The 72,089-nt window shown below is 36.6% G+C and overlaps 2 protein-coding genes and 1 long non-coding RNA gene across 3 annotated transcripts; 2 read left to right on the top strand and 1 right to left on the bottom strand.

Annotated features, from left to right (window-relative positions):
• The first annotated feature begins 16,056 nt into the window (after positions 1-16,056).
• Positions 16,057-46,061, top strand: LOC147474696 (putative DUF21 domain-containing protein At3g13070, chloroplastic). The gene is made up of 14 exons (XM_086582043.1): positions 16,057-17,213; positions 20,063-20,160; positions 20,275-20,368; positions 25,570-25,647; positions 25,753-25,856; positions 27,534-27,615; positions 29,040-29,179; positions 29,252-29,330; positions 29,437-29,500; positions 29,663-29,754; positions 34,769-34,834; positions 38,702-38,818; positions 42,472-42,651; positions 45,212-46,061. Exons 1-14 carry the CDS (start codon positions 16,713-16,715, stop codon positions 45,506-45,508), a joined length of 1,992 nt encoding a protein of 663 aa, XP_086438169.1. The 5' UTR covers positions 16,057-16,712; the 3' UTR covers positions 45,509-46,061.
• LOC147474697 (uncharacterized) lies at positions 45,630-46,013 on the bottom strand. The gene has a single exon (XM_086585164.1). The coding sequence runs from the start codon at positions 46,011-46,013 to the stop codon at positions 45,630-45,632; it is 384 nt and encodes a 127-aa protein (XP_086441290.1).
• A 19,718-nt stretch (positions 46,062-65,779) lies between the features above and the next one.
• LOC147474695 (uncharacterized) lies at positions 65,780-67,215 on the top strand. Its single transcript, XR_015209024.1, has 2 exons — positions 65,780-66,555; positions 66,813-67,215. It is a non-coding gene; the product is annotated as an uncharacterized LOC147474695 (long non-coding RNA).
• The last annotated feature ends 4,874 nt before the right edge of the window (positions 67,216-72,089 follow it).

The raw sequence follows: 72,089 nt of genomic DNA, 5'->3' as shown, positions 1-72,089 counted from the left end.
TTCTAATGAAGCCTACATTTTTTAGATTGTCGATCTCGTCATTTATTGCTTTTTTGAACCTAAGAGATAGTTTCCTAGGTCGTTGGTGAACTGGCTTCACATTAGGGTTGACATTTAGTTTGTGATATGCAATGTTAGGGTCAATTCCAAGCACATCGATGTACGACCAAGCAAAAACATCTTTATTTAATGATAAAAAGCTTACAAGTTGTGCCTTGAGAGTAGGATCTAGGTTAGTTCCTACATAAATAAACTTGGGGTCATCCTCCGTTCCTAGGTTGACCTTTTCCTTCAGCTCGGTCTGAGCAGCCGCCTCAGTGGGCTGAGCGACCTCTGGGGTCTTAGTCTTTGGTGGTGTCTCCTTGACCGGAAGGGGTGAAGCGACCTCTGGGTTCTAAGCTTCTGGAGCGGTGTGTTGGGTTGAGCCCCCAGTGTTCTCCTTTGTCAGTTCACTTCGGGGGGCCTTGGTCAGGGTTTTGACCTCAAAGATGAAGTCTTCTGCACGCTTAGCTTTAGCGATCTCTCCTTTGTCTTTGAGTGAAGCCCCAGTAGGCTTGTTGACGGAGAGGATCTGATTGTAGTTGTGGGCATCAAGCTGGTTGCTTCTTAGCTCCATCATGCCTCTACGGCCAAGAAATCGTAAAACCTGATGGAGCGTTGACGGAACTGTTTGCATCTTGTGGATCCAACGTCGCCCTAAAATAGCATTATAGGACGAGTTGACATCCAGAACGCTGAATCGCGTGTTGATGCTGACCTTATCCTTTTGCGATCCAACTGAGACATGTAAAATGATGTCTCCTACTGGGTTGGCTCGTGATCCATTGAAGCCATAGAGGGGGGCTATTGGATCGATCATGACTGATTTGGGCACGTTCATTTCCTTCAGAGTTCGGTAAAATAAGATATCACATGAACTGCCTAGGTCGATCAGGACGTGTTTGACAGTCCAGTCGCTAATCTTGACGTGGACCACTAGGGCGTCATTGTGTGGAAGGCACACCTTGTTGAGATCGGCCTCAGTGAAAGTGATGTCTCCTGAGTTGCGAGCAGTTATATGTGGAACATGAGCCGCTTGGGAGGAGAAGTGGTAGACCTCATGCAGAGCGCCTACTCGTCTCCTTTTCTCCCTAGATGACATGACAGAGTCATCTTGGAATGTGATCATGTTGACTGTTATGTGATTCTCTCTGTCCGAAGAGTGCTGACATCGTTCATGGCGAGAACGCTCGTTGGAGCGTCCTCTAGCGCATGAACGAGGTTGTTAGTGATGGTATGGAGGGGATCGACTTCGTTCCCGACGAGCCATGAGCTTATGGCGTAGGTCGCCATCAGCTATATCAGTATAGTGCTTGATATGGCCTGCCTCAATGAGGTCTTGGAGGTAGTGATTGAGTCTGCAGCAGTCGTTGGTCTCATGGCACTTTGCTTTGTGGCAAACACAGTATGGCTTTCTTGGTGTGTATTCTGGTCGCTTTACCTCAAGTTGGTAATAGGCCACTGATTTTATTTTCTCTAGTATGTAGCTTGGAGATCTTGTCATCACAGCGAACTCGCATTTCGTGTGCATCCTGGTACCAGACTTCTGTCCCTGAGGTCTGGGTCGTTTGTTTGAGGACGGGGCAGCATCCGAGATTGCTGCGACTTCCTCTTGTTCACCGTCATTATCTAAAGCTTCCTGTAGCTTTATATACTTGTATACTTTAGTGTACAATAAGTCCTCCAACTTTTCAGGACGCTCCTTCATGAGCGACCTGTATAGCCAGGTGCTTTTCTGGATTGCCTTGGTGAATGCCAAGGTTGCAAAGGACTCTTGGAGGTTGTTTTCTATGGACAGTAAGTCTGTCTTGAATCGCCCTAAGAAGGAGCGAATTGATTTGTCTTTCTTCTGAAACAGCATGAAGAGTGAGTCTACATTAGTTTTCTTACGCCTGTTGTGGACGTAATGGTTAGCGAACTGATCAGTTAGCTTTCAAAGCCATCGACGGAGTTCGATTCCAACAAGTAGAACCAGTCGAGAGCTCCTTCTTTCATACTTGCAGGAAATAGGTGGCACTACAAGTAATCGAACTCCTGCACACTATATAGTGCGAGGCTCTGGATGTAGCGAGCTACGTGTTGACCGGGACACGAACTTCCATCATACATTACAAAGCGCAGCTGTATGAAATCGTGCGGGGAAGGTTTACTGAGTATCTCCAGAGTGAATGGGGACTCTTGATAAGTTTTCAGCATCTTCTAGACGATCTGAGTGGCGTCCTTGTCACACCCCGAATTTTGACAGAATTCAGAAAAACATTATTTGTTCCTGACTCTTCGATCTCCGAGGTGTGACGCACTCTCCACTTCCCAAAAACCCATAAACAGTTTAAATATGCGGATAATTAAAAACCAATAAAAATTTTAACTTAAACAAAAGTCATCTTCATTACAAAAATTTACAAATGAAAATGCAAATAACCTTATCTCAACTGAAAATCTACATCACCTCAAAGGAAAACAAAGCCTATCTTGAAATGCGACGCTAACACAAACCACAAGCAGCAACCAATCTTCTTCAACACTAAACCTGTCAATACTTATCAATTATGTTCATTTAATGAACACACCCGATAAGAAAACATGCAAATCGGGTCAGCATTATAAAAATGCTGGTGTGAGTAGCTCTAAAATACAACATATACTTATACCAAATATATACACAATCCATAAGGCAGTTAGTTCCTCCACCGAGGCGCCTTAACTTTCAACGACTAATACAACATCCTTAAGTACAATAATTTAGGCAGGTAGTTCCTCCACTGAGGCGCCTTAACTTCACACTAACCACACAACAAACTATACGCATAATAAATAAGGCATATATGTAGTTCCTCCATCGAGGCGCCTTAGGTTCTAACTAAACAAATAACCAACATATTACCATAATTATATTATTTAAGGTTTTCTTTACGTGTCCTTAAAATCACGTCGTATCTATGTCTTATCTAGTTTCCCTGGCTACCACAATCGCTTCCCAACGCCGAACATATACATCCACATGCCTCCTTACATAATGAACCACTTTCGGTCGAACTACCCCTGGCGGGATGACGACACCGTAACCCTCACATGGAAGCCATTATGTAAGTAATCGCCACTATTCGGCATAAAATATCGCGCCTCGCTCTATTTTTTAACGGAATAATCAAGCCACTATTCGGCTACACCATAAGGGCCATTCAGATTCATCAAACGCCGTATGGGAAGGGCCAATCACATTACTATTTACATGCCGAAGGCCATTCAGATTCATCAAACGCTTAGAAGGGCCAATCACATTACTTTACGCCGAAGGCCATTCAGATTCAACAAACGCCGGAAGGGCCAATCACATTTTTTTTACAGCCAAGGCCATTCAGATTCATCAAACGCCGTATGGGCCAAATCACATGAGTTGTGGTAGCTAGGTTCTAGGATTTTTCGTTCGTGTAATTTATTCAAGTGTCATCCATTTATGACTCATAATAATTCCACTATATCACGTGCAGGTCAAATACCTTATTGCACTAAACCACAATATTTAGAAATATCTCAATTATATCTCGTAACCACTTTCATTCTTTCACGTGCCAATGTATTATTGCACTACGCCACAATATTTAGAAATATCTCAATTATATCTCATAACTACTTTTATTCTGTCACGTGCCAAAATATTATTGCACTACGCCACAATCTCGTGGGAAATATCCACACATACTATACTACGTCATAGTAACATCTCACATATAAAGTAATGGAGCGTTTATACATTTATGTCTCCAAAACTATTGCATTTAATATATATATCCCAACATATTATATAATGTCACAATATCAACGTCAAATCTTAATTAGATAATGACCACCAAATTTATACAAGCTTCCACAAAGATTTTAGCATTTGATTTGTCCATACAATTTACAACATAAAATGTAGCACAATTAACAAATGTCAAAATTCCACAATCAAATATATAATATATATATATATATATATATATATATATATATATATATATGTTTTACACACTACTCACGTCAAATCTTAATTAGATAATGACAAACAACGTTATATAATTTCGACAATATTTTATTACTATATTTGTCCATATTCTTAAATATGTGAAAAACTAGAAAAAGTCAACATTCCACAGTCAACGGTCAACAGTCAAAGTCAACGGTCAATGGTCAAGGGTCAACGGTCAAATTCAACGGTCAATGGTCAAAGTCAAACTTTCGTTTCCATGTTCGACAGGTTCAGGGTCATAGCCATGGTTCATGGCTAAGGTTAAAGGTGCATGGGCTCATGGGCACATGACCAAGGTAATGGTTCGGACCCAACTGGTCAAGCCCAAACCTTAGAACCCGAAAGTCTAAATGTTGAAAGACCCATTTGGATCTCTATTTTTTAAGTCCTCTGGACTGGCCCCAAACAATGTTAGAAACTGGCCCAAAACAGTTAAGTGGTTCTGTCCAAAAATTTAACTGAAACCGGCCCAAAAACTTTAAATTAAACTAGCCCAAACTAAACAAATAAGATCGGGCCCAAATAAACCAACCAAGGCCCAACAACTAACATTAGAATTCAGCCCAGCAACTTAAACTAGCTAAGGCCCAAGGCCCAAGTGAATTAGAGTTAGAATAGGTGAGGTTGGGAGCACCGGATCTAAATCTCGGTCATCCCCTCCACCAGACCACCAAAATCGACCACCACAACCTCCACACACCACCCTACACAAACCCACCGATTTTAATCCCCATAATAAACCAAACAACATTAATAAAAACAAAAACCCCAAATCATTCAATCCCTATACTTCATCAAAACTAGATCTACAATATTTCGATCTCCATTAATGGTTCCTCAAGCTTTAACAGCTGCCCCCTCACTCTACTACACTCCCCCACTTCAACCAATCATCAATTCACCACACAAACCACCGAAAAACAGTTCAACACATTTTACTGGAGTGTTTGGGCGAACCGCCATTAACAACTTCCAAGGTTCAGCAACCCCCATCCTTCAGTACACGACCCAATCACAGTTTAATCAACACACTTCACCCATCCACCCCGACAGTTTCACCATCGATTTCAATCTCGACAGTTTAACCATCGATCACTCGCCCTCCACCAAATCGCGAAGACGCCATTGATGAACCGTGCAAGCTTCACAGCCACCCCCAATATCAATAACCAACCTCAAATCCACAAAGTAAAAAACTATAGACAAGGGTTCAAATAAAAAAGGTCCGGATAGGTGACGCCATTAATGGCCTATCAGCTTCGACAGTTAAATGTCGAGTTTCCGAGTCTCAGTAGAGTTTAATCTAATAATACGACGCGACGCCGAAAATAACCAGAGAATGAACAGTAACAATGGACGGAAACATTTGATAGACAAAAATGTCTGTATACCCGTAAAACTAAAATATATGTTCGATGAAAAAAAAAACAACATAACGACTCACCTGTATTAACAGCTCCTACGAATTCCTCCGAGTTCGAGTCGTCGCGCTCCACCTTCTAACAAACGAGTTTCTATCTCTGCCTCCATTTTTACTATTTTATTTTTCTTAGAACCCTATTCTCCAGAACAATATGAATATATACTTGGGTTTGAAAACCAAGCCCAACGCAGACTCCAGCCCAGAAACCAGGCCCACATATCCCAAATCCAATCCAGCCGATTTTATATAAAATAAAATTAATTAATTAATAAATAAATATGTATTTTAAATACGGGCGTTACAGTCCTTCTTCACAGCACTATAGTCAATTCACTGGGAAAGCTCGTTGATTTGCTGATTCACTTCGTTAATGCCGTCTTCGGCTATAACTCCGTTGGGGTTCTGGGTTGCCACCTGAGTTTTCAATGTGGCGTTCTCCTGTCGTAAGAGGGTGATGTTGTCGTTCATGGTTCCCATTTGTGCGGCCAAGACCTTCATTTGATCTTGGAGGCTTTCCATGCTTCATGGGTTTGAAAATTAACTATTCTAGGAAAATGGTTGGAAAAAATGGAAATTTTGAGTAGATGAATTTTCAAGTAATTCAATCCACAGATGGCACCAATGTAAATGTTATATTTCGTCTAACCTTATTGGAGAAGGCAACTTGGGGGAGATGGATTAGTTGATTGGGTTTGACCGAGTTCGTATGGATGAACTGCCTATGTATCAAGTTCTCTCTCTGGGGGAACCTGAATCAGGTCAGACATAGTTCCTCATTCTCTTTATATAGGTAAGATACCCGCGCCTCTTGCTCTCCCGTTTCAGGTCAGATCCAGATCTTCAGGTCACTTATGAGCCATGATGGCGAGTTATGAAGAATCAATGAGCTGCATGCCTGAAGATTCGGTCTTGATGGTTGTAATAAAGGCTAACGTTACAAGCCGTTGTGGAGCGAGAGGAGTGAGTGCTAGGGAGGTTGCTTCATGGTGAGATCGTCTACTCGACTCCAGTCACTTTGAAGCGATCTCGCAGGTCGAGTACTGGAGATCGGTTTGTGGTGACATCACTCGAAACGCGAGTTGAATAGGTTGCTTGCCTGAGAGGAGTCACTATGAAGCGAGCTCTGAGGACGAGGATATGAGGTAGGTTGTTAGTTCTGCATATGATGGACACGTGTGTGGTATTCATTAGATGTGAATATTACTCCCTCACACCATCTATGTTACAATTGCTTTTTTCTTCAAACTGTATTCATTGTTTTGTCCTAAATGTCAAACCATTTAGGCAAGATCAGCCAAGTATCCCCTAGATGGCAATTCATGCTCCAAACACAATAAATATCTCATTCCAACAGAAAATGAGGGGTGGTCAACCCAATTGTTTAATTCAATTCATTAGCTTCATTCGTATCTTGGTTTCTATGAGTTTCTTGAAAAGAGACGATGGTCTGTAATTGCATTGTTTTCTTTTTGATATTACATCTTCTACTTTAACTTATTTGATATATCATTTTCCCATGGTTTGTTGAGAAGAGATAGTTGCATCTTGCCCTTTTCATCCATGTACTATAAAGAAATCATGATATTCTTTTGTCTCTTAATTTAGATGTTGAGTTAGTTAACTCATAAATCTATGTTGGAGGAAACTTAGATTGTTAATGGAGTAGCAAAGGGGTGTGAAGTGGCTGAAGGGCCAAAAGCACACGATGTATTATTTTCCTTCACATGGCCCCCTACATAAGTTGGATGGAAGGGATCAACCAATTCATATATATATGCTTTTCGTGAAGGGGTGAATTTTTTAGTGAGATGTTAGTTTTCTTAGCATATTCACATATGCTTTTGGTTACAATTATGATATGTATTTTTTTTTCCCTCACACCAATTTTTGGCTCATACTAGCATACATAAATGCATCCTAGCAGATACCACCTAATATGCCAGACCATTTTAGATGTTTCATCTTATATGGTGATTGGTGTTTTATGAAATCATTTAAGCTTAAGTTATTTCTATCACTAACAATATTTATTTGGTTAAGTGAGAACTTATTGACGTAATTACAGAGATGCAATTTGGTTAGTACATAAATGTTGGTGCAATTTGGACAATTCTATTTTGACACCTAATTGTTATTGTAATCTTACCGGAATTTGGTTATATGTAAGGACTTCAGCTGCTATTCCTAATCATTTGAAGTCTCCTCTATCAAGGACAAAGGAGGTACTTTTTTGCTGCCAAAATGTAGAGAGTCTGATCACACTTTTATTAAAATGAGTCATTATATAGTTTTACCATCCTTGATTAATTGCTTGATTAAGACGGAAACCACAAAGGAAGAGGTTGTAAAATGCTGGACCACGAGAAAAAGACAGTAGTGCTTATCGTTGAGGAAGGGTGGTTATTTGAAACAACCTAAGAGTGGTTATGTATAATTTTGGTTCAGTTTAGCAATTATACATGTTCATCATACATATTTAAAGAACCTCCAATTTTCAAGAAAATGTTAACTTACCTAATTGTGTTTGCATTTTGGGTGATGTTCCATGGTGGTCGGGCATTATACGCACCATTCATGGTATGTTCTCAGACACTTCTCCTTTCTTGATTTTTTCCCATTTGGTTAAAGTACACTTGATTTTAATGCCTGTTGCATTCCACATGTGTTAATAATAGCTATCTATTTGGTTAAAGGAACCTACTATCAAAAAGTTCTTTGTACATTTACAATCATAACACCTAAGTGGAAGAAGAATGTTAGTTTGAATTTTCATAAATCGTAATGAATTTGTGTATAATTCTGACTGTTCGAAGTTGAAAGTCCCTCAATTTATTTATAAGGATGCATGGGGAGGACATTGTTGAGTTGTTTTAAAATCTGAAACCAGGTAAAATATCCTTGCGTTTTCATTTTAGTGATAATTTCTCTGCATCATTATTACTTTCAACTGTTGTTGATTAAATAATTGTTGCCATGATATATTAAATTACAAAGATTACCATGAAATTTTTGGCTGTCGACGATCTATATGGGTTTATACCTTTTCCTTTTCAGATTTTGATATGGAAATTCTTTAAATTAAGGTTCACAATCGGGTGTAATGTCAAATTTAGAGTTTCGTTCTAAACTTTTCAGTTCTAGGTGGGTAGGTTTATTTGGGTGTTGGTAAATCTATGGCTGTTTATAATATAATCGTGGAATGTTTGTTTGGTATGGGTTAGTTCATAGTTTAAGTTCACTTGGTGTATTGGTTTTGTATACTAGGATTGCTCTTCATCTGGAGTTTGTAAATGTATAGAATTAAGCTATGTTACATAGATATGCGATATTTTAAAAATAATTCGTGTAGGATACGTGTCCGTGTGGGACATGACACACACACATATACTTAATTTTTGGTGTTCTGCCGTGTCGGACACTTTGTTACCGTGTCAAATGTGGACATACGTATCCGTGTTAATGTAACTTAGTAATTAAGTGTATCTTATTAGGATCTATATATTCAAACCTGGTTCTTGACCCCAAGTTTGTTTTCGCTGATTCATGCCCCGTTGTTGGTAGAAAAATAAATAACAGGTGCAAAAAAATTGTTTCGACATGAGTCAACCACTTGGTTGAAACATGGACCTCTAAGAACTAGTTCTTCCATGCAAGACACTTTGTATGTGCCTTCGCCAAAAGAGAGAGTTTTGGCGAAAACATTTTTAGCTAAAAAGTTTGCTTGCATGTAAAAACATTTCAAGTTCTGCACTTTTGATAGTATACAACCAATAAGGTGCTATCAATAGATTGCCAAAGTTTCTTATGCAATCTACGTTTAAAAGATGGCTTATGGGAAGTGGGCAGCCACTTAAAGACTTTCAGTTCTTTGTCTTGGAACGACATCCATATTCCACACCCAACATCAGTTGCTACTTTTCACCTATCTTTTGATCAAACATGTACTTTATATATCCCTTAATAAGTATTTTATTGCTTGATACATTAGTTAGTGAGTCACAAGCAGTTCCATATATTAAAGTGTTAGGACCAGGAGGTACAATGAAAATGTGGAAGGTATGAAGTAAGATGATGAAGTGGTTGACTCATATTGAGGAGTATCAATATGGCCAATTGATACAACAGTTGGGAATTCAAGTCCTATTTCTAAAGGTGTAAGAGAATTATTTGAGATTGGAGAAAGAAGTTGGATTGATAGTGGAACAATAATATGACTGTCCATTGAATGTTAATAGAAGTAGGAGGTAAAGTATTATTTCTTTGGTCCTTCCCACTTTGCCAAACCCCAATAATGCTCATCTCCATAAGAGCCTATCCCAATTGGCAAGAGTATTTGTAAACCCCTTTTAAGGGTCTCCTAACCTTCCAATGAAATATTAGTGCATAGCTTGAGTGTTTTTTTTTTGGCGTTGGTGTTTGTGAATTAATGTGCGCCATTGTCTTCCACTCGGTGATATCCATTTTGTCTTTGTATGTTATTTCCCAAGAACTAAATATGTCCTTCTAACTTAAGTGGGTACAATAACTTTAAGCTTTACTGGATTGTCCTTTGAAGAACTCATTTTAAAATTTGTTTGACTTTGGTGCTCCTTGTGGAATGGACTTCCATTTTATAAACAACATTATACTATTTGAGATGTGGTAGGAAGTTGGCATTATAATTCTTATTAATCCTAGAGCAATTGTGCTTGGCAACTAGCTGATTTTATGCATTGAACATATGAAGTTAGTGACAGCTAATGTGTTGTTAACCTAAGCACGAAAACATCAGCCAAACATTTTTTTCCTAGGAATTGTAATAGGATGATCATGAGCATAACTTTTGAAACATTGGAGTGCTGATAGGAGAAGTGTATATATTTGCATTTTTTTGTTACAAGTTAAATATTGAAATCAGGCTCAAGAAGTTGGTTGGATGCTTTGGTTGCAGGAAAAGAGCTCCGTTTTGAACTCTTAATTGACTGGAATGGAGCTACATGATGAACTCATACTGTTTCTTCATTCAGAATTGAAGCTAAAACCTTAAGAAAGTAGAAGAGATAATGTCTTCTAGTTATCTTATCAGTCACACGATCCTAAAAAATTTGAAATGGTAACTAAGACAATTACGATCCTTCTCTATTGCAAGGTAGGAAGTTGAATCTCCGTTCTTCTATTAGGGTTGATAGATAATATACGTATGGATTTTATTAAGAAGACTATTGAGGATAACCAAGGAACACTTTGTTAGATTCTTTCTATAATTTATTTTTTCACGATAGAGTCACAATAACAAAAATGTTTTTCCCAATGAGCCACATGCAGCTGTGGACATGCTCCTTAATAATGTTAGCGTTACTACTACATAGTTGTGAGAGATTTGTTCCTGCTACTACAGTTGATAATGCAAAATATATGCTTTCTCACTAAAGAGATGCATTAGTGGGATGAATTGATAATGTCTGGCAATGTTTCTTTTGTTCCATGCTAAACAAAGGGGCAAATAATCATTGTTATGCAGATTATTCTAGCTGTATCCAGTCCTACAATCCTATTGGTTTATGTTAATGTTTCATTTCTTCATAAGCGATCAAATGGGTTGATATGCATATGATCTTGCAGACAACAATGATTGAGCATTGCACTTCTGCAATTGCTAATGTGTTACTTTGTTCACGGACATATGGTAGGTAAAGGAGTTCAGGAAATTGTCGCTCCATACCCCTTTTTTGTTTATGGTTTGGACCCTGTAAAAAGTATATGTGTAGCTTTTAATTATAGTGCGCATAAGATCACTAACAACTCTATTTTTCTTTAATACATTTAGGGATGTCCAAACGGGTACCCGACCCGGCCCAAACCCTATTTTTTGGGTTTTGAACGGGTATCGAGTTACCCGGGACTGGCCCTGTTCTTTGCGGGTCGGGTTCGAGTTCAGGTATTTGTTGGATACATGTGACCAAACCCTACCCTAACCCTATATTTCGGGTACCCGTCGGGCTCGGATTCGGGTTTCGGGTATGATAAAACCCGAAATATATGAAATAAAAGAATATTAGATCTCTTCACCAGGAACGTCATTTTCAGCTATTAAATCTCAAGATCTCAAGAAAAACCTCTTTTTCATCTAATTAATCAAAACCCATCTTCTTTTATTGGATTTGATCTATTTAACTTTAACATTGTAAAGCCACCCAACAGTTATCAAAAAATCAAAGCACAGAGGATTGCATTTTTTGAAAAGCAGAAGAAGAAAAAAGTAGACCAAGCAAGGCAAGCAATTCCAAGACAATAACTCAATAAGATTGATGGCTTTTTGGGAGTTTCGGCTTCTTGTGGTGGTGTGAATCCGACCTATTGATTTGACAATAAGATTGATGGCTTTTTGGGAGTTTCGGCTTCTTGTGGTGGTATGAATCTGACCTGTTGATTTGCTCAGCCTTGGTGACCACATTTAGAAAGAGATATTTGAGGAGGTGCTGCAAATTTTCTGAATGAATGCAAACTTAGCAGCACCATCAAACCTACCAATCTCTTCATCAAGAACGTGTGATTGGGTTGTCTTGTTCTTGGGGAATTGTTGGAGGGAAGAGGGAGAAAAGTAGTAAGGTTATGGTCAAAGGTAATTTGTTTTAAAGACCAAAAGTAAATAGTAATGAGCAAAAGACCAAAAGTTTGTTGAAGATAAATAGATAGTAAATGAAAATAGAGCTATTGGGAATTATGGTCTGGTTCGGGTTCGGTCCGGATATGGTTTCGGGCTTTTTAACCCTTTTAACTGGTTTAGGGCCAAATTATCAGGTCGGGTTTGGGTTGGTCCGGGTTTAGATAGTGTGACCAAACCCAACCCTATGTATTTCGGTCTGGGTTCGAGTTCGGGTTTTGTCAGGCTCGGGCAGGGTTCGGTACGGGGTTTTTTTTTTGGGTTTCGGGCAGAATGGACATCCCTAAATACACTACATGTACTACTGTACAAGTGACTTTTTAATTTTTTGGGCAAAGTTGTAAAGATTAAGAGATTTAATGTCTTCTTAGTTCTTACGATCACATGCGGCCAAATTGACTAACTTATTTGTGCTCACTAATGTGTTACCATCTTTTATTTAGAGCATAATATCAAAAAATGAACAGGAAAAATAGTCATATTAGTCCTTTACTTTTGGCTTTTACCTCTCCTTACAACTGTAACTTTTGACTTTTGATTAATCATTCAATCTTGTTAATGCCCTCAATTCAAGTTATTTTGAACCTATATGGTATCGAGTTTCATTTAAATTCGTCCTTTAACATGGTTTTATGGGACAAAATTTTAGAAGATCTACTTCTGTAGCTGATTCAATTTGACGCCATAAGGCATGCACATATGTTAGTAAGAATAAAGAACACAAAATAAAAAAGATGTTGGAAATTAAACAAACGAGCCCATTTACATATAATAAGCTAGCACATAAATATGTTACATATTTACACCATTTAATTTTACATTCATATTCCTCTTATTAATTTGTGCTACAAAATTTGTGTCGAGAAAGTGTATAAAACAATGAGATTTGACGTGTACATAGAATTGAGAGAGAGGGTGGTCAATGAATTGTTAATTAGTACAACGAATATTTCAAAACGTTCAAATTAGATAGAGTTATTAGGTCCAAACTGTCTTTGTATTCGCTCTACTACTGAAATATTGAGTATGTGCCACAGTATCTATAAGAAATGTTTCCAAAGTTTCAATGATAGAATTAGTGTGATATCAATGTATGGAAAATGTGTGCTAACGGTGGGAGTTGTTTTACCTTAAGTAGACCATTGGATCACCACACTTAATATATCTCTCTTTCTATAACCACGTACTCCACTATTGTGAATGTAAACAAGATAGCAAGGAGATTATTGTATGTACAGAAAAAAGGTTTCTTAATTATTATATTACTCACATTTCATCCAATGTACAACTTTATATAGGCACCATGTCCTTAAGGCCGGCAAGAACCCAAGAACCCAAGAGTCTAGAGTTACACTTCATTTAATGGGAATACAAAAAGTTGAAGTTATCAATACATGAACATATGAGAGGTGGGTATCCACATACACTAGAAGTATCCGCAAGTAGGATAAGGTGAAGACTTTTAGTGTCATTAGAACACTTGAGGAAAAAAAGTTTAAGACTTATAGAAACTCTATTAGCCCTAAATATCAATCTATCTAGACAAAAACACACAATCTTCGCGATGCCGGACATCCAGAGAGAAAAAGATTTTGATATTCCAAAAGTAAACATCTACCCTTGTGTTGAAATGTTGAAGATATCAGTTTTCCGACATTTTGTACGTACTACATTAATGTACCTTCCATCCTACGGCTCACAACCTCTTGTTAGCACTTCGTAGAGAAAAAAATTAAAAACACAAAATACGTTATACACGAAGTCAACAAAATTTTGCACTCCTAGTTCAAAATTTTCCTGCCACACACTCACTTTCTCCTCTTCCCAGTTCTCTTTGAAAAAAAAAATGCATAACATATCCCACTACTTGACCGTACACTTCTAACAAACAAAATCAAATATTTTTCATTGTTGTTGTACGGAATGACAAAGAGAATAATGTCAGTGTCAGATAATTTGTTGTTATTCACTGTTGTCACTACTTTCAATTTCTACACTTCACCTCATCCAGACCATGTACCAGTTGTTTTTATAGTGAATAAGGAAACTACCATTTTCTTATTGCTTTTTCAACCACCATTTCCTAACGTGATTTTGTTTATTTTTTATTATTATTATTTTTTTTTAATAATATCATCTATGGTTGAAGAGACAATGTTTTTTTGTTCTTCTTGTTGTATTGGTATTGTTATTATGAATGAATATACTTCTCTAGGTTTTATTTGGTTTTACAAAAACCCCATTTTAATTTATCATGGGTCATTCAACCTTACTTCTCATACGGATTTTAATTTGTAATCATAAAAACAAGGCCTTAACAAAGAACATGAAACAATCATCAAACTATAAAGAATTTAGTTGGAAAATCGAAGTAAACTAAAATCATGTCAATTAACAGGGCAGAGCTTGGGCATTTATCCTCAGCACAAAGCGATATGGGATGAGAACAGAAGAGATAATCACAAACTCCCCGACACAAATTCACATTTGTACAAGCCTCCCTTCAGACACAAACATGACAAATATCACGCTCGTCTCTATTGCAATAAACCTAACTGCTTGAACGAGCCCATGCCCAATAGTAGACCCCAAGTAGGCACTCACCATAGACATAGATCCAACTGCTACTCACCCCATGGGAGCAGTGGCGGAGCCAAGGGTGGGCAACTGCACACCATGAACTTTCCCAAATAAAAAATAAAATAAAATGCAAGTTATATACTTAATTACTTATGTGCATTAGTTTGTTTTTTTCAAAGGTGTAAAACTTTGCTATAGTGCTACCCCAAATGTGTTGTTTTGTTGTCAATTGATTTAATTAAGATTTACTAATTGGGTTGGACTTTTACTAACTTCAGAGCACCTTAGCAAAACTTTTAATTAATTAGAAATAAGATAAAATATTCATTATTCCTACTTAAAAATTTGTCAGGTGTGGCATGTGTCATTGCATTTGATTAATTGAGAAACTCTAATAATTTTTCGCAAGTTCTCTCATAATCTCTAAATAACTGTCAAGAAAATATTTTCAACTTTGCATATTGTAAGGAACCAACTCCATAATCGTATATGAGATGAGTGGTTGAATAAATGCCTAGTAACATATATTGAGAAGGAGATATTTAGGCGATTATGCATCGTTTTCAAAAAATGGGTACTCGTCGTGGATACTTGTAATTTTTTTGTTTGATTTTGAGATTTTGGAAAACTTTATTTTTTGGATAATTAATATATAAATGTTTGGAATTTTCAATTTTTGGTGTTAAGAATTCCGAGTTGCTTTTTTATGTTAATTTGCCCACTTTGAACTAAAATCCTGGCTCCGCCACTATATGCGAGCACGCTTTAAGTGTGGGAGTATGATGTGAATTAGGGTTTCACATTGTTAATATAGTTTTATATTTTATTGGGGAGTATTGGAATTAACGTTAATTATTATTTTTGGATTATTTAGTATAGTGGTATTTTGAGGTTATTTTTAATTATGAATTTATGTCGTTTTAATTGATTTAGAAGTTGTTTTTCTATATAGGGATGTGAGAGAATAATATCCACATTTAATGGATATTACACACGTGTCCGTCATAAGCGGAGCTACCAATCGATCTTCACCACATACTCTTTCAGGTCGCTTCAGTGCGTCCGCACCTCCAGATCGCTTCATAGCAATTCGAACCAAGAGCACGATCTCTCTAGAGAGATCGTCCTACCGGTTCGACTAATACAACGACCTCCAGAAGATCTTCACTTGCTCATATTATAACGGATAGTAACGTATACCACAGTTGTCACCATCAAGACCGAAGCTCCAGATGCACACTCCATTACTCTACCACTACTCACCGTCATGACTCTCAAGTCCAGAACTTGATCTGACGTGGGAGAGGAGGAAGTGCTAGCAGCTTGCTTATATAAAGAGAAGAGGAACTACGTCTAACTTGATTCAAGTTGCACTCAAGAACTTGATATGTAGGCAGCTCGCATCTATTGTGAACTCAGTCAAACTCACATCAAAATCCACATTCCCATCCACAACCAAGCCTTGTAAAGCACACACCAAATTGAGCCTTTACAAGGGAGTTGTAGCCTTTGACCAAGTTTAGCTTTGAATTGAATAGAATATTGATTTTGTTGAGAATTCATTGAATTAGTTATTTGCAATTGCGATTGCATCAAGATGATTGATGCAATGGATGTAGTTGTTGCTGCACTGATTGAAAATTGGTTGGGAAAATGAAGGCTGAAGAAGAGAATGTTCATGCTGATATTGCCAATACGGCGCTTCTCTATGGACTGAATATCGCCTGGTCTGTAGCAGCAGGAGATATGATGCGCCTGAGTGGGAGCCAGCTCGCACCTTCAACCGGTGCGAGAGAAGTGGTTTTGACCTTCGGGTCGGGTCTTTGAAATTGATTCTAAAATCTAAAGTCACAATCTAGACCGATCGAGGGCAACATCCGTAATTGTCCACATTGCAAAAATTCCGTACAACAGCTTCTCATTAAGCTTAGCTCTCAAACTCCAAAAACAAGGATGACTCTCCTCAAAACCCCATTCACTCCTTCCGCCTAAAATCTCGCTCTCTGCCTAAAAAAATGGATTTATTAGCCTTTGAAACTTCAATTCTAACTCAATCAAGATTTTTCATTCACAAGAAGAAGAACAAAAAAAGAAACTCCCCATTTCTCTTCCCCATAACCAACCCTCGTCACGTGAAACTCTCATGTTCTTCATTTCATTCCCCTTTTAAAATCTCGACAAATTATTTTCACCGAAACAACTCGATATTTCCCCGGAATATATCGGTCCATTGTAAGGAGAAAGAATTTGAAATTCTAAAAATGGATACTTTAAAGAGTTTAATGAAGGCTGGTGTTGTTTTGGCGGCTGTAGTATGTGTGTTACAGTGTAGAAAAGCTATTGCAGTGGAAGGGGTTTTGGTGAAGAGTGGGATTGCTTTTAAAAATGCATGGCCTAAGATTTTGCAGGTTTTAGTTGTGTTTAAAGAACAAGGACTTGTTTTAGCTGCACTTTTGAGTTTGTCTGCGTTTTTTTCTATGGCGGAAACTTCTATTACTACACTTTGGCCTTGGAAGGTAACCTTTATTTTCAAGTCTTTGTTTCATAATATGACACATTCATGTTTTAGCTGGCATTGTATTGTAATGCATATACATTCTAAATGCTATTCGTTTAAAGTATGATGCTACCTATGTGCTTGGGATCTTTTGACATTAGACACTTTTTTTGGTGATAATCTCTGTGTTAGCAAATTTTATGTGTTGTTAGTACAGTACTGTAGATTTAATTGTTTCTCAGACACTGAGGTAATAGTGTGTGGAGGTTGTGTATCTTCCTGTTATTTGCCCTTGTTTGATATGCTCTTGAATGTATCCTCCCGTTGTCTATTCACATTTGCTGATACCCCCAAGAACAGTGTTCTAAAAAACGCTAGGCGGTAGTCGGGCGGTGGGAGAGCGCCTAGCGCCTAGGCCTTCTAGGCAGTGCCTAGACGGGCTAGGCGCTAGACGGTTTTTTCCCCTAATATATATAGTAATACACACCTATATTACAAGAAATGAAGAAAATCATTTACCATAACTCAAAAAATAAACACAAACAAAGATACTTATTACAAAAATGCGTAATATTTGAAGAATATCAACTTCATATAAAAACATACTCTTTGTTATAGTGGCATATAATTTATATTAGACTTTAGTCTTTTAAACTCATTCAAATCTTAAGTCTATACGGGCCTTTAATTTTCGACATTTAATCATTAAAAAAAAAAAAAAAACTTGACTGGACCGCCTAGACCCGCCTAGCCCACCTAATCGGTCCGTCTAGACCCGTCTAGTCGGCCCACCGATTTTTTAGACGACTTGGGCCTAGGCGAGTCGGTTGGGCACCGCCTAGGGCCTAGAGGCCGCCTAGACCGATTTCATGGGAATAGGGATGCATGTGGAGAAAGTGGATTAAGGGGCAGATCATGCTGTTTTCTTTGTCCTAAACAAATCTTGGCCTGGTCTCTAGGTCACATGTTTCTGTTAGGAATTGTGATCACGTGGCCTTCATACTGTGACATTAAACACCTTCGTCATCTAGTCCATGACCGCCACAATGCTTGCTCTCTTCACCCCCCCACCTTTGTAGTGGTTTTTTTTTTTTTTTGATGGGTAAGCCTGTTTTAAATGAGATCAGTAACTCTTTGATGCTGGTGGGGTTCGAGCCCCAAACCTCTGGTATCAATGTATCATCACCCAAAGATTTTACCAACTTTGCTAGTCGGCACCTGCCGGTTTACTTTTCTAAAGTAGGCTGATATTCTGTCCGGAGATTATATTCTATACTTCCTCCTTTGTAATGTTGTATCTTCGGGCCTCTACCTACATTATTGATCAGTCTCCTTTTATGGATCAACAAAGATAGACCTGATGGCATCCTCCATATAGGCCATGGTTCTCGCAAACCAAATTCCCAACATCACCGGCTTCACTGTAAAAGGGATCATACCCATATACAGTTTATTTAATGGTAGTGAACCATCAAGTACCATGGATTTGTCTTGTTAAAAAGCGAGACACCTTATTTTCAACTTAATTCGGGAAAAGTGCACAATAAATAAATTTATTTTATTTACAATGGTAGTCTAACACAAAACCATAGGACTAAAAGTTGTGAATGGTGTATAGAAATTTACGAAAAGAAGAAACCGACAATGTCGAAACGCCAATCACCTCTTGAGTTTGATTAGCATTTTTTCAATTAATCACTGAGTTAACCGATTAATGGTGACTCCAGGACCGCACGTGGAAAAATGTTTAAAGGCGAATGTTTCCACTTTGTGGCAGTTGTGCCTGTAGATAGAATGTGGAATGTGAATATGGTTCATTGCTGACAATATTACATAACTTTCTCAGTTTGAGGTGCAATCTCGCCTATTTTTAGCATCTTTTAGAGTTCATAAAACATAAAATAGTTTGCAAGAGAAGAGACTATGGACTATGATCCATTTGGCTGGAGAAAATAAGATCTTTAGAAGAGGAGAGGCGAGTAAAATATTATCGTGTTTCATTCTTGTCATCTATGCAAACTTAGTCTTAGGATGCAGGAATTAAGATGGGACACCAAGAATTTATTAGAACCCTTAAAAAGTCTGTTAGGGATTCAAAGAAAATTCCAAGCTCTAAATTTTTGGCTTTATTTCACAAAAAACAACAACTACTGGCTGGTTTCTCGCTAGAAGCCTTTAAATCATTTGACTAAATGAAGAGGTTAAGACAGTAAATAGATAATAGAAGTTATAAAACCTTAAGCTAGTTGCCCGTGTTAAGGCACACTTGGCCCTTTAGCACTATGCAAAACATCATCTTTCTTGCTATTCAAGGAGCTCATTGTTTTTAACTTCAAATTCCTTACCTTAACACATTGTATGAGAGAAGGTTCCAATCTTTTTGTTTTCATTTCCCTTTCTTGAATTGGGATAACATATTGTCAAATTTTAGGAGAACAGGTCTTTCGCCATGTGGTGGGTGCCTCTTTCTATGTTCTTCTTCTTCTTCTTCTTCTTCTTCTTCTTCTTGTGTGTAAATTTAGCCAAAAGGGGATTGTTTTTTTTCCAGTGTTGTTGAACCCTAGTGGTTGTGGTAAGGCAATCAAGAGACATGGTAATAATGCTTTCCTTATTAAGCATCAAATTTGGAAAAGTTTAATTGGTCCTTTTTTGTACCGTATTGACCGAAAAGGCAATATAACTTCACTTCAAAAGAATTTGAAATTCATTATGTTCAAGGATTTTTATTAGATGCTTATATTGTACATTTACGGAATCAGTAGATATTTCTCCCCCCCTCAACACACACATAAGGGAAACATATGATTGACTTTTGGAAGGTGCAAGCAGATTGGTAACTTCAGATTTGTTTATGCTGTTTTTTACCAGGTGAGAGAATTGGCTGAAAAAGAGCCCGAGAATGGTGTCTTTAAAATGTTGAGAAGTGATGTGACTCGATTCTTGACAACTATTCTCATTGGCACAACGTAATTTTCTTTCTTCTAATTCAATTTTGGAATTTAATATTTAATATTTACTATTTACTATTTATGTTAAACTTGAATCGTGTTCTTACTGTATTTTTGATATTATGTGCTCAGTGTGGTCAATATTGGAGCAACGGCACTGGTGACAGAGGCAGCAACAACAATTTTTGGCGAAGCTGGTGTCAGTGCGGCAACTGGTGTTATGACTGTATGTCTCCCTTCTACTTGATTTTTTGAGAACTCAAAAATACGAAACTGGGAGGTTCAATTTCTGCAAATGGCTATAAGTTCCATAACATGTTATGCATCATGAACCTGTAAGCGATGTTTCCGATATTATTGACTGTTTATTTTTTTAAAACATAGTATCAAAACCTTCAATGGTTCAACCCCCCACGCAGGGTTTACAGATTGTGCCTTTTCCTGTTAGTCCATAAGGCTCAGAGACCCTACCCTTATTCCAGGACCATGCCAACCTGTTACATGAATACACCAAACCCAAATCAAACTAACATTGAGAGAATTAAATAAGGTCCGGAGATGTAGGGCAAATTCTGAATATGGTTTTCCTGTACACACAGATATTTTTTGATCCCGATATGCCCAATACAGATAGCGGACTAGAAGCACAAACCATGGGAAGAAAAAATGTGCCCTGCCAACACCTTCACAACTCCAAGTTCCTGGATTCATTATAGTCCCTCGTGTAATACTCTAACCGCCCCATGAATTGGTTAAGAATAAGATCTTATCAATAAACTTAGAACAATAACTTCTAAATGGCATTGGTTTTGCAATATGAAATCCATGTAATAAATTTTCTGTGTTTTGTGTATCCTGAGTTGGTACTTCCTCAGTTTCGGTGTATGACACATGGCTAAATATTATGAAGAACGCAATTGCTGTTTATTTTTTTCCCTTGATAATGGTAAAACATAGTTTTGCAAATTATTTTTAGCTAGGGAAAACCACAAACAAGTTTCATTGAAATAAAGTAGTGTGATAGAGTTGGTTATGCTTTGACCCCTTATGCAATGAATTACATCAAGGTAGTATGTGTCATTCTATCTCAGCATGAGATCATCGAATTTATGATCGCTTAGGATAAGATATAGATGACAGTTTCAGAGTTTATGAAATTCCACAAACAGGAAATTCCGAAATTTTCTGAAAAACCAGACACTTCCAAAACTTTTTGGCACTTCGGTGAGGTAAAAAAGTAAAACGTTTGTCTGAAATTTAAGCGTTCAGTGATCTATGCCTATGAAATAGGATCATGAGACACCCACCTCCAAATTGTCGTTGTTATGTTGAACAATCTGTTTAAAAGTAGAGGCCTTATCTTCAAAGATCTGTGGATTCCTTTGCCAACCATAGATTCATGCAAATGGCATCAGTTCAATCTCTTAAAAAAAGACGGCCAAGATGACATTCATACATGTCCAGCAACTAAAAACATCAGCCAAGTCACTGGAAAAAACTGTCTGACATCTAAATGAGACTAAGAAAAAGCTCCATACTTCATTTATGGACTTATAATCCCTTCTCAGTTGCTGAATTGGTTCCTCCTTTCTGTTGCAAGAGCTATTCTCAGTGATTTGCCTTTCTTGCTCAAGCTGTCTGTTGTCAACGTTCTGCCACATGTCAGGGACAAAAACTAGAGCTTACATTTGCCAAAGTCTTGGTATCCAAATCTAAGGGAAGTTAGAGTGCCCAGCTGCTGTTTCGTCAACCTTTTTGCTTCTATCATCTACTACGTGGACTATGGGGGTGCGAGGGGAAAGTAATTTATACTAATGAATAACTTGCCTTGTGGAAGATGGAGTAGAGAGAACCCATTTGTCTGATAGATAATCTTCATAGCAGTGGGTGTCTGCCAGGTTGTCTTTCAAACTTTTAAGCTGTGAAAAGTTGTGTAAATTGTGGTTCAGTTAAATATGGTTTAGCTTGCTTGCAGAAGATATGTTAGCAAGTGCAAAGTTCGAACAAAAGTTTGCTTAAACAAAAAAACAATGAGAGATGATCGGAGGCAAGTTTTTTTTTTTCTTATGTAGGTGAATATCCTTGGTTCTTCCAACTCCGAATAAAATCTTTTTATGCTTTTAAAGTTGCACATGTTATTTATTAATGTGTGAGAAACATCCATTTTCGTTAACGTCTTTGTCCATTTTTTTTATTTTAATTTCTTTTCCTCATCGATGAATGTCGTAGACTGAAATTTGTCGGATTTTGGTCATGGAGAAAGTGATTTTGGCCATCAAAGTGCTTTTTTTTTTCTGGTCAAAAGTGCACGACAAGTTTTGTCACATTCCTTTTAAGACTTTCGTTTGCAAATGGGAGACTATAATAAGCTGATGGGTGGAATTGTTGTTGATGTTTTTTGTCTAGCGTTTTTCTTTTCCTTTGTAACTTGTACTATAGGATATCTCATCCTATTTCTTTATGATTTGGATATATATATATATATATATATATATATATATATATATATATATATATATATATATATATATAATAAAAAAAGATCAAATAAAAAAGAAAAAGAAAAAAAAATTGTCGGATTATATTGAAGTATCCAGTTTCTCTGGCAATGGGGTGGAAGGAGAGAGTATCTAGGGCGTAGTTGGGGATTTAGGGTGAGTAAATGAGTGCATCTGTGGATTTGTATTTAATGTAAAGTTTGGTGAGGAGCTTTTAGATGGGTGTAGACATGGATCCTTTCTTTTGCTGTGTACGTGCAGAACGCATAAAGCGATGCAGTCATGTTTTGCTCTAACTAGTCATATCTTTTGCGTGATAAAATGGGGAATCTTATAGGGGCATACATGATGTGATTTAGGGTTCATAACTATTAATTAGACTATCGTCTTTTACATTTTAGGGATTTTTTCTAAGTTACATTGACACAGATGTGTTTGTCCGTATCCGACATGGATATGGAGTGTCTGACACAACAAAATATAAAAAACTGAGGCATATCACACACAATATGTGTCCGTGTGTGTTTGACACGAACACGTGAATATGTATCCAACACGGATTATTTTTGAAATATGGCATGTCCATGTAACACAAGATTTTTAGTTACAAATTTAGCTATATTTTTAGTTTCCTTTTTCATTAGTTTTTAAACTTTAATTTAGCCATACATAATTATGTAGGCCTTTGTCCAAATTAGTTTTTGAATTAAATTTACTATTGGTTTTGTTGATAATTCATTGAATCCCTTTTTTGCATTTGCAATTGCATCATTTTGGTATCATAGCCAAAATTCAAGGCTTCTAAGTCGTTGAAGGTCTTGGTTTATTTTTTCTCATCATTGAACAAGGAAAAAAAAATGAGAAGTCAGAAAATTTTCACTCCCACTGCACCACTCCATCAAGGTTTCAGCCACGCAACTTCCACCAAAAAAGAAGAAGAAAAAGATTTGAATAGAATGAAAGAGTGTTGCTAGCGTATGTTATTTTTTTCCTACCAGTCGCAAGATTCTTCACGGTAGGAATTGCATCCCTTCATTTTAGCTTTCTCTCACAGTTGTAGTTTTTTTTTAGTATCGATATTGTATTTGTCTTTCCCTCTGTTGTATCTGAGTGAGATTTCTCATCCTACGGAGTTTGACTTTATGATTATATATCACATTTTAAGGTAATAGCTTCTATTATCGTTCTCTTCTTTGTTTGCATTTCGCCTTTCTTTTCTTCTTTTTCTTCTGTCCGTGTTTATCTTTTTTCTTCTTGAGTCCAGTATTAGTAAGCCGAATAACCCACCAGTCCAATGTCAAATCCCAGGTCCAATATCTAACCCACAAGAGTAGGCCCAAGTTTTCTGTCTTATTGAATGCAAATTATCAGGCCACGAGTCCGTACTAGTTCACATATTTCAAAACTCAGTACCCTATTAAGGCCTTGTCCAGATGATCAATCCATACCAGCTCACTCATTACCATGATCAAGCTTTCTCGTATTTAGTCCATTACACCATTATTTGAGTCCACTTGAGCCACACCGGTTCGCCAAAATTAGCATCAGTCCTTGCATCTCACTTACCAACCCTAATCCATCCTTCAACCATAGTTTTACTATATAATTCGTAGATGTCTTTTTGTTGCTGAAATAATAGAAACAAAAAAGTTGTTTCCATGGCTGCGACAATTAAAGAACTTAACGTGACTTTTAAAGTTGTAGAGAAAAATGTGAACAGAATGTTTAAAACTTTAGAGAAAAATTTGAATGGAATAATTGAGAAATTTTTTAGTCATGATGAGAAGTTTACTGCTTTTGGATGACCTCTTCAGAATTTGAAAGCTGATATGACTACTTCTCTTGATACACGTTTTACTGAATCGCGAGGTTTGCTAGTAAATAGGAAGGAACCTAGTAAAGAGAATTAACCTCCTCCATGATATATCGTGAATCATCCTCCACCGACTGAGTGTGAATTTAGCATATATGGTTGATATTTGAGGAGCTTGAGGTGTGTCTTGAGTGGATTTCCATGATGGAGAATGCATTTGCTTATCAACACTTGTCGGAAGATCAAAAAGTTGCTTGGATTGCTAGCTATAGCTATGATGCACGGGGATACTGCAGTTTACCCATTGCACCTGTGTCACCGGGTACGAAATTGGTATTGGTACAAGATATGCTTCGGATACTGCTTAACAAACTGCTTTAACATGTATCCTTACATAGCCATGAATAGTATGGGTGGGGTGGGTGGGTGGGTTGGGGAGAATCACACAAACATAGATGGAACTGAAGTAATTAAGAAATATGTAGAGGAACTTGTACCTACTTTGTTGCTAATCAGTAATCGCAACACGATCTTATGTTCAAAGTCATACTGAAGTGCTAGTTTTTCTTGAAAAATTATTACGTGTATTACATTCCTGAGTACTAGGTTTTCAAAAGTTCTGTATTGTACCTCGTACCCATATCCGTATCTGTGCATCTTAGGTTGGTACTAGACTTCAAGGTTTTGCTTTTATTTGGTGGGCAAAGTTTTGTCAACAACGTTAACGTGGGCAAATATGATGGAATTTAGGGTTCATAATTATTAATTAGACTACTTTCTTTTTAGGTTGTTTCTAGTTACGAAGTTAGCTGTATTTTTTGACTTTTTGTTTCCTCTTTCATTAGTTTCTGAATTGTAACCCTTCTGAGGCTATAGATAATCATGTAGGCCTTTGGTCAAGTTAATTTTTGGAATAAATTGAATATTGGGTTTTTTGAGAATTCGTCAAATTCTTTCTTCGTCGTTGCGATTGTGATTGCATCAATACATCGGTTGTTTTATGCTAGTTTCAAACTTTGTATGTACAGGTTTCCTTTTTTTTTGTTGGGTTTGGTTTTGGTGGGTGGGTGGGGTTTGTTTTTGAGCATTGATTATATTAACTGTTTATGTTTTCAGGTCGCTCTATTGCTTTTCACAGAGATTACCCCAAAAAGTATAGCTGTTCATAATGCCACAGAGGTTGCTAGGTTTGTGGTAAGATTTACAAGTTCGTGATTATACAACTTAGTAATTTACTGATATGTATGTGAGGTGTTATACGTTGAATATAATTAACAAGCTTTGCACGCATGTCTTTAGGTCAGACCAGTCGCGTGGCTTTCCTTAGTACTCTATCCTGTGGGGAGGGTTGTTACTTTTCTGTCAATGGGAATGCTTAAGTTGCTCGGGCTTAAAGGAAGAAGGTATGCTTATGTCAATTGCCATTTCTTTTGTTGAAATTTGACTCCATGACTTGACATATTCTTTGTATGATTTTTCTAATTTTTTGTTGCTTAATGAATAACTAACCTTTGACGTGTAATTTGAGAGAAATTAAATGCTCGTTTGTATCTTATTATTCACCAACACTTAGTAGTGCGAAAGTAACAATGATACGGTTGCGTGTGTTAGTGAGTAGGGCGGAAGAGGTCTAATGTGGATAATGCGTTCGACCCTGATCCCAGCAGACTTAGGTTTGAAGCCTGCCAAAAGAAAAGGCCAGCCACTATCGCTTTTTTGGAATCATGTTTCTACACCCCTATAGTTATGTGGTATGTCGGGTTGGTGGCATAAAATAGTGTACTTTTTGCAGAGCAACTGTTTGAGAAGTATCCCCAGTGGAAGGACATCCCTTTGTTAATTTTTCAAATCATTCCATTAAAAACTTTGATAGTGAAGAAACCAAATAATACTACATTTAAGAAATAAACCCTTATGCATGGAAACTAAGGCGTCCTGCATCGTTAGCAGTGCTACTGCTAACGTAAGCGGTATACCTCGAGATTTTAAAGCAATGATACAATTGAACATAAAATCTTGGTACTTAAGCCCTTTAAAAGTCAGTCTTCAAAGTCCAAACACAGAGAAGCTACTTGATATCATGTGATTTGGTGATAACCTTATGAAGAGGTGTTGTTTCTCCTGGCCATATCTTTATAAACACCTAACAAGGAAGGCTTCATTTGTGAGAGACATGCTTCTACCCCTAAAACTTTCCTCCGTTTAGAAGACGCAACCTATTCCATTTCACCAAATGGATTTTGGACTTTCCATCATCAGCACCCTATTAAGTTTATTTTTTATTTTGTATTTTTTCAATCTATTTGCAATTCCTTTGGGGAGGGGAAAATGATTTATAAGCAAATTGAGAAACTATTAGAAGCTTCCTATTGGGTGGGTAGGAAAGTGTTTGAAAACCCATTATGTGAAATTTGATAGACTATGCCTTCACGAGAAAGATGCCAGTCTTGGGTGTAAACAGATAACTTACACTAATGAAGCTCTCCTTGCTAAATGGTTTTGGAAGTATAGTGAAGAGGAGGACACCTATGGCATAAGTGATCATGGCAAAAGACAGGCATCATCAATATTTTAAAGGAATTACTATGGATGCTAGGCGGTTTTTCGGATGTATTAGAAATTCAATAGTATGCTTAGAGACATGGAGAAGTCAAGCTCTATTTTTTTTAAATGTGCAAGTTCTGCAACCAAACAATTCTCATAGTTTAAGTTTAAAAACAAACTTATTCAAAAGGCATAAGGGTTCTCCGACCAAACTAAGGGCACTGGTGCAGAACACTTGTGTTGTTATTGGTCTTTATTGTAAATATTGTAAACCATATATCTCTCCGGATACTGTTTAGAAGGATGTAATTGAAATGATATCACGGAATTTTCGTTTGTTCTTTCTTTTGGTTCCTCTGGATGCAATTATTGACTTATTTATCCACTTTCTTGGTATGTACACATGGTTTGTTTTGCTTGGATCTCTTACTACTAAACAACTAACAACTGACATTAATGTCACGGGTGTGGTATGCTATTTTACACATAAAATGATTGTTTGATCTATGTATGTTGCTCATTGTTTGTTTATTTAGCGAGCCTTATGTTACTGAAGAAGAATTGAAATTAATGTTACGAGGAGCAGAGCTGAGTGGAGCAATCGAAGAGGAAGAGCAGGTAATTTGATATGCTCTACTTGTTTTCTTTTAGTTCTTTTTACTTATTTTTGGGGATGGCTACTTACTTACAACTCTTGCATATTACCATGGATCGAAAAATTGAAACCAGTCTGCATCACTGTGTTGAGATTTATAATCTCATATCGGGTGGGTGTCTAAAGCATCGGAATCAAATATATGAATCCTGGGGCCTCTCTACTTTTTACCAATTGGTTTTAAGTTGGATGCCCATCTTCAATGTGGTGCCAGGGCAGGCTATTTATCTGGCCCAAAGGGCTCATCCACGCCACCAGTTATAAATTGTCCGCTAGGCTCATTGGATACGCCATGTTAGATACTTTGAACCCTTGTCAGATACCAATACACATACTCCTGTCAATGTCAGATACTCTGTAACTTCAGCACTCCATATTTTATATGAATTTTGTGTCGGATACAACACAGATGTACTAAAGGTTATATACCTCATCTGATGGCCACGTCAGATACTTTATACCAGTGTCGGAAAACTGGACTAAGGGTGGGAAACATTGGAAAATATCAGGAAAATTCGGAAAAACTGGCAAATAATGAAGTAATATTGAATATTTAATTTTATTTTCCTCAAAAACCTCATGTTACCAACAATATCTCTATATCCCGAAGTATCTGTTGTGGAGGCATCCAATCTTTTGGTTTATTTAAGCATTTATGAAATGCTAATAATGATATATTGATATATTGATACCCTAACATGATATGTTTAGGCATTTATAGGTATCCAATCTCTACCAATCCCACTGCTAATTCTATATATGCATATGCTGTATATTCTATCAATTTAATGACCCAGCACTTGGTAGAGATATAATGGAATTCGAAGATCATTGTGTCTTTATATAATTTCTGTGGAATCTAACATAATGTTGAAATTTGTTTCTTTGAATAATTCGTTACCTGTTCTTGTTGCTTTTCTGTGTTTTTTAAAGTTCTTTGTCTTTTGGGTGTTTTTGGTTATCCTTCTTTACTTTAGTGGTGTAATAGCGACGTTGGGGATGGGTATTGGTCTTGAAGAATTAGTTTCTGACTAATTTTTCAAGTGTCGATGTAATCCTTTGATTGTGTTAATATATTGATTTTTACGTATAGAAAACAGGTTAGTTGGTTGGGATGTTAGTTGTTTCCACGGTCTTTAATGGTCCGTGAAGCAAGACTCAAACTAAAAAGTGCGCAAAATTATCCATTGCGGAGCAAGTTGCTAGTTGGTTGCTTAGATTATTGAGGTTAAAGATTCTATGAACCTTGCACCATTGACTTGTAAATGGAATATGCATCCAACTGTTAATCCATTGCACCACAGGTCACTTTTCATGTGGTTGCTAGATATAGTATTTTGTCAAAACCAATTATCTAACCTAACCGTGTGAAGAGATTATTTTGCAGGATATGATTGAAAATGTGTTAGAGATAAAAGATACACATGTCAGGGAGGTGATGACACCTCTTGTAGATGTAGTTGCTATTGATGCTAGCGCAACATTTATTGACTTCCACAATCTATGGGTGACTCACCAATACTCCAGGTAATAAAGACCCTCTGTGCACAATAAGTTTGAAGTTTTTTATGTGCTGAGACCTGCATGCACACATTCTAGGGTGCCTGTTTTTGAGCAACGCATTGATAACATAGTGGGCATCGCATATGCAATGGATTTGCTGGACTATGTACAAAAGGTCAGTTAGTTTCAATTGTTTTCATCTTGGAATTTTTTGTACCTTGTTGTATGAGTGTAAACATTGTAGTGATAGTTTTCAGAACTATTATTGTTTGCTTTTGTAGGGAGAGCTACTAGAAAGTTCCAAAGTCGGCGATATGGCACACAAGCCTGCATACTTTGTGCCTGGTAATACTTAACAATAATAATATTAGTGTCTCTAGTGTAATTGGAGCTGACATAGTTGCATTAGGTGAAATACTTAAGCAACTCATCTCACTTTTCAACTTAAAGAATTTTGTAAGCCTTTTCATTTGTAGTAAAATGTCACCTTTCCAATTGATATGGCAGATATAATGTCAGTCTGGGACCTTCTGAGAGAGTTTCGCATCCGGAAGGTTCACATGGCTGTCGTTCTTAATGAGTACGGTGGAACTGTGGGGGTAATGTTTCATCCTTAACATTTGGTATAAATTTTATTACTTGTTCTGGTTTTCAGAAATTTTATTTGATTTTGTCATTGCTGTCCATCTTAACATTCACATGCTACAAATTTACAGATTATGTACTGAATTCTTGTAAATCTAGCGTTTAGAAAATTGGGAGTTGAAATGACTGACTGCCCATTTAAGTCAACTGCCATGACTGTCATCTTCGTGAGCAAGGAAGTTGAAATGTCTAGAATATCCTCTCTGCTATAAAACTACGTTGTTGCCCTCTTGACATAGCACCACCACAAACTGAATTTCAAATGGATGATGCCTCATGGCGTAATCTCATGAAGACTATCCAACAGCTGATGACACCCCATGTTAAATGACCACCACTACTCCTCATAAGTTAAAATTACTAAACTACTCCAAATCCATTCAAAGCTAATCCCGATCCAATGATTAAGAAACAATTTTCATTTGGATGGTCTAGTTATTAAACCATATATTTCCACTAAACATAGATCACTACTAATACTTCTCCTTCCATGACAACCGCCACTAGTCTCTTCAAATGTATCGCTTTAAGTATACCCATTTTGAAAATTATCAAGTGTTTTGCTAATTCTATGGATATTTGTAGTATAAGTTAGTCCACGAGTGTTTGGTGATACCCAATTTAAGAATTTGAAGAAATTCCAATCTAAATTTTCAAAAGTCCTTAGATGAATGCACTCCATTAGTATTTCGGTACCTCCCGATGGGTGTTGCTAGATATTTTGTGAAGCTTTTTAGAAGATTCTTATGGGGTGGGGAGGAAGGGAAAACAAAGATGCACTTGATGAAGTAGGATAGACTTTGCCTACTAAGGACAAAACAGGGTTTGGGTCACAAAGACATTTTGCTTATGAACAACGCTTTGGTATAAAAATGGCTTTGGAGATATGGTGAGGAGGAACATCTATTGACGAGAGGGTGGACAAGTATGGAGAGGGGAAACTAAGTGGATGTTGAAGCTACCTAGAAATCCTTGAAAGAGGACTCTTTGGAGCGGTATAACAAGTAGATGGTATGATTTTAAAAATGGGGTGACCTTTCTACCTAGAACCGGTTAGACCATTTCTTTTTGGGAGGATGTTTGGATAATGGGAACCTCAATTAAGGAGCAATTTGGAGATATTTATAGCTTTGCATGCAATAAGAAAATTTTGATATCGGATTTCTTTTGAATTGAGCAATAATGGTGCTGTGTGGAATGTAACTGATGTATCTTAGGGTTTACAACCACTAGATCATCCCCAATTTAGTTACTATTACTATTAGTATTTTTAGGTAGTTTTAGGAATTGAGTCTATTTAGTGTTTTTGGCTATTTCTAATTTTAGGGTATTTATTATTACGAATTTTATGTTTTTATTTCCATTAGATTTATTTTTTAGAATAAGTTTCTATATTCAAAGTTGTAGAAAGCTATAAATTGAGTTGTTGGCCATTGGCCATAGTTAGAGAGTGGAGAATAATAAAGTTTGAGTTTAGAGAAAGGTTTTCTTTTTGTGAATTCTTATGTGAGAGTTCGTGTTCTTCGCGAGGAACAAGGTTGTCGAACCCTAAAATCGATATAGATTTTGAAATTAGGTTCCAAAATCATATCGTGGTCATACGTGACCATTAATAACACTTGGTAGTGCACTCAATGATTGAGAAGTGGAGTGATTTACACTTTCTTAGATGCCATCTATCGAGTGGGGAGTAGATTAGAGGGTGTGGATGTTAGGAAGTGCATATAGGATGCAAAGGATGAGTTGACCGCGGAATCCTTCTACTTGGTCTTAGCGAAGGAATTTGCCTTGTTGAACCTTCAGGGTACGGAAATAATTGCAAACTTTCTACGTAGAAAGATATAGAGAATCTCTATCCCATTCCAAGTAGCTCTCTTATGTTGACTTTTACTTAATTGGGAAGGATAAAACGATTGACAATCTTAAATGAAGGGGTATGAAATTACAAAACCTATGCCAACTTTGTAAAGGGTTGGAGGAAAGAATTGATCACCTCCCTGTGAACTGTCCCCTATCAACCGATGTTTGTAATCTATTTTTATTCTCTTTTATTAGACTTTGTGATCCACCATTAAATGTTAGAGAAGCTTGGTGAAGGAGTTGATTGTGGGTTCCTAGTAAAGCTAAATAGTAGTGGATCACATTCCAAGCACTATTATCTATTATGTTGAACTTTATGGAAGGATGGAACTTGAGGATCTTCAAGACAAGGAGAAAGAAATACAAGATTGAAGAAGAGGTCAAAGAAGTCTAGTTCGATTCGGCTAGTGGGTGTTTTAAGCTTTCTGGGAGTGGGTTATATAGATTTTATTTGTAATTAGGATATCTTGTAAGTTAAGTGTATGGGTGTTTCTTGCTACCTAAGATCATTGGATATGTTATTGTAATATATAACTTTTGACATTGAATGACTAGAATTGAGTTTTGTTGGTAAATAAATAAATAAATTATGTGGACTTCATGGATGGAGAAGGAACTTCACAAGATTGTGGAAGAGGTCAAAGAAGTGTTGTTTGAGTGGGCTAGTGCGTGTCCAAGCATTCCGGGAGTGGGTTACTATGCTTTTATTTGCAATTGGGACTCTTTTGTAATTTGAGGTTTGTATGGGTATCACCTAAGGTCATTATATATAATTTGCTATATGTATTTTGTTTTAGATTCAAAATTAATGGAATTAGAATTTTGCTGATAAAGAAAGTAATGAAGAACGAGGTAGTATTTTAGAAGAAGAGATGTGGAGTTCTCGATTAGAGATGATGTGAAGAAGTGAGATAAAAAGTTTCAAAGAATAAGAACAATAGAGTAAGAAGAAGAAGAATATTATGGAGAAGAAAAAAGATAATAAGAATGACAAATTTGGAAGAGTGATTCTTCAATTTAATTGATCATAATGGTTGGTTCTACAAAATAGTAGAGAAGCCATAGTTATAGATATGGTTCCTTGGACTTCAAGTAATTGAAAATAGGCTAATTCTAATAGGATACATAAAGTACTAAATAAATCAATTCCTAATTCTACTAATTCCCCTAATTCTACTAATAATAAAATAAAATAATGCTAGTTACTGAAATCATACTTCTTGTCCTACATTAGAAAGTAAAAGTGTTTAGCTACCTTCCATCTTCCTCCGTGCTGTGCTTTTTTTTTATGATCTAGTTCGTAGGTGATGATATCTTCCAAAATGTTGCTAGTGTCATAATTTCTAGATGTTTGATTCAGAGAAGAAAGAGTTGGTCTAGTGACTCAAGTCATTTTTGTAAAGTTTAGAAAGTTCAGAATAAAGGGTGATGAGTCCGTCTAGACTTCTTTTGGCAACCTTGGATGAAATCAATTAGATTGTGACACTGGATATAATTTTCTCGGTTTCATCCAAGAGAACTTTTGGGTGTGGTTTGGTCAATTTCGGATAGGAGTGGTGTGGTCTTTTAATTAGACCCAGACTGTCGGGTGATCCTGTCGACATAAAATGTCTCAAATACCCATTTATGTTATGAAATTACCTTACTGAACTCTTGACTTAGCAAGAGTGCAAGACCACAGTTTAATTTCCAATGGATATGCCACATGCCATAATCTCACATAATCTCATCCAACTGTCAAAAGGGGTTGGGGGTCTGGGTCTGAATGATTGTAGAAAAAGTGTCAAATTGTAAATTCGAGAATCGGTCATCCATTGTTATTTGTTTTTGAGATTTTTGATAATATGTATTATTGAGATTGTTTTCCTTTTTATCAGATGTAACTCCGCTTTGGGGTGTTTATTATGTTGGTGTTTTGGTCAATGTTTCCTTTTGATGGTGGAAGATAAACTTGAAGGCAGTAGAAAAACATCAAGGATACACATATTAGAGCTTGGAACTTAATCTAGAATCCTAATTCTCTGAAGAAAAAGGTTATTCTAAACTTGTTAAGTTATCCTTAAATCGAACTCTGAATTCTCGTTAGTTCACAAAACTCAACTTTTGCTTTACAAACCGGGGCCATTGACCTCAATTATGAAATAGGTTTACTTGCTAGCCAAGTAACCATGTTTAGTTAGGAAATTAATAGCCTACTAAATTGAATAGCATACCAGACTAGAAAACCTAAGAAGGAAGACAATAGCTTTGAAACAAGAGAGTTAGCATAACAAAAAATCAAGTATTTATTGATAACAAAAGCGATAAAAAAAAAAAAAAAAAATAACAAAAGCGATCAAAATATTCTAGGAACCTGCTCAACAATTAGGAAGATATTTACACTTCATAACTGAACTGAGAAACTAGCTTGACTAATAAAATTTTCCAAAAACTACATAAAACTCTAAATTTCAAAGCAAGCTCTAACAAAAACTTACAATTTTAGGTTACCTCTAAAGCCTTCCTAAAGAAACCAGAAATACTATTTTCTATTTATAATAAACCTCATTATAATGACTAGGAAATTTCTGTTTATCCTAAACAATCAATAAACTTGAGCACAACGTTTCGATAGGTTAGAGATTCAAATGGGCCGATCAATTGTCTAGATGATCTCCCTGCTACAAAAACCGGAATATTTGAATATGTCCAACACTCCAACCTCTCAAAAACTTGTATTGTTCTTTGAGTTGTCTAACTGTCCAGATTTTATAAATTTTGCAGCACTCTATTGACAAGGTTAGACATAATCGAATGAGCTGATTTTTTGTGAGGATGATCGCCATGGTAGGGAGATCATTTCGACAAAAAAGTCAGCCCTTAGTTCATTTGTATGTCCCCATATTTCATGGATGTGTAGAAGATGTGGCTATATGCCTTCCACATATTATTCCTCAATCTTACGATTCCTTATTTGATACGATTTCTGATTCACTAAATGTAAAACTTGTTTCCAATACTATACTATTCGTAAGTCATAGCTCGACAAAAATGTTAATGTGATTGATAACGTAGTCTCATGCTTTGTTCCTGAAATCTTATACATTTTATATCTTGTTGTTGACGCAGATAGTTACTTTAGAAGATGTTGTTGAAGAAATTGTTGGTGAGATCTTCGATGAGAATGATTCAAAGGTGAACTTCGTATTTACCTTGTACACTTTTATGTATCACATTAAGTTACATTGACACGGATATGTGTGTCTGCATACTACAAAATATCGGGATAGGGCAATATATCGATCTCTGATTTATGGATATGTGTCATGGATATATCATCTTATGTGGGGATATTTTACATTGGGCCGTCTGCAAATATTGTGGATATATTGTGATATATCTACAAATATCAACAAACACTGTGTGCATATTTTTTACTGCAAATGTTGTGGATATATCACGATATATCGACAAATATCGACAAATATAATCAATATTTTTCTTTAAATGTGTTGATAGTTTTAATATGAACAACTCTAGTGTTAAAAAATGCTAACTAATTTATTTGCACATATTTAGGATAGTTATATACATGAAATCATGTTTTGAGTTCTGAATACAAGTTCAAATATAAGCTCGAGATTCATGGTGCTCTTAGAACCAGGAGAAAAAAAATTTAACGCCTTCGTCTTTGCAAGAATTTGAGTTTGGAACATTGGTGTTTCTCTCTGTAATGTAATTAGACCCAGCCCAGGCCTCAACCGGGCAAAGAGATAGGGTTACTGGGTTGAACTGCACAAATTAATAGGTATACAATTATAGATTGGTCCATAAATATTAATGTTGTTCATTCTTTAGAGGTTAGTGAGCTTACCATTTTCGGAAGAAACCTAGGGTCAATCCCTCCCACAAAACTTAATTGTTATTAAAATTCTATTTTGTTAAGTTTAATTTCCACACACTTTATAAATAATTTGAGAGCCAACATTTACATAACAAGTTGGTTGCATTAGTGGTAGGTATGTTAGTGCTCAACTTGAGTGAGACTCCACACCTGAGCAAAAAAAATTTACATTTAGAAAAGTGTAGAATAGGTTCGGTCAATATTTCGTTGATATATCATCGATATATTGCGATAAATTCAACTGTTTGGTGGTATATTGACATATCTTTCATATCGTCGATATATCAATAAATATCACCGATATTTACAGATCGTGATATTTATATATCTTTGCTTGATTTTTTGATATTTATCACGATATATTGCGATATTTTTTACTATGTGTGTCTGTAGTAGACACGAATATGAAGTGTCCGACACGGCGAAATATAAAAAACTGAGGGACATATTACATACAATATGTGTCCGACACGGACACGTGGATATGTTTGCGACACGGATTATTTTTGAAATATGGTGTGTCCGTGTAACATAGGTCTCACGGGATGAATAATTTACTTGAATTTCTTCTGGATGCAAACTCTTAAGAATATCAAGTCATATTCCAGTGTTGAATGAATTTGTAATATTAATTTTGTTTTTTCCTTGTATAATAAATAGTACACAATTAACAGAACGGTTCTTGTAGATCACTTTATAAGTTTATATCAAAACTGAAAGATACAATTTTAAAATTATGATGTTATTTCGGACATGTTTTTCCTGTATAAATGCAATAAAAGATCACTAACTAAGGGTAATGTTTTTTGCTCTGTGGCTCAGGTATAAATGCAATAAAAAAAAGTGACTAACCCCAGCTAGCATCTTAAACCTTGTCAACTGCAAGTTTGTAAAGTTGTATTCCTGCATCTCTGAAAACCTAGCAGGGAGTTAATGATTTAAATAGGTCCCCCAGAGAATGAGTTCTGGGAAGTATAAAGATAGAATAGTAAAAATGCTTAAGCCCCGCTGTTTCTACACCTGCTAATAGTTTAACACATTCTTTCTTGCTTTGCTTGCTCTATGTCTACCTCCTCATGATCTATCTCGTGGTTTGAAGCATTATCAGATTTGGGGATTAGTTATGGGAAGTGTATGATATTTGGTATTAGTGACGTTCTCAATCTGCCCATTTCGACTAATATATTGGGCGGTATGATTGGCACTCTACCAACAATATACCTTGGTCTTTGTCTAAATGCTTCATACAAAAATAATTCTCTACGGGATCCAGCAATCAAAGGATTCACTAAAAGGCTAGCCAATTGGGATGGAAAATTACACTCAAAAGGTTGTTGTATGAACTTATAAAAAGCAGCTAGCTTGCTAGTCTGCTAGTGTCTTACTTATCCCGTTTTGTCATTCCTGTGAGTGTTGCGTTCGTAACAGAGTATCCAGGACGTTTTGTACTGATGAATTTACTCTGGGATGACATTTACGTAAATGTGCTCCTGCATCACGCTCCCCAGGTTGGAAAAGTCGACCTCATCCTTGTTGGCAAGAAAGTCACTCAAACAACTTCCTTTAAATGTGGACAAAGAATATGTATGGGTAAGAGAAACTAATCTGTGAATCACTGTCTTCTTTTCAGTCGTCCACGTCTCAGGGAAAGCCCGATCTTTATGAAAGCTTTATGTTTCTTGCATTTTCTTCTGTTCCTCTCATTTTTTCAGGCCTCTTCTTCGGTTGATGTAGTGTGGGTATGGCGTAAGACGCTGTTTGCAATTTATGTTTGTTTACTTGGTTAAGGAGAGGAGGTTGAGATTTCTAAACTAAGTAAGGAGGAAGAGGAATAGGCAGGTGTTCAGCCCATGGGTAGGCTGGTCGGGTATAGGTTTGGGGGCTGGTCTTTGGGTCTTTTGGGTGGTTCTCTGTTGTATTTTCTTGGTTCTGTTGTTTGTATTTTGTTCTTTTCCTGTTAAGTATGGGCCAACTACAGGTTACCTTGGTTACATGGGTTGGGTATTATTGATGTAATAGCGGTGCTAAAGAAACACCACACCTGTGCGACATGAACATGACACTTTTGGGACACTGCAGACCATAAAGGCTTGATTAGTAGGAATCACAAGTCATCTATTTAAAAATTGAAGTGAATTTTATTGTTTGGTGGAGGCATTTGTAGAAAAAATGGTTTTTTTGGATGGCGGGGAGACTCGGGCATGAAAGATGGATTTGCTGTGTTATTTTTCTCTTGGTTCTTAAAATTGGATACAAGAAATTTGATCTAATTACCCCCCTTCCAAGTTCTACTGTGGATCTTGGTTTTTTTTTTGGGGCACGCGTCTAATTTCCAAACAACTGTGATGGTGGTGGTCGTGGTGCGGTTGATTGGGGAAGAAGGAGGGGGGTAGGTCTAACAAGCTCTATATGTTTTCATATTGAAATTCTGCTGACAGTAAATGTGAGCAATCAAGTGTTTTTGCCCGGTGAAACTTTAAGCTCACAAATACTATTGAAATTTTGTAGACCACAAGATTCTTGAGCTTGCAGACAACAAAGTCTAGCTTTAGGCTGGCACTGGAAAAGTCATCGACTAATTGCTTACTCACCTACGGTATCTGAACTCTCCCTTTTATGGTTGGGTTAGGTTGGCCTGTGGGTCTTGGTCTAACCTCCTATCAATATTGATGGTCAGAGGTCTGCTCATCAACTGTCTGAAACCAGACAGAGACAACAAAATGTAGCTTGCGGGCTAATGATGTGAGCTTCAGACTTCAAATGGACACAGCGGGCTAATGCTGTGGCCACATGGTAGCATCCATTTATGTGTTTAAATGGCCAGATTACTAAATGCTTGGATGTAATTTTCACGTGTTTTCAAGACTAAAGGCTTTTTTAATGGTTGAACAGTTTGGTGTTTTCCCCCTCTGAATGAGGGCTGTTTGCCCAAATCCCTGTTTCCATTCATATACTAAAACCAGATTTTGCAAAAACATAATAAAAGATTTTACTATTGTTATTAAATCTAATATTTCCTGTAAATATTATAACTAAAATTGCATTCCCGATTTACATTAAAATAGATGGCTCAAACCTGTACCTGTGATCTTGTTACTTGCATCACTATTCCTTGCTCTCAATTTAACAAATACTTATCAGTTATACATATATTGCAGGAGGAGATCCAAAAGAAAACAGGGTATGTTGTAATGAGGGCCGAGGGAATTTATGATGTGGATGCAAATACATCAATAGACCAGCTATCAGAAGATCTAGATGTTAAAATGCCTGAGGTTCGTCTTGTATTATTTTCTTTTTTATTTTTAAACAGAAAGAGTTCAATAGTGCGTTTCTGTTATAACTTGTCTCTGTTTGGAGAAGGGGAGGAAAGAAAGTGAAGAGACATGTAATATGCCATTTTGTCTTTTGGTTGGGAAGGCATATGAAATCTCTACAATAGAAAGAGTACACTACGACCGAGATTTTGGTCTCGAATACCGAAGTCATGATTAGTATAATTTTTGAGACTGAAAATATTTTGTTTCATGGATTGTGCAGTTAACAGTAAAATGGTTGAGGCTTACGAGAACATATTGTAAATGGGTGGATAAGGTTTTAGGGTAAATTTGGAAGAGATGGCTAAGAAAAGTGTTCTGGCATAGAGAAGGTGAAACACCAAAACTACAGGCAGAGCTGAAAAAGGAAAAAATGAATCAAGTAAAATGGGAATGCCTGTCGTCCTTTGTCTGATCAGCTGGTCGGGTGATTAGTCACGTGATTGTAAGTCGGTTAAGGGGACAGCTGGCATGTTCCTTAACCAATTTACTACCAAGTGGTCCCTGCTGCCTTGTTCTGCATCTGTCGATATGCATTACAGCAAGTCGCACCCTATGGTGGTGGCGCTTTACTAGTATCTAGATTTGTGATTTGGTGTTTCGTGACCCTCCAGACCACTTCCGTAGTCAAAGATCACCCCCGAATTTATCTGTTTGGGTAGCACTGATCTCCGAGGCGCGCCTTTCTGGGGAGCGGATCTACAGATATATTACTCATTTACTCCAAACCTAGGAAAAAAAATCTGAACTATGTGCCATCTTCCGTGTGCAAATTTGCAAGCTAATGCTGTGCTTGTTCTCTGTGGATTTATGGAACTTTTGGAGCTGGACTCTTTACTAAAAGGTATGGGTGGAGGACTTGGTGGGTGTTTCCGCCACCAAAATCTTACAAAAACTGCTGCAAATTCACGGAAACCTTTGTTGGTCATGTGAAAAACAGCAAAAAGTTATCTGAATTAGCATCTGTTTTGGTAGAGTTTAGGTGCTCAAAACACCTACCAAGTTCTCCACTCATACCCTGTTTCACCTGGAAAAGTTTCCACATTTGCTGGGACATCAAGCACATGTATATATTAATTCACGAGGTCTATCATGCATCAGTTTGAGCCTGGGTCTTTTAGTACCTGGGATTCAATGACTTAGTTCGTGCTTCTTTCTATTCCTATCGAAGTGTAGAATGTACATGATAAGACAGCTGGTTGGTTCCACCTCAACGTGCTTGTAGAAGATGGGCATCCAACTTAAAACCAATTGGTGATTAGTGGAGAGCCCCCAGGATTTATACATTTGAACTCAAGGCTTTAGACACCCGATATGGGATCATAAATCTCAACACGCCCCCTCACGTGTGGCGTGTTCTTGAGCTTAACACGTGGACAATTTTTTAAATGGGTGACGCAGAGTAACTGGGCCCTTTCAACAAGAGAAATAGCCTAGAAGATGGGCATCCAACGTAAAACCAATTGGTGATAAGTGGAGAGGCCCCAGGATTTATATACTTGAACGCAAAGCTTTAAATTAGTTTTGCTCATAATACCGTAGACTAGAGACTATTATTTTGGTTTTTTGTTCTTGTTAGGTTTTAGTTAAATGTGAACCATATGCTATTGACAAGTAAGTTCTATCGTAATTTGTATGTGGGCGACCCATAGTATACAAACAACCCAAATGTGAGCGTGCATATTTGAAGTGTTAAATTGTACACGATATGCACATTGAGTCTGTTTAAAATGTATTGGAGATTTGTTTGCCGCTTTCCAAATCAGTTTAAATTATGTGAAATATGATATAAACAAGCATTATAGACAACTTGATTAAAGACTGAACATTCAAGTTTTCTCATTTTTTCCACCTTTTATTCTTTTTTCTTCTTCTTAGTCCCATTTAGTTTATGCAATTATCTTTTATGTAAGTTGCATGGACATGCCATACTCTAAAACAAATCTCTGTTGGATATGTATACACGGACACGACACACACACACACATTGTATGTGATACACCTCAAATTTTAGTATTTTGCCATGTCAGGCACTTAGTGACCGTGTCAGAGATGGACACACGTACCCGTGTCAATGTAACTTGGTCTTTTACTGATTACTGTAATATGACACGGTGCCATAGCATGGCTGATAGTCAGGCAGAAAAGTTCTACGTTGCGTTTTCAACTCTAGAATCACCACACTGTTCTTTGTAGATTTGGGGGACGTCTCATTTAATATCCTTAAAAGTCGCAAAAAATAATTTGATGAATCTCTTTCCTGTTGATTATATCTGCTGCAAATGCCTTGGACAGACAATTAGCTTGCCAGCATGGTGCAATGATGATACTGCTCTTCTCATCCTAGGCAGTGAGGGGCAAGATCCATTATAGATTACAAGCATATTCTACTCTCATCAACTCCACATTATAGGTCGTCACCGTAACCATTTACTGAACTGGAGCACACGTAACCTATGGAGTCGTGCTGCAATGCATAATTAGGATGCTAGTTTATTCTATATCAATTTAGTCCGCTTTCAATATTTGAAATCCTTCTGCTCCAAGGAATTTCTTGTATAAATAAGGCCTATGGCTATAGAAACAGGCGGTTATAAGTTTGTTGATTTTAACATGTCAAGAAATGTAGAATACTTCGAACTATGAAAGAATTTTCAATAGATCCATGTCGCTGCTGTGTGATTTCAAGATAATGAAATCTGGTCATACTATTCATGCATATGCCTGACACTTGATGTTGATTTCCCTTCTTTTCTTGTCTAAGTGGTGTTGATTACTGGTAGAAGAAGCCCCACTGTTGACACTACTAAAATACGTTTCTTAAATAACATTTTAGTACCTATTTGAGAACTTGTTGTGATGCCTTCAAAAGAAAGTATCTGCTCTTCTTAAGTATTATAAGTTACATGTTGGTTCCAATTTTCTGACATACTGGAGTGTTCCACCATGAACTTGCTAAATTTAATTCAAACTTGTATTATGTACTAGTAGATATATATTTTCTACTGGTTTATTTTATATGAATTAGCTTAGTCTGTTAATCACAACCAGCTTTAGTTAGGTTCAAGTTTCTCCAGTGTTTTGAGCTCGAACTTATGTGAAGGGTCAATTATATATATTAGAGACTCATATATGTCGGACACTCTGGAAATACAATTAGAAGGTAGGACACGGTTGAGACAGTACTCACGGTAGGACAGGCTGCCAATTTGTGTGAAGGGTCAATTATATTAAAATAACACAAGTGACTGCAATCAGTACTTCCAGTTGACCTTAAAATCCCGGTTTGTGTTATATTGGCCTTTTGCTTTTCCCGAGGCTATGCATCTCGAGTCTATGTTTCTAGATCCACATAGAAGGTTCTGTGCAGAGTGCAGACTGATACTGTGCTACTCTCGAAGGGCTTAAAGTCATGTGTGTTTGTTGACAACTGCAGAATATGGTTCTTCTTGCTTTATGTGCTTTGCACCATTTTATTGGCTTCTTTTGAATTTTTATTTACTTTTCTTATTTTACATTCCTTTTTGTATAGACCAAGTGCAAGTGTCCATGTTGTATCTCAGCTTTTGTTTTGAAGTGTTAACTCCCCCTCTTCTTTTAACCTGTTTCAGGGTCATCATTATGAGACAGTATCTGGTTTTGTCTGTGAGGCATTTGGGTATATTCCACGGACAGGCGAGGTGATAAAAATCTTGCTGGAAAAAGACATTCGAGAGGATAACAATGAATATAGTGAAGGAGAATCTGATCGCCAGCAAGAAAAGGAAAAGCATCAAATGTTTAAACTTGAGGTATGGAATATAATGTCGCTAGTTTCTGTTCCTTTCTGCAAAACTTAAGCTGGTTTTAGGCAAACCCCGCCATATTTTATTGCAATTAATACTTAAGTAGTTAGGGAAGGAAATTTAGCTCGAAACCAATATGAACCCAGTCTGAACCGAACCTGAATAATTGTGGGTGCGCTGTTGATATGCTTATTCAAGTCCGGCTTGTTAGCAAAACCCAAACATAGAAGAGCTGCTAATTAATCTGAAGCGAAGCCCAAAACAAAAGATCGCATTACCCAAAGAAATTGGCCGTGGTGGTTGGGAAGAAGATGAAGATAAAACATTGGCCATTGGATTAAATCCTGACAGCCCATTTAAATTGGCCATGTGTCAATTTAAAAGGGTTGGTCGTTGAAGTACCGGTTGCCGGTTTCTTCAAAATCTGTCACATTTTGAAATTTTGCGGCATTTTGTATCAGTGTGTCCAAATACGTGTTTTTTTTTTTTTTAATCTTCCTTCATGTTATCCGACAGCCCAGAGCATATAGTAGGTCTTCCTATGAGCAGCGGATGTACACAGTTTAAATACATGGATGTGACTTCATATTTTGATCCTGACTAGCACCTTAGTTCTTTCTAGGATTGCTATCAGCACATTGGGAAATTATATCCATGTGATAATTCCAGTTAAAATGGTTATATGCTAATGAAATTACATAGTTACTCAGTTAGGTGTATGAAGTCACCTCTATCCATATGCATTCGTTGTGTTCTTTCACATAGTTTCTTGTAGACTATGCCTATGTTCCTTTGTGTGGAGAATAATACTCAACCGCAAGATCAATAATGATACTATTTTCCAGTGAGTTTTAACCCTTTTCATTCACTCTTCGTGTGATGTTATTATCTTCAGTTCCTCTCAAAACCTAATAAACGGGGTTGTTAGTTAATTCTTTTCATTGTCCAAATTATCATCATTATTATAATAATAACAACAATAAATTATTATTATAATAATCATAACAATCATCATCATTATTATAATAATAACAACAATAAATTATTATTATAATAATAATAGCAATAATAAATGATAACAATAGAACATGAATCTAGGCAGTTAGCTGTGTGTACTATAGAACATGAATCGTAAAATAATCACCAAAAGAAAATATGAATTAATAAGAAGAAAAGATAGAGAAACAGCGTGGAGAAGAGAAGACAAGATTAGATGCTCCCTATGTAATATTAACTCTTAATTGTTTCAACAACAGCAAAAAAAAAAACTTCATGATAGATAAACTGACACCTGTGTCTGATACATGGACACATTGGTGTAGTAATTTAGTTATTGTTAACCCTAAAGGGAGAAGAGAAGGAAGGCGAAGAAGTAAAAGAAATGTCAAAGTAGATGAGAGAAAAATCTAATTCCTTTGTCTAGTAACATTTGGAGGGGAGAATAACAAGTACGAAGGATAGAAATATTGTTCTCTCCATTTAACTCATGGTCTGCAAGGGACTTGAGCAATATTTGGTGTTAACATAAAGATAGTTTATGCCTAGCTAGTCTTGAGACCAGACTAAATCACATGCTAAAACACAAGAACAGGAGATGGGATAAAAAGTCTGAACACAGGGCATTAACCCTGCTGTGTCCCCCTGATGAAGTGCTTTCAAGATTCCATGCCAGACACTTTGTACCCGTCTCAGACACCAGAAAACATAGTAGTGTTACGGTCACTTAAATACCCATTTTTTATTTTTTAATTTTCTTTTCTCTCCCTAAGTTCCTGGGCAAATCACCAATATACCCCTATATTCCTCTTACAACCTCCACAAAAGCTAAAATTTACAAGAAACTGACTGGGTTTCTTATGGAAATGCATTGATGACTTAAATATTCAATTTGGTAGACTGTAACAAAATGAACAAGAAACTGAATATGGATTATTGTTTAAATGCATTGATGACTCAATCATTCTATTTGGTCAACTGATTCTTTTTGAACAGTCGGTCTCACCTCTTTTTTTCAAAATTTCAGTCTAGTCTGAGCATTTGCAATACTTTTCCATTTATGAAAATTGTTTTCTTTGTTAAAAAGTGCTGAGGATATTTTTATGTGTGTATCATAACTTAACTATGACTTTGGCACATGTGCTGCTAGACCATATGGCATTAAAAATCTTGGTATCAATGGAATATGCGCCGTTGAAGGAATCTCTAGTCTGTTTAATCCTTTATAGGAGTTTACACTTGTGTTAGTGCAAAAGGCTGTTGATGTAAATAAAAGAGAAGAGTCTCATTTAACAAATACCAAACATCTGTAATTGCACCTCATTCTTTCATTGGAGTGGAATGTTCTGAACATTCTACCTTGCCAATAATAAATCTTTGAATGAAATGTTCAACCTTAAAGTTGGACTTGTTATTGGAAATGACCTTGCATGAAAGATCTTGTGTAGCTTAATAAAATTGTCCACAACTTGTATGTATTTTTGAAGTAGAGCAGAGAAAAATGTTTATGTTCAATGGCCTTAATCACTGTATTTTGTATGTCTTATGTAATTTCTTTGATGTGGTACAGATATTGGCTGGAAATGCGAGAAAGGTGAGTGCTGTACGATTTGAGCGAGTAAACCATTCAGATGCAAAGTTAGAGACCAAGGAGGTCACTCGGTTGGTCCCGAGAATCATGAAAAGGAAATGGAGTGGTCGTGATGAGTCTGACAAAAGTGACTCTGATGAGAGGTCATTCCATATTGAGGTGGATAAAAGTGATTATGATGAGATTCCTGTTAAGGAGAGACTCGGGGATTGCCTCTCTGATGAAAATGTATTTGGTGAACGTGAAAGTGTTCATGATAATAACATTAAGCAATAGCTATTGTATTCCCTATTTTTCCATTCTTACAACAGGAAAAAAAGAAGTAAAACAGAAAAGGGTGGGAAAGAGAAAAGTGAAGACTAATGGGGAAGCTACATCTAAGTCTTGTTTATATTGGTTACAGATGGAGGGAAGTATCAACCTCTGTATCGTCAAATGTACTCGATGCACGCATAATGCATCTGTCTGTTGGCCATAAGCTCATTAAAAGTGGGGTATCAACAGCTTCGAAGCGTGGATACTTGCGTTGTGATTCAGGTTGTAAGCAGGGAGAAACACGATTATATGTTCCAGGAGAAATGGTCAATTCAGGATGGAAGAATGGCCTAGTTGGCTCATAATGCATGGTCAATTCAGGATCTACCCTTTCTGACTCTGAGAAGAGCTTGAGAAGCTCTCTTTCCTCCCTCATCTTCTTCACTCTTTGTAATTCTCTGAACCTCTCTTGCAAGAGAGCAATGGAGGAAAGTGTAACAGTAGACTCGCTATTTTGCCTACCCATTTAGTGGAGGAACTTTTGCTGTATGTGAGACAGATAGGAGTTAGTTTCTGAGGGGGCTTGACATGGTGCAAGTATATATATATATATATATATATATAGGGAAGTGCTTCCCGTCCTTTTCTTTTTAAATCATGCATTTTGAGCTATCGCGTTGATTCTGGATGATCTAAAAGTGGGGGGAGGAGAGAATCGGCAGAGAATGTGCCAAGTCCAAGAAGGAAATGTTCTGTTGTAATCTAAAGGAGGGTTTGGCTTTGTGGATGTAAGGAGGCAAAAGGACTTCTAAAAGAGAAAAGGTTACCAGTGAAAATCCAAATGAGAGTGGAGTGTAGCATTTGGAAGGGCGTTGTTAGGGAATAAATAGTTGTGTGATGCTTGTCGGCTTGTCTTTACTCTTTAGGGAACCCTTTTAGCTTTGGAGAAGATGGCCCCTTCGTGGTGGGCTTTGTATTTTAGGTGTACTATTTTCCTCCCACTCCCCATCTCATTTTGTGGACTAAAGGAAAAAGATAGGTAAAGGCATGCAGACAAGACAAGGGGTTGGAAGGGAATAATTTTTGGAGTTGATGATGATGATGTTGTGATTGAACACATGGAAGAAAGAGAAAGTGAACCCACAAAACATGCCTCCCTTTCTATAAATTTCATTTACATTACTCTTTTGTCTTTGAGCTGTTGGATGGAAATGGCATGGTGGGGCGAAAGCTGTTGCTGTTGCTGCTGCTATTTTGTTGTTTTTGTTTCATACGCTTCTAAAATTTTCTTCTATATGCAATGTAGTCTGCTTAATGTATTTTCTTACCTAATTGGGAGCACTGGGAGATTTTAGCTCTCTTGATGCTGACGGCTTAGTCCTGCACGGTTTTGGACCCATCATACAAAACACAAAATTACACGCAGAAAATTCATCAGTATAAGACGTGGTTAGATAGTAGTCCCCTTCCTATATAAAATCCTAAAATTGCAAGCCACTGAATGATTGTAAACTGCATTGAACTTGATCTCTCAACCCCAGTAGTTCAAGATTGTTGCCCTGCTTGCAAAGCATAAAGGAAATAAACATTACCATTTCAAAGGTGAGGCAAAACATTGGGTGGAGATGTCACCTGACTGGTGATTCTGTTTGGAAATATGTTAAATCATTGCGTTGGAAGTTTCATGTCTGGTAAAATGAACTGCAGTGTCTGAGTTGAAGTGTTGAACCTCAATGACAGTATACTTCAGCTTTCTGCACTTGCATGTGCTTGGATTGCGTTCATGCATTGATCTTTGACTGATAATACTTGATCCGATTTCACTTTCATGACTTGGATCCAGTTAGGGTATTGCACTAGGGAATCTGTAGGAGACCTACAACAGCTTAGTTCATTGGGAACATGATTAGTGATTGTCCGGTTATACTGCAATGTGGATACTTTCCCTATCCAGCTATGATGGAACTGCAAGTGCGTTTCTAATCACTGTTGGAATTTTTCCCGTTGATGAACGGTTAAAATCTAAGGATGTCTGTTTGACGATGCTCCCAGTATATTAGACTTTTGTCTTATATACTCTTTCCTGCTAATATTATTTGTGATCAGAGTACCAGACCGCTTATTGTCTCTCTTTTCAAGAGTTCATCCCATATTTTTTTTTGGGTTAACTAGTATTATCCCTACTATAGATGAGACGATTAGAATCCCCCTAGAAACCCTAATTTCTTTGGGGAAGACCCTAATTTCCTTGGGTTGTAAATACTAGTTAACCCCCCTTTTTTTTAATAGATTAAGGATATTTAAAAGACTTACGGTCTTACACCACTTTTATCCTCTTGTATAATGCTACACAATTAAGCATCAAATGGATAAAAACATTAGATACATTTTTCTCTACAAGTCGGCAATTCTATTTGATTCCCTATAAATAGGTTCAAATGTTATCATATCAAAATGGACAACAAGTTTTTGAATTTCCAATACAAGATTTTGGCAGTACCAAGTAGCTTTCTCAAGTTTCTTGATAGCTTGTATTGATCTTAGAGAGTCGGAGGCAACCATAAGTTTGATTCCTTCTTGTGTGCAAAGTAGGGGTGGGCAATGGGCAATGGGCGAATTAAATTAGCGGCTTTCTAAACATTTAAAAGCCCTTGAGGATATTAAATTTTGGGTTGGCAGGCTCTAAAGTCGATATAAGATAGGTCGGTCGGGCGGGTCACAAGTCTAAATCTCAAGTCCTGACCCTACTTTAAGCCCTCTTTAAAGGTTTTAGGGCCGGGTTTTAGGGTCAAGCCTATATATATATATATATATATAGGTTGTTTTTCAGACAAAGGTTGTTTTTTTGGTTTATGTGTTACAAATGTCTGCTCTGTAAACGGAAACTTTTAGTTCTAGACTTGGTTTGGATGTGAATAAAAATATAATTTATAACAAGTAAGTGGGAAAATAAATTGAGAATAATAAATTCTAGACTTTGATTTGATGATCAAAGGAATAAAGTCTTATTTTTTTATTAGGCTAGTGCTCATTGTTCTTCATGGTTGCTAGATAGGTTGACAATTTTTTGTTATATAAGACAAGTTATTAGAAGTACTCTTGGGTGTAAGTGATAAATTACAAAGGACAATGTTATTTTAATTTAAAATATTTAACAAAGAGTTGGACAATTATAGTACGTGTATTTATAGTGAAAATGTGAAACTATAACTAGGGCTTGGTTAGGAGCTGAATTAGGGTCGGGCCTATGTTTCAGAATCTTAGCCCTAGAAGGCCTTAGGGTCGGGTCGGCCCTGTCCTAAACTTTATGAAGGCTTTAGTTGTGAGGGATTTATAGGGCTTAGGGTATGATCGGTCAGAGCCGGATTAGGGTCGTTAGGGCCAAATTCCCACCCCTAGTGCAAAGCAACAGTCCATGTTCAATTGCTAATAGTTCTTGATAAAGAACAGATCTTATTCCCTTAGAACCAGTATAAGCAAAAAGAGTATTGCCATCTATATCTCTTAAAATACATCCATACCCAAAATTCATCTCATATTTAATTCAAGGGGTAACAGTATCAGTAGGAACAAAACCAAGTTGATTAAAGCCTTCAAGGCCTTGTCTGACTACCAACTTTTCAAACAATAAAATCAAAGTTTTATCACATTTTTCACTTTGGAAAACCGTTGGAGTTTTGACTTTTGACCACCAAACTTTCGCTTGCTACTGTTGCTAGGTGTCAAGAGTGCCTCAATGTGATTGATCATCTAAACGTTGATGACATCTAAACACCTGATATTATATTTCCAATGGCAATAGTTCAAACATGAGATCCATTGAAAATGTTTATTGTCACACGGTCACACCAAGTTCAAAAGCTTGATGCCAATCAAAATCCGGACGCAGGAATCTCCACATATATGGCCTATATTCAAGTTTTCAACAACTGGTTTTACAGTTACAACCTACAAACTATAAGACGACGAATTGACATCGAAAATGCTGGCTGCAAAACATTGTAAGCCGAGTTCTGAATTTGCGGTGAACCTTCATTATGAAGCAACTGGTCTGACTTTTTCAAAGTATTTTATTCCGTAATACGCATGCAGGTTGCATTTTATTCAATCATTACCTTTTTGAAGGCTTTTTTTTTATATAAATGTTCAAGATAGTTTCAAAGTTCTAATCCTCAAATTTGAATGATATATGTTCAAAAGAAAGACTCTCTGGACTCAATGCTCAAACATCATAATTTCAAATTTTCAATACTAATACGAAATCAAAGAAATAAGGAAATGTTCAAGATTATCCGGATCAAGGGCATGCATTAAACAAAGCTTCGATTATACACGAGTATGCGAACCGTGCTACGCATCGGTGTTTTTTCAAATCTTTAAACCTGTCGCTTTAACATCTCTTTGATAGTATGATTTTTTGAATTCTAGTTATAATCTAAAAAATAATATAAAAATATTAGGAGGGGTTTTGAATATAATTTGAGTGACATGAATGAGGTATTCTAAATTATTTTAAATAATATGAAGCTAATTCTAATTTCAATAAAGTGAGAGAGTTTTTGGTAAATTGTTTAAAAAGGAGGGAGCTGATTAGAATAATTAAGGGAGGTGGTTCTAAAATCATAAAATAGAGAGATTACAAATACATAGTTCGGTTGAGAAATTTTCCTCTTAAAGATCCGGCTATCATATAGTGTAGAGATAACTCGTAAATTTGCACGTCTAATCGAACGCGTACGTTAGTTTCTCATTTTTTTCTCCATTTCCCTTTTAACAACACTAAAATCAAGAAATGGGCCTCAGCCCCCTCAATCCAATCCGGTTATGTGTAAACTCCTCAGTCACGAAAGTATCCGTAGAACCTCCCTATTATTTAGGCCTTGCCAAATAAACTCTTCGCTTCCGAAATTGTAAGCAATTTGCGGTCTAATTTTTATCCCCTTAAATTTTTGGTTTCCTATTCTACCCTTTTCATTAAATCAAGATCATTCGAAGACAAACTACCTTTTCCAATAAAGCAGTGAAGATTCTTTGTTACACTAAAAAAAGAACACTGATTTCTTGTGATATAAAATGGATTCATGGATAACCATATTTTATAGGTACAAATTTGAGTGGTATATATTCAAGTTGGGGGAGAAATTGAATATGCTCACTGCGTATTTGTGGAAATGCCCAAGAGGGAAATAATTGCATGAACCACAATAAAAATATGAAACAAGAAAATGAATGAAAACAGTGGTGTTGCAAGAGAAAAATAAAAAGCGCAAGCCGCAATTGAACTAGCAATTGGCATTATACCAAATTTTTAAATATGAACAAACATGACTTCTGATTTTTTTCTGTGAAAATTTATATTTACATAATTGGTTAACATGATTTATTTATTTATTTATTTATTTATTTATTTATTTATTTATTTATTTATTTATTTTTTTTAAGTGAAAATTTTATTAATAATGATAACGAGTTTTACAAATAATTAGGACAAGCGTGCAACAAACAAGCCCATGCAAGTCCTTTTCTCGAATGACAAATCCTATCCTCCTAAAAACAAACTCGTTAGAACCAACTGTTATTACGTTGCAGTCCATAACTTTCTGCAATCTCTTAAGGAGCTCAACAGACTGTTGTGCTAAGAAACCAAAAGTGTCAAAACTGAAAGGAATGAAACAATGCTGGTTAGCTCTACAAGCTTCCTCGTGTTTCTCAATTTTCCTTACCGCTACTCTATTAGCTGCTTCTCCCACCTTAAAGACTCCATTCCCAAGCCCTACCAATGGAGAGGCTCCAGTTACATCAACACACGCATGCCTCCCCTCAGACCAACTGTAGATCAATACATCCACAGGCCGAAGTGTTGATCTCCCCTCATTCGGATCAGTGAGAAAATTCACAGGAGCCAGCCCTCCAAAATGCATCACATTAAAATATCTCTGACATGATCATGTCGGTATTTGAAACCTGGGAAATATCTACAATGTGCTGCATGGTCCCCAAAAGCATCTAGTCTGTTCTTTTTGCAAATAGGGCATAGACCACCATCAGAGTACAAAGGAATCATGAGACGGTACCGGAGAATAGAACGATACTCTACCGGCGACATACGCTGTCCAAGTCCCTCCATCAGAATAGCAAGTAGGAAATCCTTTGCATGTTCTGACTGTAAGCATCCAATGACTGCTTTCTGACGAGCAGATAATACAAACTCCCTCTCAAGACCAGCAACAATCTTACTATAGAAAACTGTCATTTGCATAGTAGTTTTTGAAACTGAACATGTCTGTAAATTTGAGATAACGTATGAAAGTTTATATTTTCATAGTAGTTAACCTATGCAATTTTATATTTACATATGCAAACATATATTTTCATACTAGTTAAACTATGTAAAGTTATATTTACATATGAAAATTTATATTTTCATACTAGTTTAAACTATGCAAATTTGTATGCACATGTGAATATTTTGTTCTAGAAAATGGCTACTGAAAAGATGAGAAGATTAACAATAACACTTTTTTCCTATTTTCTAATTTTTTTTCCGACATTTGACTGCATTTATTTTCATACACGAAGATGAATAACGGATACCATTCATGCATTACCATTGTAATCAACTAAACTAATCATACAACATTAGCTAGATTGGTACTATGCAAATGTAAAAATGCATAGTAGTAGTACTATACAAACTTAAAATTACATAATACCACTATAAAAATTTTAATTTGCATAGTTTAACTCTCCAATCCTTGTGAAAGCTAGAACCAAAAGAGAAAGGTCCCTAACAAACCCAAATGACCAAACACAAGTTTTGTTGCAAAACTTCTACAACCAACGAATTTTAACCTTCAATATTTAGTATATGGATTTCTCTGCTTGCATAGGTTATCAACAGCCTGAATATAAAGTTGAACCTAATATATAATGAGAGAAAATTTAGAAATTGAATTCGATTTTGTTAATTATCTTCAACTTGTTTTCGATCTTCAAAATTTGTGGTCGAAATATGAATACCAAACAACTCCAATATATTAACAGTAATAGTACATCATAAGTGAACACTCCCGAGTTATGATGGTTCTCGACTGGAATACCACTATCTTTAGCTTTGAGTCAGTTCCACCCACCCACTTATTTTTTCCGAATTTGAATTTTCACCTTTTCTTTGAGTATGCTTGTAAGACTTTGATTATGTGTAGTGGCTGTGCTTCTCTAACATTGTCTTTGTGATTGTACCATCGTGAAACACCATAAACAACTTTCCAAATGGTGTTTCTTTCAGCTTCAATTCGCAATATGGTCATCTCTAAGAGTTTCCTTAAAATCTTGCACATGACCCAGTAGAGCTACTACAGGAGCTCTAAATTTCTTGTAAACCTTCTTCTTGTTTACATTCTCTTATAATGAGAGAAAACCAATTAATAACAAATATCATCTAGGAAAACTTTAAAATGCATAAATGTATTACTATGCAAATTTAAGAATGCAGAGTACAAATACTATGCAAATCTAAGAATGCAAAGTAAAAGTATTATGCAAAGTTAAAAATGCAGAATAAAACTACTATGCAAAGTTAAGAATGCAGAGTAAAATTACCACCACACATTACACAAACATGAAAAAGCAAATAAAAAATATTGTGCAAATTTAAGAATGCAGAGTACAAATACTATGCAAATCTAAGAATGCAGAGTAAAAATACTATGCAAAGTTAAGAATGCAAAGTATAAATACTATGCAAAGTTAAGAATGCAGAGTAAAATTACCACCACACATTACACAAACATGAAAAAGCAAATAAAAAATACTATGCAAATTTAAGAATGTAGAGTAAAAACAACTACGAAAATATAAAAATGCATAGTAAAACTACTACATACACAAACATAAAAATCTGAACTTGAAATTGCAAAACTATGAAAATTTGAACTGATTTTAACAAGATTTGGTTTGTTCGTAGTTTTTCGAGCAGCTATCTTTTCAATTTCATCTCCATCTCTTCTAGAACTTGAATGTTCGATTTTTTTTGTTGGATTTTTAGCTTTTTTCGAAATTGTAGAGTTTTATTTTTCTCTTTTGTTACTTTCATTTTTTTTTGTTGATGAGAAAATAGAGAATTTGCTGGGTAATTGTGAGAATTTTGCGGTAGAAGATGCTCAGGATCTAAAAAGCTAGCCAGAGAGATGGAAGCGATAAGGAAGTGTGGTGAGAAAATAGAAAGTTCACGAGTCTATTTATGTGGGTATTTTGGGCAGTTTCTTATTTTATTAAATGCAGGGAGGTTTTGTGGTGAGAAAAGATTTGAGGGGGTTTTAACGTACCAGTTTCTGTGGGAGGGAGATTAAACCCAAATCCTGGAAAAACCCCGTCCCCTTTTTTTTGAAGTGAAAAGCTCAGCCTACAAGACCAGCATCCCTTTTTTGGGTAAAACCCATCAAGTTAAAAATAAACCCATCAACCTTTTTGGTAAAGCACTAAAGCTCCTCAAAAGCTCAGCTTCCATATTTTGGTAAAGCCAGGGGCACTTTCATCATTTCAGGTAGGAGTGTTTTCAGATTTCAAATTTAGCGGAGTGTTTTCAAATTTCATTATTCAGTGGAGTGTTTTCAAATTCAATAAGATACAGATAATTTCCAACACAAATACGACACCAAAGAAATTGCTAAACAAAATTAATTCTTATTTTAAACTTAACGAAATATATAAGATGCCCCGCATCAAGGGTATGCATAATACATTAGATTTGCACGAACGCGTATGTTTGTTTCTCCTTTTTCCCCGCCTTTCTCTTATTTCAACAGGAAATCTTTTCAGCATAAAAGGATCTTTAAAGGCACACCCCCATTTTAAAAAATTAAAATACTTGACATGTCTCCAAATAACCTTTTAGGGCATTTAGAAGTTGGAAAAGTAAAACACCAAAATTTTAACTTTTGTCTTTTTACTCAAGTTTTGTCTTTTCACTCAAGAAACCTTCTTTAAACCCACATTTTTTTTCTCACCCCTCTCATTTTCCAATCCAAAAAAAATTAACCCACACATCTTTTCTTTCTCTACACATTCATATTCTTTTTCAAATTCTTTTGTTATATTTCTATTTACAACCCTAAAACATCTCTTTTTGTTTTTCCTTTTTTTTTTTTACATTGAGTGAAATGGAATGGGCATATGATGTTTTTAATGTTGAAAATGAACTATTTAATGAAGAGAAGTTTCAATCAAGTGACCAAGACGAGGTAACTCCATACCCAACTATTATTGTTCATAATGATTCCAATATCAATTGTTATGAGATTATTATAAGGACGACTTGCACAAAATGTGATTACAAAATATTTCTGCAAACTCAATCTATGAGGATGACCTCTTTTGTTTATGGTTGATTTTAATAGTGAGTGTTGGGAAATAGGAATAACGTCTTACGTTCCAGATGTCCTAGGCCAACTAACTTCCTAAGACCCTGGCGCCCCTACTAGAGCGACCTATAAAGCATTAGACGGTCTAATCTAGCCGTCGCTTAGTTACTTTGATAAGCATTTTTCTTGTGACAAATTTTTAGCCAGCATCATAATTCATTGTAAATGTTATAGGATCCTCTATACAGTCACGATGAGGTACCAATTGATCAACTTCGAACTTCACAAAACTCAAATGCATCTTCGGAATTGAACATTTTAACACCAACATGGTATGTATGGACGAATATACTCTTTGAAACTTACTTCTTTGACTTAATATCTTCTTACCCATGGATTAATGAATACTTAAATTGATTTATAGGTATTTGAGAAAATGAAGTGGGAGCTATTATCGTCACTGGGAAATCTCAAAATGCAATTGGTGGGAAGACTCCTAAGACTTATTTTGATATGTGAGCGTGGTGGTGAATTTCGATCTCATAAAATGGTAGAAGCAAATGAGAAGGCAACGAGAAAGATCAGAACAAAAAAGATGGATTGTCTTTTAAATTAAAAGAGTGCTTAATTTGAACGTAGTAGTTTAGATAGAGGGACACTAAGAGTTGATTGTGGTCGTCATAATCATGGGTTGGCAAAAACTATGGAGGGTCACTCTTATATAGGAAGGTTTAATAAGATGGAAATGATTCTTGTATCTGAGGTAAGTAGAGTTGGAGTCAAACCAAAAGAGGTCATTAATGCTATCAAAGCAAGAGATCTGTTAAACTCATCCTCCATGAGACAAATGTATAGTGCAAGACACAAAATTAGACATGATGAAATGGAAAATAGAACACAGTTACAAGAGTTGGGTAGATTGTTAAGGGAAAATGGATATGTGGAGCACAGTAAACATCGAGAAGGTAGCAATGAGGTTTGAAAATTGTTTTGGTCCCATCCGAGTTCGATCCAAATGGCTAAGACTTTTCACCAAAATTTTCTCATGGATTGTACGTATATGACAAACAAATATCATTTCAAGTTGTTAGAGATTGCAGAAGTGATATCGACCAATATGACTTTCACTGCGTGCCATATGTTGATGGAAAAGGAAAAAAAGTATGACTACACTTAGGCATTGGAAAGGTTTTAAGAGATACTCATGCCTGAAGTTCTAGTGTTGATTGTGACTGATAGGGAGCTAGCTTTAAAGAATGTAGCCGATGATGTCTTTCCAAATGCAAAGAAGCACTTGTGTCGATGGCACATTTCCCAGTGTGTCTTGAAAATGGGAAAAAATATTCTCAGTGACGAGCAAAACATACATAAATAAAAATGCGGTAAAGTCAAAGACTCGGGAGGGTTTTTTTGAGAATGTTTGCTTCTATAGAGTTAGCTTTTAAAGACTATCTTGCTCGTCCAATATTTGCGTAGAACATGGTTGCCTTACAAAGAAGCATTTATTGCTTACTGGATAGACCAACAAAAGCACTATGGAAACACTATGACGAATAAGGTGGAATGATTGCATGCTCGACTGAAGTTGAGCTTGAAGGGGACATGCAAACATGATTTTCTTGAAATGTGGAAATTAATCCATCCAGTTATCAATATTGAGATGAGCGAAATTAGAGCATCTTTTGAGAGGAGTTTAACTAGATTTTAGCATGAGCGCAATGACGAGTTTTTTAGTGAGCTTAGAGGATTTATTTGAAAGGGAGTTTTAGATTTTATTTTGGAAGATAGGGGACGTATAGATGTCATTGGGGTAGATGATAGTTTTTTACGACCACACGTAGCGTACTTCACACAGTTTGCCATGTGCTTATGAGCTACTGCTACTCAAACAAAAAGGGTGCAAAATACCTCTTTGAAATTGATGAATTTTGGAAAAAGTTGTCTATTGAACCGAGAGACAGTGATCTCATTAGTGTTGATTACAAACTGGCTATGAATTTATTTATTCAACGATTAGGATCCACTTCTGAAGACCAGCAGAGATCAGCAGAGATCTATGATAAAGATGATCATGGAACTTGCAATGCCTGAAAGTTCATCAGTGGAGCCACCAAAGGAGGAGGATACACCAAAGGGCTGCCTTCAGGGTAGTACTACGAAGAGGCCAACAAAAGAAGAGTGGTCAACTACCCGAGGTCCGTAATGGTTTGAGTAACCTCTGGATGCTCCACAATCCATAACGAAGCCCAAGGCCAAACCATTTGTTCTTAGGAGGAAGAAACCAAATGTTGATGTTGGTTGCTCCATTAATGAAATCGAACATCCTGCAGATGCTCCACCCATGACTCCGTAATCTGTAACGAAGCCCAAGGCCAAACCATTTGTTCCAAGGAGGAAGAAACTAAATGTTGATGTTGGTTGCTCCATTAATGAAATTGAACATCCTCCAGATGCTCCATCCGTGACTCTACAGTCTATAACGAAGCCTAAGACTAAACCATTTGTTTCAATCAGGAAGAAACCAAATGTTGATGTTGGTTGCTTCATTAATGAAATTGAACATCCTCGAGATGCTCCACCCGTGACGTACTCCACAATCTGTAACGAAGCTTAAGGCCAAACCATATGTTTCAAAAGAGAAGAAGAAACTGAGTTTTGATGTCAGTTGCTCAATTTGGATATAAGATGTCCTTTCTGCGTGAATTGCTTCAATTTATTGTTGGTTTTGAAGACCCCGTCGGCAATGGAAATTGTGGTTTCAAGGCTCTCTGCTTGTCTTTGGGAAGAAAACAAACTGACTAGTTTTGGATAAGACAAGAGTTATTAAGTGAGCTAATGTCAAACGAGGGATATTATGTGAGGATGTTTTCCCAGGAAGTTGTTGATAGATTAAATAAAAAGGATAAGGAAAAAGAAGAGAACTCGTGCCAAAAGGAATAAGTGGATGGATATGCCTTTTACTGGGTATTTGTTTACATCGAGATTTGACGTTGTGCTTGTACAGTTCTCTACATCATATTGTTATACTTTTCTCCCTATGAGATCCCCAGTGGATCTAAACAATGTTAATGTGTTTGGGATCGGTTATGTTAATAGTAACCATTACATTAAGTTAGATTTGGAAGATGGTTGCTCAATTCCAAAAATAGTGTTGTTTGGGAGCAGAAATAATAGTCTAAAAATAACAGAAGGCTTAGAAATTCTAGTGAAAAACCATGTGGAGGCATTCCAAGGGTTGAATGTTTAGGGGATTGCTCAAGCGGAAGCTTTCGAAGGAGATTCAATTTTTGTCGACTAGTGTAGTTGGGCAAATAGATATTTGAAATACTTTCTACTTTTATAGAGGATGCATGAAGAAACAATATTTTTTGCGAGGAAGAATTTTTGTAAAGACTTTGATAGAATGGAATTGAGTTTCTTATATATTTTGGAACCAAACATTTTACATGTTTAAATTGATGTTTCGACTTTCATTGTTTACATGTATTGATCTGGAACGTTTCGCCAAATTAAAATTTTAAATTAGTTAAGGGTTTTAATTTTGATCAAAATATCAAACCCATAATTTGGTCCTACATTAAGAACGATTTAGAGGAACTAACCTAAAAAGAAAAGACGTTCAGATTAGACTAAGCATTAGTTGGTTGGACTGGACCGTCTTACATCGAGATGAAATTGTGTTCGTCCTGTATTAAGAACGGTTTATTGGAACCAACTTTAAAAGAAAAGATGTTCAGATTAGGCTAACCTTTTCTACATTGGATGGGTGGATCAAAATTCAATTTTACCAACCAAAAGAAAAGATGTTCAGATATAGACAGTTCGACTAGACTAACCTATTTCATTTTGGATAGCTGATATGAACCGTTTAGTTGGTCAAAATTGGTCAATTTTTAGTAATTCACTAAAATTTGGTTCACAGTGGGTGACAAAATCTTGATTTTAAGACGATAATTAAAAAAATCATCACTAACCATTGTTTGTACACCCAAATGTTACATATTTATTTGAAACTAGTACATAGCCCGTGCTGTATGGCATTGGCCCAATTGAAGCCTACCCAGCAAAAGCTCGACTAAAAAAGCCCAACCGCCCACCAAAAGTCCAGTTGCCTTTGTTGACTTCAATAATGATCCACTACTCTTGTTGCCCCTTATTATCCTACCCACACCTTATAAGCCTTTAGATCCGCCATGTTATAAGTTAGATCCAAAGGTTAGGGGTTGCTTTTAGGGGGCCCACATCGACCATTTTTATTAGATAGATTGGATTTTAAATTTTGGTAAAATCTTGAACCCCTTGATTTGGTCTAATTAATGTTTTGTGGGTGGGGTTCATATTTTGTTAAACTTTTAGCGTTGTAGAGCTTCTAACTTTGGAGGGAGAGATAAAGTTCAAACTAAAATTTCCCACCCAAAATTTGAAATTGAAAACGAAAAACGATATTTTTGGGCTAATATTTGATGTCCGTGTTGACCTAATATAGCTAACATTATGACTTTCAGTAAGTTGGACCGAAATATTTTGTCAAAATTTCAAATTTAAGTTTGAAACTAAACTTTTCAAATTTCAAACGAAGAGAGATGTGTTGGTTGGAACTAAAAAAAGTTCACATTGGGCTATCATTTTCTACCTTAGTTGGTGGGAATGGATCATTTTACATAAAGATGAGATGTGTTAATAAGTTGATCCTGCATTAAGAATGATTCAATTGTACTAACTTAAAAAAAGAAGGCATTTCATATCGAATATCCTTGTTTGCCTTAAATGGTTGGACTGGACCGTCTTATACATAGATAAGATGTACCGGTCCTACATTAGGAATCGTTTAATTGCACTAACTTGAAAAAAAAAAGACGTTCACATTAGGCTATCTTTTTCTATCGTAGTTGGTTGGACTGGACCGTCTTGCACATAGACAAGATGTGTAGGTCGTGAATTAGGAACAGTTTAATTGAACTAACTTATAAAAAAGAAAGATGTTCAATTTAGACTATCCTTTTATGCCTCTGTTAGTTGGTTGGACTGTCTTACAGTTAGATGAGATTTTGTTGGTCTTGCATTAAGATCGGTTTAACTGAACTAACTTAAAGAGAAAAAGACGCTCTAACCAGGCTAGACTGTTCTGCTTTAGTTGGTTGAATTGGATTGTCTCCTTCATAGATGGCATTGTGTTGGACTTTTTTTCTCGCGCTATTAGGGGTATAAAGCTCGAATTGAGTGTTACTGAAGTGTGGAACTGTAGGAACCGTTATGGTCGCAGTTTACAAACCGTGAAAACCATGCGCAACGGAATAAAGGTTCTCACAATTTTGGATAGAAATCATACCTTTTAGATTAGCTGTGATTTCTCTGAGATTCCAAATCAGCAACCTTTTGATCTTCTGTTGTATTCCTATCCTTAGATTGGACGTTGTGTGGGCAACGATCTACTAACCCTTTCTCTATCTCTTTGTCTCTCTTTTTCAATCAAAAGGTCAGAACTGATTTTGGAATTAACCTTTCTTGAGAAAAACCTTAGTAAAAAACGGCCAGAGAAAGAGGGTTTCTATTTATAGGCTACAACAGGGACCATGAGGAGAAATCAGGGTTAGGTCTCTTGACGGGCTTGGGCTTTCCATGTTCGCCCAGAACACACGGCCCAAGTCCGTCAACAAATGACTTATTCCACTAAAAACCATTGTTGCACTACCGCCCTAATCTCAAATTACGTGTTACGTTTATGTGCTCCATATTATATGCTTGTTGATCTCCCCGTGTTTAAGATATCGAATGCCCGTTGATTAAGTCAAGTTACTGACAACTACATTAATCAACTTCTTATGTCCTTGAGTAGTACCACTCAACCTCATTGTCATGTCGGATTAAATCCACCTGTAGGGTTTACATGACAATCCTTATGAGTTCCTCAAGGGGACATCATCAACCCGACTTTCTGCGGGTCACAGATTCCTTCTATAATCAACAACACACCTTACATACAATGTAATTACCCAATCCATCGAGTTTGTTGATTCACAAATGAATCTCACTCATTGATGATTTAAAGCAATGCACAATGCACGTAAGTTCCCGTTATTATATCCGGATTAAGAGGACAAACATCCATAATAATAAAGGTGTTTGTTCTCTTATATAGTTAGTATAAAGAGAAACAACCTCACTTGGTCCTGTTCAATACACACAAAGTGTACTAGTGTAATCCTGTAGTCAAGATAGACTAATACCAGATTATACTACAACCGTACCAATGGTTTGTCCAAATCCATCTAGGTTGTGAGCGTTTACTTATACTTTATAAGATACTGATGATATGATCTTCTGTGTGTCACCACACACCATATCATCTACAACATAAAGTATTAGACGCATGCATATAACTAATAACATATATAATATGCATAATATTTGTCTATTTGATTCTCATTCAAAATATAAAGAATTAGAGTTTATACAAAAGTAATGCTTTTAGTATATAACCCTATCAGGAATAACCCCGTTACCACCTTCTTTGTTTTTTGTCATTTAGTATAAAAAAAACTAAAGAAACAAGTCTCGCGAAGGAAAGGAATGTGAAATGCAAAGACAGTCACACTCTACTTTTTGTTATGTATAATTTTTGTGCATTTCATAGCATTTGGATCGGTTTTGCACCAAGTGTGCGTTGGGTCACTTTGTAGTTTAGTGGTGAGCCTTGTTATAAATGAACGTAGAAAAAGAATAAGTAAACATAAACGAACTTCCAGGACGTCTGTAACAAGGCCCTTGTATTCTGGGTCTCATAAAATTTGCTGCACAATCAATTAACATTCCATAAAAGACAAGAAATATGACATTATGAGAATATACCATCTAGATACAAATTGAGCAAAAAAGATAGGAAGACCAACAATAGGTTTCAATTTCTCCAACAAGTTCTGCAAGTGCAAACCATCCATTTCTCCTCTCACAAGCATTCTTTATAACTACACATGTGACCGCATAGGCCCAAAACTCATGCACTCGTTCACTCAAGTGATAGGAATTGAGAAGTTTTAGACAAGAGACAAAATGTAGAAACAAAGTTGAAGAAATGTTAATATGTAGTAGTAATAATGATTTCGTGTATGACAGAAAAAGAACCTAAAGATTTAAGAATGAACATGCTTGGAGTGCAATTGAACCGACGTGGTCGTTTTGTTGTGAAAGAGAGAGGAGCGGAGGTGATATTAGGGCACAATCGCTTTAGAGGAGGAAGAGAAGTAAAATTTGAGTTTGGACCTGCCCATAAGGGGGGTTAAGTTTGGGGGTCTGCCTTGAGAAAAATGGGGTCTGTCTTGAGATGGGGTCTGCCTTGAGAGATTCGGGTCTATAGGTAGTCCTTCCCAGCAGAATGCCCACCTGCCTTTTTCTAGTAAAGCCCATAAAGTTAAAAATAAAACCCAACAACCTTTTTGGTAAAGCCCATAAAAAAGACCAGCTTCCATATTTGGTAATGCTCGATATTTCCCAGTCATTGGTATATACAAGTTCAAAGAAACCAAATTTAAACACATAACAAAAAGAAATTATTATAAATTATAAGTAGTCAATAATCTTACACTTTCCACCACCAAACACATTGTGAAGGCCCGGCTTCGGCGTCCAAAGAGCCTATTTATCCGATCGAACTGAAGCTTGATTTATCTTCCAAAAAAAAAAAAAAAGATATGTTCTTTGGCTTTGGGGCATTATGTTGTTCAGTAAAATGTCCATTATGTTGTTCAAGAGATTCTGTTGTAATCTTCTCGAGGGCATTTTTATATCTTCAATCTAGTCCATTTTTACAAAGTTCAAAAGTCAAACATTAAAATTATCAAAACTACTAATAAAATGAATAAAACTAAAGAACAAATAAAAGATTAGAAACTAACCAAGAGTAGAAAATGTTTGGAATGGAAATTAGAGAATAAGAAGAAGAAGAGTTTGTGATGGTTTTTGGGGAAGAGTAGAGGAGAGAAACAATAATAATAATGGGCTGCATATAGAACCACACCATCTTATCTGACTCTATTAATTAAAAATAATAATAGTCAAGTATCACGAAATGAAGTTACGGAAAAAAAGTGTACGTAATATTTCACGAAGTTATCGAAAAATAAACAAAGGGTCATCAGATTCTCACAGGGCTATTGGGTCGCGATGCTTGATCAAAACGAACCTGTTTTTTGTGATTGCCTGCAAAAGGAAATAAAGATAGGAAAAAAAGTGTACTTAATATTTCATGAAGTTATCGAAAAAAAAACAAAGGGTCATCATATTCTCACAGGGCTATTGGGTCGCGATGCTTGATCAAAACGAACCTATTTTCTATGATTGCCTACAAAAGGAAATCAAGATAATTGAAAGTGGTATAGAATTGTTCATCATCTTGAACAATTTTTTCTGAAGAACAGCATCTTCTATAATTTTGATATCACTCTATCATCCTTTTTGACCTCGTTTAATTTTGGAAGAAGAGAAGAATAAAATAGAGGGTTTGAAGAGATGAATTTTTTTTTGGAGAGTTGGGAGTGTTTTGTAGAATTGAAAAAAGAGTATAGAAAGAGGTTTTTAACTATTTTGGGCTACGAACAATTGAAATCGGCAAAACAGGGCGTAAAATTTCTTTTTTTATGAAAAATCTGATGTGTCAGTCTCAGAGAAAAAAGGAGGGCTGACGTGGGTCACTGGGAGCATTCTCAACTACTCAGTATTAATGGTCTTTGATATATATATGTGGGGTCGGTTCATGAATTGCTTTGCTTCTTTTCAAAATGTGATTATGACATGCAATATTGTATTTGCTATCCTATTACCAAGGAGCACATTCTACTTCCAAAATCCACAACCTATACCAGTAATAGTCCTCTTGGCTTTGGGTCTGTCTCGTGTAATGATGAATACAAGGTCATTCGTATTGTTTTGAAGAATCCAAGGAGTAGGAATAATGAGTAGGTCATTCGTATTTCAAAGGTACGGTTCCCTTAGTCACAACATGTTCGGTTGCAACCTGTTCTTCTAGATCTACATTCTCATGTATTTGCACATTCTTTTGTTCACAGTGATCTTCAAGCTAAACTTCGAGTACTCCTAAACTTCATTAGTTCTTTTAAGAAAAAAATGCATCGATGGGTAACGAACTATAGACGAAATCAAACATTGGGGCATAAACTATTTTTTGAACAAATTTGGGTAACGAAGTGTACCACGTTTTGCAACGTTGGCTTCTGTTACACTTCCATCCATTTTTTTCACACGTGGCACGTTATTTTTCATTTTCTCTAATTATTTTCCTATGTGGCTATGTAAAACTTGCCACGCCGTTGCTACACGATATGCCAGCACGTGAAGAAAACCATCAGAACTCATCATCATCAACAACTCGTCGATCGAAGAAACTCCATTTAAGAAAATTTCTTCTTCAAAACATGAACCAATGAGCTCAATTTTTATTTAATTCAATTATCACCACTTCAATTTCTCATTTCTTTTTTCTCCCTATAGACCCTTGTTACAAAATCTCTTATTCCAGCTTTTGAAGAAGCAATTGTTGTTGACATCAATAAATCAACCAATTCATCAATCGATTATGAAGAAATTATTAATCAATCACCTAATTTCTCAAAGGTAATATGCATATCGATCAATAATTTTGTTAATTTTCATTCAAATTTCTCATATTCTTTACTTAATTATGTGTTTCCAGTTTTAGAACTCGTTAACTGCTTTATTAGATTTGACCAATTCAATTGTAACAAACGATTCCCCATCTGATTTCACTCCTACTTCAAAGCTCATCGATGATAACAAACAAGAAAAAGTTGTAATCAATTGCTTTAATTTACTGATGACGGTCGTAAGATTGTTGTTGATTTTCTTCGAGAAGATCATTTTCAGTTAGTGGGTTCTTTTAGCGTTGATCTTACATCAAAGAAGGCTCTAGATGAATCGGTTAAGATTGTGATTGACAGTTTGTATGAGTTACTCAAAGGAGAGAAGAACAGGTTTTCTGATTTTAGTATTGGTGATGAAGATGTGAATTAGGTTTGTTTGTTTGTTTCTTTGAATTGTTTCAGTTTCAGATGTTTTGTTCTCCTACTTTGGTAAGCAGCAGAGTTATTTTACTCACATGCCTCCTACGTGACAAGTAGTTGTTGGGGGCTGTGTTTTGTGTTAGCATAACACATGGCAAGTTTTACATAGCCACATAGGAAAATAATTAGAGAAAATGAAAAATGGCGTGCCACGTGTGAAAAAAAATGGACGGAAGTGTAACATAAGCCAACGTTGCAAAACGTGGTACACTTCGTTATCCAAATTTGCTCAAAAAAAAGTTTATACCCCAATGTTTGATTTCGTCTATAGTTCGTTACCCATCTATGCATTTTTTTCGTTCTTTTAACTTGGTTTAAATGTTGAAATTACCTCTTAGGGTGACCTAACAATTCTATAAAGTCCAAGGGACATTATGTTTGAAGACCCCATTATGGTCGTTCCAAATGTCGAATATATGGTGAATCCTTGAAGCGCCCCCACAAACTTCAAAGAGCAGAACCTAAATATGTAGATCGAAAGAACACTATAAAATACTATATTAAATACAGTGCACATTGTAAAAATGAAAAAAATAAACAACCACTAAGAATCAACAAATAATAAAAGTTAAAGGAAGAACCACAATGTAATGTCAGCTAGATAAGTGAAAAGAATGGCAATAAAATTTTATTAGGCATTTTCAATTTTTCACAAACAATATCATGTAGATAATAGAAAAATCCGGCAGTAAAGTGTTTCTTGCTAGGCATCTTGTCAAACGGCCTAGGGAAAACGAAAGTGTTAAAGAAAAAGAAGAACATTACCAAACGAAAGTAAAAGAAGGAGAAAAAGAGAATAGAAGAAGGGCACACCTGAAGAAACCGTTTGCTAGTTTGCTCTGAAAACTGAAAAAGACGTATTTAGTTATTTAGTAGCCGAGGACCATGTGATCAGCCTCTCCTTTTCTCTTCTTATTACAACGTTAAATAAACCGCCATTTCTACAACGGTTAAAAACTACCTCTTACCCTTTTCTTTCCCTCTTCTCATTTCATCGCCACTTTTTTAAACACTCACTCAGATTCTCAAACCCCAAATCTCAAGCGCCATCAATGGTGCTTGGGATTCCATATCGTTATCTCTCTTCAATGCTAAAATTGAAAAAGAGGGATCACCAAAAAAATGGAAGATTTCTCTTCATACCCTCACTATAGTGATGACCCGCCTAGTAGTCCATTTGAAAATGTACTTAGACTATTTGAAGACTCATCGAACCATGAAATTAATTTTGACAAAATTGCGGGCCCTTGCCATCCAATTGATGTAGCGAATCCTGATGATGTTATATTCCTAGGAGAAAATGAAGGCGGTGATGAATTTGTGGTTGATGATGATGTATATAGTAGATTTACTAGTCAAGGAGAATATATATTCGACAACAAAAACAACATTGTTGGTCCTTCTGGATGAAATGATAGTTTGCCAAATGAAAGAGAAAATGTTGATCGTTTTGTAGATTCTACGGATTTTTTAAATGGATCAGTTCAAGAGGAGGTTGCGAATGTGAATTATGAATGCGTAAATGCAAGACCGCTTAGTGTTTGGCCTCCGCAACCGATTGCATTTAATTGCAGTTGTTGTCAAGTACTTAGAGATATCGTTCACTCCAATGGTATGTTTGCGTAATTGGAGTAAATTGTGAACCGCTATTTCAGTGTTGCGAAAAATGGCCAAAGTAAATAATTTGTTTAGCAGCACAGTGGTAACTTTGTAGAGCATGTTCAATAAAGAACTTAAAACAATGCCCTGCCACATACGGACTCGGATTTTTAGCCTATAACCTATGGAGTAGCCGAGTAGGCAAATAATATCTTGATGCTTTTATTTGTTTTTAGCATTAAATTGAACCTTTTCCTTTTTCCGGTACAGGTAGTAGTACTACAAGACTTGAGATTCATGGAAAAGTTGGCATAATCTGTCACACAATTCTTGAGAAGTGACATGATGCTGATGGAGGTCCAATAGTAGAGTGTCAAATGATCGAGTAAGAATTGAATTCACTAGTATGCTTTTATCTTCTAGTTTAAAACTTAATTGACAGTGAATATGGGTTGGTCATGCCGTAATGTCCTGTTTTATGCTCTTATTTTTACACATTTGTCTGACAACCCTAAATAAATTATGTAGTTCATTTCCAAAGATGCATGTAACTGTAGGTGGGATCTTTGAAAAAATGTCACAGTGGCAGTCAGAAATGATGATTTTACTATAGTGAGCTGTTGATATAAAGACAAGAACCAGTGAACGACAATATATAAAAACATTTGAATTGGATGTGATGTTATCCTTCTTTGACTTCTAATCTTGGTTAGGAGCACATTTTAAGTGAATAAATTAACTGCGCTGGACTGGTGCTTATTGTTTTTTCTCTGTGATGCAATAGCTTTTGCATGAGAAGCATAGATGATGTTAAGCAGTACCTGATTGAGTACTGTGAAGAGCGGAAACAGGTAGGATTTGTTATGTTGCAAGATCCATTCTTAACCTTTTACGATGCGCTATGTGTGGGGCTCATTTGCAATGAGAATCCAAACACATTTGAGATCATCCGGCCAATTGGAACTGAAACAGGTTGATACTGCTTCTCCTCCTCCTCCATATAAATTTTATCTCCATATTTGTCTCTTTATCTCCATATTTATCTCCATATAAACATTGACAATCCCCTTCAAAATTCAAATCTTATGAAGTTCGATAAATGACCTTAAGATAGTTAAGAGGCTAACTGAATGTTCTACCACCTTGATCTCAACTTCGTCTGGCAGTAGTAGTGTAGTACTTCTTAAGAAAGCTTTCTAGATATATCAATTGTTATACCCAACATTGGTTGCTGTTCCCGCCTTCCTGTCTGCATGAAATGTTTTCCGTTGACCACTGTTGACTGTCGTTTTTTCATGTTTTTCTAGCAATAGTATGGAGAAGACTACTGTTATGTGTCCTTGGGGCTTCCTAGGAGGCACACTATCAATGGAAAAAGGCAACCTTGATGCTCTTCAGACCAAGGAAATTCCAGCTCAACGACGAACTGTATCTTTTGCCGATAAAGTGCGTGGGGAACAACCACAACACCTTGATGTGGAAGACCTACCCACTCTAGAGATGAAAGGCAATATGCCTTCGATCAAACTGCCGAAACAAGCGGTGGAACGAGGGCGACAATACTGCAAATACTGCTTGATTGGAAGGCTCGATTTTCACAAAATCAAGCTTGAGGATGTAAAAAGTATGGCCACAATTAAATGGAAGCCGCAAGGCGACTGGAAGATCATCCCGCTAGGTAAGGGATTCTTTATGATAAGGCTAACTTGTGAACAGGATTGGAGGAAAATTTGGGGAGGAGGTCCATGGAATTTTGGCAAGCAAACCTTGCAGTTAACGAAGTTGTCTCCTGATTTTGACCCTGATGTGCAAACCAAAACCAATGCAGCTGTTTGGATTAAGTTTCCCATGCTTGGCCAACTATACTGGGATTACAAAATACTTATGTCTATGGGAAGGGCATTCGGTTCACCAGTCGGAGTTGATAAACATACCCTAGATAGAACCTTTGGCAACTTCGCCAGTGTTTTGGTGGAGGTAGACTTATCAAAGCCAATTCCCAGTCAGTTTTTGGTTGAGGAAGATGAGGGAAAATCTTTTTTGCAAGATGCAGAGGTGATCCGCCTTCCAAACTTCTGTGGGCATTGCAAATCTGTAGGGCATTTGGTTGCCGAATGCAAAGGGCTACAGAAAGAAATTAGAAGGGATGAAGCTCTTAAGGACGTTACCCATCTAGAACCCACCAAGCAGAAGAAAAAGAGGAGTAGGAATAGGAATAAGCAGAAAGAGAAACCAGGTACTAGTGGCGTTAAGAATGCACAAGGAATTGAGGTCCTTTCTCAAGAAGTTGTGCACGTTGCTGAAGCTCTGGAGGGACAAAACATGGTTCCTGCCCTAGTTCTATCTCATGTTTTGGAAGCTGATGTACCACATATATTTGCTTCTATTGTGCACCCAACAACGGTCGAGCAACCAGTACTTGTTGATGTGTAGTCTACACAACTTGGCCTTGCTATAGCGCGGGCTGAGCATCCACCAATTGTCGAAGGCCTAACTCCATCGGTTAACCAAAATGAGCAGACTCCAGCTAAGTCAGCTATGAGAACTCCACCTCCAGTTAACGTTGTAGCTAGTCCTATTACAATCGTAACTCCAGTCCATCCTGCAGAAGTTGTGAGAATGGTTGAAGTAGATAATGGGCTTGAATTGAATGCAGAGAGGGCAGAAGATCCTGTTAATGCAAAGTTTGTCGATGTTACTTTGGTGGAATCCCCTAGTATTGGTAGTTCTACAAGTATTAGTCGTTCTTCTGCTGAATATAGTGTTAACTGCAGTGCTATTCAGGAATCTCAATTGGGTGGTTCAGTGACTCCGAAGAATAGATTCAAGGTTTTGGAAGATGCTGACAAGTTTTTACAGTCAGGAAACTGGGCTGATCACGTTGAAGAAGTGGAATGGCAAGTTCAAACCAAAAAAGGATACAAGTCCTTGATGTAGGTGCAGGTTCAAATCACACCTAACTCACATACAAGATCTCATCCACTCAAGGAATGATAAATGCAATTTACTGGAATGTTAGGGGAATCAAGGGGTGAGAACCTTGGTCTTACCTTGAGGAACTTATAAGTGAATTTACTCTGGATTTCTTATGTATTGCTGAACCTTTAATAAGACCACCTGCCAGGCTACCTCCATTGCTTAGTAGGATGCGTTTTAGTTCTAATTTCTTACATAATGATACACCTAATATAGTAGGAAATATCTGGGTCTTTTGGAAGGAAGGTTTGAATATCAACCTTATTGCCTTATCTCACCAGTAGATCACAGTCAAGGTGGGATTTTTTTTATGTCTTTCGTGCATGCTAGCTGTACTTATGGCATTCGAAGAGAACTTTGGGATGAGTTGTCTATTTTGGAAAGTGGTTGTGTACCATGGGTTATTGTAAGGGATTTCAACATCGTTACTTCTTCTAAAGAAAAAAAAGGGTGGTGGCATCCCTTGTCTCGCCGTAGTTACAAAGTTTAATAGTTTCATTCACTCCAACGCTCTTGTTAACTCTACCACTATGGGCTTCAAATACTCAAACAATAAGAGAAGAGGGGCCCAAATAATGTATCAAAAGATCGACATAATTCTTGTAAATCAGCAGTGGATTGACTCTAGTGCAGGTTGGAGAAGTAGAATTATGAAGAGAAAACTCTCGGATCACAGTCCAATTATGGGGTGGAACACAAAGATACCTAAACCAACTAATATTCCTTTCATATTCAAAAGAACTTGGATTCTCCATGCTAACTTAAAGGAAGTCATTGAGAAGAGTTGGTCTGAGCCCTTGATTGATGTTCCTATAAGGAAGGTCACAAAGAAACTAAAAAGGCTCAAGATGGTATTGAAAGATTGGAACTATATAATCTATGGTAACTTCAAGCAACACATCAAACAAATTGATAATGACTTGGAACTTATTCTTAAGGACCAAGAGTTGTATCCTTTCGATCCTGAGTTACATAAGCTTGAACAAGATAAAGCCATCGAACTAGAAGAAGTTATGAAAGTGCAAGCAATGATGGCAAATGAAAAAGAAAGAGTTTCAGAAGCTATTGAAAGGGACCGAAACCATGCCTATTTTCATGCAACCACAAAAATCAGATTGTCAAGATATCAAATTGTGGAGTTTAAAAATGCTAATGGAACTCTACTCAAACAACAAGATTAGTTCAAAGATTACTTGGTCATGACATATGAAGAGAAATACAAGCACCATGAAATGATTGTGGACCAGAATCTTCTTAATCTTATTCCTCGATTGGTCTCCGATAATGATAACGCTTACCTCACTGCTATTCCTTCAAGAGAGGAAGTGAAGGATGCAGTCTTCGCTATGGATGCATATAGCGCCTCGGGCCCTGATGGATTCCAAGGTATATTCTATCATACTTTCTGGAGTATTATTGGTCTCGATGTGAGCTCAACTATCATATCTTTCTTTAGAGACAATGTTCTTCCTCAAGGTATGAACTGTAGCTTCCTTGTCTTAGTTCCTAAAGTTGAAAATGCTAGCACTATAAACCAGTTTAGGCTTATTTGTCTTAGCAATTTTCTTTTCAAGATTATCACAAAAATTCTTTCCTTGATAATAAAAAATATTGTAAACCACATTATTAGTGGGGAACGGCTTGCTTTTATCCGAGGAAGGATAGGGACAACTGGCATAGCTCTTGCTTCTGAGATGATGAATGAGCTAGACATGAAGACTAAAGGAGGCAATGTGGCAATCAAACTAGACATCACACAGGCTTTCGATTCTCTCAACTGGGAATTCTTGTTGGAGGTGTTATCGAGATTTGCTTTAGTTTTAACTAGGTGTGGTGCTCTTGGATCTTAACTCTCCTCAAGAGTGCAAGAATTTCTATTATGATCAATGGATGTCTATGTGGTTTCTTTGGTGCTGGTAGAGGGCTCAGGCAGGGGGATCCACTATCTCCTATTCTTTTTGATATAGCGGAGGATGTTTTTAGTAGAACACTCAACTGGCTTTACGGTTTGGGTAAGATAAAACATATGGCAGCTGCTGGCAACTGTCCAAGTCCTTCTCATATTCTTTTTGCTTACGACATTTTTGTCTTTGCAAATGGAGACATTAGGGGTCTCAATCTCCTAGAGAAGCTTCTTACTTCTTATCAATATTCAACAGGCCAATTCTTCAATGCCTAAAAGAGTAAGCTTTTTCTTGGGGCTATGACAGAAGCAAAGAAACAAAGAGTAGGATAATTCTTCGGTTTTCAAGAGGGTCGACTGCCAGAGAGATACCTTGGAGTGCCTATTTTCAAGGGAAAGGTAACTAGAGCTCATATGCAAGTTCTAGTGGATATAGTTAAACAAAGAGCATGTGGGTGGGCTGGGAAAATGCTTTCCTTTCAAGGTAGAGTAGTGCTTGCCAACTCGATACTCAACAACCTACCTATTTACAATATGGTAGTATACAAATGGTCATCCAAATGTGTTAGAGAATGTGAAGCAACCATAAGAAATTTTGTTTGGTCAGGCGATCCAACTGTTCGAAAAGGTATTACATTGAAGTGGGAAAATGTTTGCAAGCCCCTATA

This window comes from Coptis chinensis, chromosome 9, assembly GCF_015680905.1.
Source record: "Coptis chinensis isolate HL-2020 chromosome 9, ASM1568090v1, whole genome shotgun sequence".
Classification (NCBI taxonomy): Eukaryota; Viridiplantae; Streptophyta; class Magnoliopsida; order Ranunculales; family Ranunculaceae; genus Coptis; species Coptis chinensis.
Note: the sequence above shows the minus strand (reverse complement) of the source record. Positions and strands in the feature narration are given on the sequence as shown.

Coding starts and splice junctions, on each gene's coding strand:
- LOC147474696 (XM_086582043.1), top strand. CDS start 16,713: ATGGATTTATTAGCCTTTGAAACTTCAATTCTAACTCAATCAAGATTT. Junction 17,214..20,062: donor CTACACTTTGGCCTTGGAAG/GTAACCTTTATT, acceptor GTTTTTTACCAG/GTGAGAGAATTGGCTGAAAA. Junction 25,648..25,752: donor CAGAGGTTGCTAGGTTTGTG/GTAAGATTTACA, acceptor GCATGTCTTTAG/GTCAGACCAGTCGCGTGGCT.
- LOC147474697 (XM_086585164.1), bottom strand. CDS start 46,013: ATGGGTAGGCAAAATAGCGAGTCTACTGTTACACTTTCCTCCATTGCT.